The sequence below is a fragment of the Sitodiplosis mosellana genome, unplaced genomic scaffold, assembly GCF_009176505.1.
Source record: "Sitodiplosis mosellana isolate CC-2019 unplaced genomic scaffold, AAFC_SMos_1.0 Smas_scaffold_11, whole genome shotgun sequence".
In the NCBI taxonomy this organism is placed as follows: domain Eukaryota; kingdom Metazoa; phylum Arthropoda; class Insecta; order Diptera; family Cecidomyiidae; genus Sitodiplosis; species Sitodiplosis mosellana.
This window is the reverse complement of record NW_022595253.1, coordinates 3690686-3762774: the sequence shown is the minus strand read 5'-3', so window position 1 is coordinate 3762774 and position 72089 is coordinate 3690686. Positions and strand designations below refer to the sequence as shown.

Genomic DNA, 72089 nt, shown 5'->3' with positions numbered 1-72089 from the left:
CATTTCTTGCATTCCTTGATGTAACAAGTTGTTCATCTGCTGGTCTTGTTACATTCAAGTGACTGTGTATCGGTTTAATTGATACACTCCAAACGGTGGCTCATATGAATACGAATATGAGTGAAGTCCGTCACTAAGCTTAACTAACAGTCTGTATATGTCTGTGTCTATTTGGCTATGGATGATGCTTCTTGAGTTTTTGGTCAGTCCACATCAACACAGTTTTCGAGTTGAACGGTCAAAAACCGAGTGCCGTGGACGCTGTTACTTACTTGCCATATTAGTTAACTTCTCCTCGACGGTATCCTCAATATCACGTGGTAAAGAGGCAGCGGGTGATCCATATCCCGACTTACGAGAGTTACTCTGTGATTTCACAAGAGCCGAAAGAATGGATTAACAAGTTTTAAAGTTTCTGGGCCATTGCTTCAGGATGGGTTGAACGGCCACCTTTCACAACTACCAAGTAGTGGTTGAACGCACTACTAGATCGATTTACGCGTTTCTCCCATCTTCGTGCGGAGTCATTAATGTCATAAGGCTTTCATTGGCAGACGAATACATAGGATTCTCTCCACTAAGATCATTACGATCTCGTCTAAGTCGTTGACAGCAAGCTGTCCTATCTATAATACAAAACAAAAGTCTATGTCTTAGTGTCTCAAGATCGTTGTGTTAATTTAATCGTTAATTTAAAGTTGTGTCATTAATGTGTTGTTCGTCGTTGTCACGTTAAGTTAATTATCTTATGAATACGATTCCGCGAACAAATTTTGTTTATGATGATTCTGCTTGTCCAAAGATTTTATGATGAGCGAGAACATGTGTACAAATGCGCGCGCGAGTGAATTGAAAATATGTTGTTGAGCAATACTAACTACTGAAAACTAACTACAATTCAAAACTGGGGAATCAGGGAATTCAATGAACGTAAAGTTCATGATTGGAAACATACTGTCATGCAGAAGGCATTTGACAGTGACTCGTTTCGGCTTTAGAAGCCTCATCAGTAACGTTAGACGAGCATTACCGAGATTACAGCTTTCCTGAAGTATGGATTCGCTGTCCCTATCGAATGTAAATTGATTGAAGATAATTGCATGCGACTTACTTGTAGAGAAGTGATTCATTTATTGTTCCTATACGCACGGATGATCTCCTATACACAGCTGTCTATCCCACGTTGGAATCACTTTCACCTCCAGTTCAGCTTTCCAGCTTCTTCGTCTTCGTTCACACTCGCGGTAGTCGGTGGTCGGTGGTCGGTAGTCGGTAGTCGGTGGTCGGTGGTCGGTGGTCGGTGGTCGGTGGTCGGTGGTTGGTGGTCGGTGGTCGAGACTACCGGTGGTCCGGACCACCGGAGTCTTTAATTAATTATCGGTTTATCACTAGACACACGCGAAAATATTTAAACACGAATTATCACGGAGCGAAAAGAAAACACGTCTAACCCGTACGAAAAATATTCACAAATGACTGAGCACTACGAGAAACACGTCTGATCTGTTAGCCGGTCGATTTGATACTGAAGTGAAATGACAATTTGTTTCACAATTCATGTTGACAGAAGGTCACGCATGACGTTACAAAAGTCATTTGGCGTTGTAGTCGTCTATTGTGTTGTCCGCGCCATCTGTTGTTGATTTTGATTTGAATTTTTCCCGCGTTGCGGTGGTCGAGACTACCGGTGGTCGGTGGTTGGTGGTCGGTGGTCGGTAGTCGGTGGTCGGTGGTCGGTAGTCGGTGGTCGGTGGTCGGTGGTCGGTGGTCGGTAGTCGGTGGTCGGTGGTCGGTAGTCGGTGGTCGGTGGTCGGTAGTCGGTGGTCGGTGGTCGGTAATCCAGTTATAATATAAAATAGTCATGGGGCCCTGTGGTCCCCCAAGAACAACAGCGTAACATGTTTTGCGGCAGGCTGTATTTTACACATACTCACACATATGCATATGTTTTTTTTTTTCATTCGTGTAGAGAAATGTTCAATCTATACAATGAGACTTAACTCCGGTTGGTTTATACACTGTTTAGTACTTTTATTCAACTTCAAAGTTCGCTGGGGGCCCTGTTTTCAAACGATTTTTGGTGATTCTTCCACAGAAAAAAATGCATGACATTAACAGAGATCATTATTTATTTTTTTTTTATTTATTGCATTCATTAAGTATTGCATCGATATTAAATTCAATGTTATCGGTTCATTTGTATAAAAATTCATGCGAGTATAAGTTAAAGCTTACGTCATATTGCATATGTTTGAAGGGTCGTTTATTTTAAGGGTGACATCAATAAAATTAGTACTCTGATCGAACACTATATAAAAAAATATCAGATGTTGTGAAGCTCAATTTCATTATCATTCCACGGTTTTTCTGTCTCGATTATAGAGAGCATGTATGAATCAGTTCATAGAGGGTCTATATATTTCTTTTACTTCAACACGTGTTAAGTCGATTTTTGTGATAACTTCGGTACTAGTTTAAAACTGGAAATGTAAATATGTCTATGCATTTAATACGTGTTATCTCCGTATTTTGGTGCTAATGGTGGAATTTCGTGTTAAAATGGAAAAAATGACGTCAAATTGTGTTTTAACATAGATGATTGCAAATTCCAATTATATTTCATTGTTTAATAACATTGTTTACTTGTTTGAAAAGCTTTTAGCTATTTATATCTACAAAAAATTTCTTGGATATTTTGGAATTATTTTTAAAACAAGATCAAATTAAGAAATAAAATTTTGATTTTTTCCAAGCCTTATTCATTTCTATTCAAAACTTCTGGATAGTTTAAAAACTTAGATTTCTAACCTGGACAAATTTTGAACGCATTGAATGATAAATTTGTGAAAAATAAATGAAACTTCTAGCAGACTTAAAACTTAGATTTCAAACCTGAAAAATAATTCTAAGCCAAATTGAAAATTTAATTTATTTGTTCTGAAAATTGATATTGTTTTAAAAGGCTTGAAATTATTATTCAGGTTTAAAGTCTAAGTTTTAAGTCTGCTAGAAGTTTCATTTATTTTTCTCAAAATTATCATTCAATGCGTTAAAAATTTGTCCAGGTTAAAAATCTAACTTCTCAAACCTTTTGGAAGTTTTGAAGAAAATTCGGGAAATTTCGAGTTATTTTCAAGCCTAAGAAACTAATCCACGAAAAAATCTTATAAATTGGAAAAATACCAATTTTGGATCAGTATCAATAAGAATGCAGACTCCAGAGATAGAAAAATTGTTGTTTAATTTTTTTAAATTTGATGATCTTTGATACAAAAATGTCTTTGGGAAACATGTGAGTTCATATTGACTGAACAAAAAAATTGAAGTGTGAACTAAATAAAATTAATCACTGAGAATTATTATCGAAATCGCAACTAATAATATATATTGGCAACACATATAACCAGAACTGGTGATATTCCTAATACTAGTAAATAGTGGGTACAACTATAACACGAAATTATGGGATAACTCAACAGAAACTACATTAGAATATTCTTTTTCGTGATAACTTTTTTCGTACTGTGGCTAACTCCAAAGTAAGAACGTATTTACAATAGTACGAAAATCTGTGTTAGTGGCAAATCGTCATATTTGATACCAATATTGGTGGTATTTTCACGGAAATATTTACGTTTGGTGTTAAATACATCCGTTAGTACCAATTTTCGATGATAACTTACGAATAGTGGTAAATGTAGGAATAGTACTTCAGAAAAGGTTCTAGTGTTATTTTATCAATAAAATCGACTTAACACGTGTTAAAGTAAAAGAAATATTTAGACCCAGAATGTTCGATATTCTTGAATCGAGCAATAATTGAGCAAAACACATATTATCGACCTCATTTACATTAATTTAGTATTTTTGCGTCATTATTTCGATTCTTTGTGGAATATTCCCAACATGTTTTCAATGAAACTTAACAAAATGGTTATAAAAATGCACAATGATACATAACCATTGTTCTTTAAAATAGGTCAAATCGCTATAAATTGATGGTATTTCGAATGCTAACCAACATTTTCTGACAACGCAATTCGATACATTTCTGATATTCAATGCCATTCAATCAAATTCCCATCATTATTATCGCACGATGGTTTAAAATTCAAAGCGAAATCCAGTTTTTCCGTAATTGCGATTGCATTCGGGGGGGAAAATACTTGAAACAATCGTTAATGATTCTTCAATTTCCATAAAAAAAATCGATTCTTGGTTTTCAATACGCTTTCAGAACAGAACTTTCAGTTTTTTGTTATTTTTCCCTTGTCTTTTTTTTACCAAATAATGGGAAAATCAGCATCAGTTTTCGACATAATCCTTGATTGTCTAGCAATTATGAGCTCTATAAAAGGCAGAGCGAGGGTATATTTCACGCAGTTTTCATTTCAACGATGACTCTCGCGCATTTTAGACTTTGAAGAACTTTGTGTAATTCACGTTTTCCAGAGAAAAATATTTTCTGTAATAAAAAGAAAATAGAATATAAAATAAGTGAAAAAAGTTGGAGTTGAAATACGAAATTTTAATCTTTAACCTAAATCATTTAAAGTGTGTGTTTAAGTTGAAATCAATTCTGTTTTACTCACGATGCAAATTTTTACACAAATTCGAGGACATTTTGCATTCACTGGTCTAACACTATCCGAAACGGATGCGACTAAAATTCTGAATTGGCGAAACGTAGCCATTCTTTATATTCTCTTTGAGTATATGACATTGGCCATAAAATATCTATGCACTGAGGCCGAATCGCTCACCGACTATGCGGACTCATTTCAAGTCTCAGCAACAACCACGGTTAATTTTCTTATTTTCGGATTCATGATCATGCAAATTCCGGAAATGTATGAATTAATGGACACGCTCGAGCAAATGATTCAAACAAGTGAGTATGAAAGATTCGTACATTAAATATTTTTCCGAAATTCTGGACAATTTTGTCGGAAAATATATTTTCCGGAAAAACGGAGGGTACCCAAAAGGCGTTAGCCTCTTAATTAGGGTGATATTTTTTGTAGGAATCGAGAATCCTGTTTCAAAGAAAATTTACGAGGAAGTGAATGAAAAGGTCGAAAATCGAACAAAATGGATGTATTTGGCCATTGTGCAAGCTAGCATCCCAGGTCTATTATTCACAAATTTCTTTGTAAGCTTCTATAAATATTTCATATCCGATTTGGGAAACGATTCTTTTATGTTACCATTCCCAGTGTGGTGAGTTCCACAAATTAAATTAGATAGCAAATTAAATAACAAATTAAATTAGAGTAGTTTGCAAAAGAATCATTTTTCTCAATTCCCACTGCTCCGTTTTATGCACATTTATTCAAACCAGAGGACGGCATATAATACGGAAGAGTCAAAAGTGAGCATACAATACGCCACCAGTGGTGGGATTTGTCAAATGTATTATATACGATACATTGCGCCACTATCAAAGCAATTCATATAATGACATGTATTCTATTTAATACATTTATAATTGCGATTCTCACCACCAGGTACTTGGTGCATGCATCGTCACAATCGCGTACTCATCCAAGAGCCGTCCTCTGATTCAAACCCATTTTGGAAAAAAGATTGAATTATTTGGCACGTCAATTCTTTCACCAAAGGATACCATTTGATTGGGAAAATCCCATTGGGTATACAATTGCGTTCACCATCCAGTCCGGTTCACATTATTTTGTTCTTCAAGCTGTAATCGTTAATTTATGCTATTTTATGGGAGTGTGCGAATTTTTAATGGCATTCACTAGGGACATGGAAGCTGAGCTGATCGCCATTAATGAATACACTAAAGACGAAAGTAGTGAAGAGGAAATGGAAAAAAGAGTGGGCGAATTCATTCAACTGCACGGTGTCACAAAAGAGTGTGTAAATTTTTTGAAATGATGAAACCGTTACTTAGTGAGAAGAATTCTTTTCAGATCGGTTGGCAACTTTTCGGAGATTTTATCATTTGTTATCACTGCTGGTATATTGTGGGGCTTAGTGACGACATGTACATCACTGTTAATTATTCAAATCCAAATGGTAAGTATCTCATAATTATTCTAGCGATTGTTCTGTAATTATGAGTATTGGGTCTGTATCGAAAAATAATTTATATTTGCTGTATTTTTTTCATAAAATCAGTCACGCGGACATGATGGACTAGGAGGATTGCTGCGTCCGGTAACACTTGTCTTTTGGTCTTTCGCTTCAATGTTTCTGCTGTGTGAATATGGCCAAATGGTTACAACACGGTTTGAGGTTATCGACGACGTGGTTTATCAAACCGACTGGCACTCATTCCCAGAGAAAATCCAGCGCATGCTACCAACAATTATTAACAATACACAGCAGCCTGTGATTATTTCCGGATTTTGCGATGTACAATATACTCGAGAAACTTTCGATAGCGTGAGTTGAAAATTTCCAACATTTTCGTTTCGAAATTAAATTAATCAGTTTAGAAAATAAATTTCAATAAACTTCAATAAGAAAATATGTGAAAATTTGATATTTGCATCGTTTTTCAACTTTTGAATAATTCGGCAACGATTAATTTTTTCAGCTTGTCAATGGAGGGTTCAGTTATTTCATGACATTTCGACAATTGGAGCACTAAAATTACTGCTGATGACAACTACGAGTTGAAACCGAAGTTTATCGATGAATATTTTTTTAAAATCCAATCTAAAAATTTCAATATTCAATAATTGTAAGCTCAGTAAAGTTACTGGCACTAAATGTTATATATACTATCTTGCCTTGTCTATGCAAGCTTTCAAATTTTTTAATTGTAAAAAAATATCGTCGATTAACCCGAAAACTCCCACAATTATTTCATTCGTAGGTTTGACAATTCTATGCACTATGAGACGTGATCATTTTTTGGACATTTTTTTTATTTTAGCAAACTTACCAACAAAAATACGCTTCTCCACATCTCTGAACCTCAGTTTTGTTCAATTTTTGACGAGAAATCGAGTGCTAGTTCAAGTTTTCATATCTGATAAGCCGTTTTGGAAAATACCTGGCTGAAATAAAACATCTTATTACTTCTATTTTAGCCAGGTAAATTTTTCAAAATAGCTTATCAGAAAGGAAAACGGAAACTACCACTCGATTCCACGACAAAATTTGACAGTAGAAATCTATGTAAATGTGCACGCACACCAAAATTACAAGCGCTGTGTGCGCCGCACATCTACTGTGTGTGCGTTCTTAGTTACGTGCGCTCACACAGAGTGTTTTTTCCAGCTCTGGATGTAATAACTGTAAACAACTGCTATGTTGAAAATCAAACCGACGATCAGATACTGATACCTGATTCTGGTCTTATGTTCATTTTATATTATTTTCAGTCAGTTAAATAATTGTTTTTACCCTTTCAATGTAAAAATACGGAGAATTTTTTCATATTTATATAAATAAATTATCATGTTTCATTCAAGTATTATCTTTAATTTATCGCAATTGAATGATGTTGAAGAAACGCATTATGAAGAAACAATCATTCGACAAACAATTGAATCACACCTTATTGTTTTCACTAATTCAATATTTTCAATTCATTCAGGCCGCGCTAGCGTCCTATCTAAATACATCATTATAATGAATAAGTACAAACTAATACATATGCATTTCGCTATGAATGCGTTTCATGTTATGTGTTTTGATTTCATTTAATTTTGGAAATTGAAAAAAAAAATATTTCTCGACAAAATATATTTTAAAACATCATTGCAATAAAAAAAAACTTCCAAGTAAGAATGAACATATTGATATTGAGTAAGAAAATTCGGTGAAGTCGGTGAAATACTTGAATCAAACATAAACGTTTGAAAAACGTAAGACGCGCGCCAAAGCATAAGTGATGTCAAAGTGTATACAAAGAGTGAAGCAATAGTGCGTTTAATGCTATATGCTATAGTGTCTCTGTTGATGTTGATCGCTGACGTTTATAGTGGTAGAATTCATTTAAAACAAAAGAATTTGAAAAGAGTACCTTGAATGCATTTCGGTACTATCGCACCATCATCAGCATCACGACTAAACAGAAAAGTCGTCGGTTGTCACGCAAAAACATCGGTCGGTGCAGCATCATAGTAAACGAGACAGCAAATTTGACTCGATGTTCCCGTTATCCAGATTCAATGCGTTGTTGCTCCTCTGAATAAAGTAACTTTCGTATGCGTCTAATTTGCGTGCGTCGCCTATCTCTTTCACCAGCCGTAAGTTGCTTATGTCGATATTCAAATGACCGCTGTTCAATGCATGTAATGCTAAGGCAGAGCGGTAGCCCTGTTTGTTTTTTATGCACAAACAATGTTCACGGAAACGAACTGAAATGTTACGTTTCGTTTGTCCAATGTATTCACACATACAAACGGGGCACTGAATAGCATAAATGCCAGATTTATGCAAAGAATCAATTGTGTCTTTGGTTGAACCCAACAAATTCATTATTTTGGTTTGATTCGTATACACAATGGTTAAATTATATTCACGAAACTTATTTTTAATCTTGTTCATAATTTGTGGGATATATGGCAAAGCAACTCTAACTCTTTCCACTTCTGGCGTGTTTTGCGAAAACAATGTCGATAAATTAAATTTGTTTATTTTGTCTAAATGTTTTTTTATCAACACGTCGACCAAATCTCCTTTGAAGCCATTTATTTTCGCAATTTGCATGCTACAGTTTGAATCACTAGTTATTGTTCTCAAGGTGTCAGTGGGTTTGTGGTAAATGGCAATATCAATTTTATTGTCCACAGAAGTTGACAATTCCATGTCCAAAAACGATAATTTACACTTATCATTCTCCCTCTCACACGTAAATTTAATCGAATCGAATCGATTATTGAGCACGTTTAACACTGAGTCAATTTCGTCTTTCTTTATTATCGTGAAAACATCGTCTACATATCTCCACTAGATTCTGGGAAGCAAGTTTTCTTGTTTTAATTTTCGTTCGAATGCCGACATGAATAACACACTGCCACCTTTTGAGAGTTTTTCAGTCAGAAACTCAATTGACTTCGCTGAAAAAATTGAAAATGTTGTTGTGAATTGTGATGAGACTAAAATTTCATTTGATGTGTGTTCTTTATTTCCAAGTATTCCAATTGATGTTGCATTGAAGGAATTTGAAAAATATTTAGAGCAAATTGATATTCCATTCGAACAAAAATCAGTTTATTACCAAGCAGCACGTATGTGTATGGATCATAGTTATTTTCAATTTCGTGATTCGTTTTATCATGTGTCGACTGGAACTAACATGGGAAATCCGCTTAGCCCATTGATTAGTGAGTTATTCATGTCGGCATTCGAACGAAAATTAAAACAAGAAAACTTGCTTCCCAGAATCTGGTGGAGATATGTAGACGATGTTTTCGCGATAATAAAGAAAGACGAAATTGACTCAGTGTTAAACGTGCTCAATAATCGATTCGATTCGATTAAATTTACGTGTGAGAGGGAGAATGATAAGTGTAAATTATCGTTTTTGGACATGGAATTGTCAACTTCTGTGGACAATAAAATTGATATTGCCATTTACCACAAACCCACTCAACCAAAGACACAATTGATTCTTTGCATAAATCTGGCATTTATGCTATTCAGTGCCCCGTTTGTATGTGTGAATACATTGGACAAACGAAACGTAACATTTCAGTTCGTTTCCGTGAACATTGTTTGTGCATAAAAAACAAACAGGGCTACCGCTCTGCCTTAGCATTACATGCATTGAACAGCGGTCATTTGAATATCGACATAAGCAACTTACGGCTGGTGAAAGAGATAGGCGACGCGCGCAAATTAGACGCATACGAAAGTTACTTTATTCAGAGGAGCAACAACGCATTGAATCTGGATAACGGGAACATCGAGTCAAATTTGCTGTCTCGTTTACTATGATGCTGCACCGACCGATGTTTTTGCGTGACAACCGACGACTTTTCTGTTTAGTCGTGATGCTGATGATGGTGCGATAGTACCGAAATGCATTCAAGGTACTCTTTTCAAATTCTATTGTTTTAAATGAATTGAAAATATTGAATTAGTGAAAACAATAAGGTGTGATTCAATTGTTTGTTGATTTATCGGTTTTCACGTCGCTCAAGAACATATTTATTAACAATCATTCGTACGAACAAATTCAGTCGAATCTGTCGATGATGCGGCAAATATTGTATTGTATTGTATTTTATGTTTTTTTAGATGGAAAAGTTCACCATCGAACCATTTACTTGGCTTTATTGTGTTTTTTATTATCACATGTTTTATTAGCGGGTCGACCAATGAAATTAAATTATATCTTTAATTATCTAGATTATCATTAATATTTAAAAATGTAAAATTGGACCAATCACAATGTCTTTATTTGAATAGCAACTTTTCTTTATCGTAATTCGTCCAGGACATCACAGTTTCGTTAACGACTTCTTTTGCACATACTTTACTTATATTAACCAAGATTGTTTCATGGTCACTTATTTTTTTCGTTCGGCAGTGCTTCACATTTAACTCTCTCTTTTTCATTTGTTGTTACGAGATCAATTAAGGACTGTGTTTCATTTGTTATTCTTGTGTTAAAATGCACTATCATATCATGACCATGTTTGTCCAAAATTTCGTTCATTTGAATGGTTGTACTATTTTTTCGTTCATATTTATGTTGATATCACCGACAAACAGATTTAATCTGTTTAAATTTTGCGTTTTTTCCGTATATAATAGTGTAAATTCCACAAATGTCACAGTCAATTATTTCGATTGAAAAGCACCATATTATTCTCAAAATCGTTTGCAAGAATTTTTAATTCTACTGGTTTTCTTACATAAATACCTTACCTTCGCAACTATAGCACTGAAGACGATTCGGTGGGAAAATGTCTGTGTTGCATTTATTGTCTGTGCATTGGCACACCTCAAACAGTTCATTCAAGAATTAAATCCCTCGAATAATTCTCACACATGTGTGATGTTTGCACAGTTCCATTTCGTAAGCATTCGATATTTTCTCTGCTGTTACAGTGAATACACTCCTGGAATTTTTTTTCAAATTACAATTTCTACCCCCGCACTTTTTGCACTTATCATTGTTTGGATGCCTTCAATCGCTTAATTGGAATGAAATCAAATCACGATTGCAGCCTCTTCGGATTCGTCCAGTTAGTACGCTGGATAAAGTCAAAATATTAGTTATTGCTCTGAAAACAGTGCCTAAACATATATAATTGGAACTTACCGTACTCAAGTAGCAGCCAGTCATATTTGCCGTTATCAAACCAGTGCAAATTGAGTCTTTGAATTGATGTGGTAATTAATTATATCTGTTGAGAGTTATTTATCTGTGGCAAGAAAAATTTCAAACGTGATCCAAACTTATCGATTCATAGATTATTTTCCTCTTTCTGAGAGACCCAGAATCCATTCAAAGATTATACAAATAATTTGATCGAAGGTTTCAATTAACTGCCTGATTTTATAGTTGTTTTCGTTCAATATTTGTGGAATTATCATGGTGGTTATGAGCAAAGCATAACGTATTTTGATTAGTTCAATGCCAACAAAAATGACGAAACTATTTATATTTCCTATCATAAAATAAACACAATTGATTATGGTTGATCAACCATATTCCTATATCACTTCATTTTTGTGACAAATCCAATTTAACCGCTTTGCAATCTGTTGAATTTTAAAATGCCGGCGACGAAGTGATTAGAAAAATGGTGCCCATCAGAGTAAACACACACCCTCTTCTATGGTCAATGAACAGCAGCAAACAAACGAGCCGTCCAAAGTTTAAATAGACGTTGGTTGCATTGATTAATACGAAATAAAAATAGACCAATTGTATTCATAATTGCAGTGTGATAACACACGTATTTACACATTATATCGTTTATTGCTATATACCATCCATAGAATAAACGGCTGAATTCTGTAAACAGTTGTAAATGTTGAATTAAAGCCGAACGAATGACAGTAATATGTTCTTATATTTTATTTATTATTGTTCATCAGAGTGCAACACCATTTTTTATATTCATTTTGAATAAAATGCAATGACGGAAGACGATTTATGTATGCAAAAAAAAAAATGATAACGCGATAAACACAAAATATTGGCAAAGGAAAGCAAACATGGACTTTTTAATGTGTATCTTATGGGCAGGGTTGACGTGTTAATCATTGTACAGATTTTCACTGTTGTCAATAAGAATTCCAAATTGAGAACACGGATGGAACGACGACGTGTGTGACATGATGTGTGCGACGAGCAGATCATAGACTAAATAAAAAGTAGATTTTTTTTCCAGTTTTTGGAAAACAATTGAGTCAACAAATCAAAGTCCAAGAAATGGTCTCTGTTGATACTGTCCTTTCAAGTCAACCGATTTTTTTGCGAGTTAGTGTAAGAGAAGAGTCGTAATTGCTATGCAGACAAAATGAAATTGAATATATACCCGGGAATTCGCCAGTAATGTGAACAATATCCAATCTTTCAATAGAATCAAAGACAACGCTTTAGCAAAGTATATCAAAATTCGTTTATTCAATATTTTCCTTTTGTTTTCCATAAAAATTTGTTCAGACTAGTGCTAACTCGTAATCTATTACTAAACTATGTGAATTGTTTTTTATCGATTTTTTTCTCTTTAAAAATAACATTAACTACACACTTAACAAATAAAGTTTGAGTGGAAAGAGCATCTAAACTGAGTTTACTGCGAACAACATCTCAACAAGTAGGATTCTCTTTCAATTTGTAAATGAATATATGTGAAAATGTGCTAAACCAAATCATCCTCGGAACCGCTATTGTGATTGCTATTACAATTGCTGTTTGCGGCGGAATTTTGAAGAGCCAGTCGTGCCATATCGAACGATACCTGCATTGTGACACCATCATTCTTTTTGTGGCGGTAGGTTAGTGAATTGGCTCGTGGTTTGCGTCGCATCACATGCCGTTCAACCCATTTTAACCTGCAAAAAGATAAGAAGAATTGAAAATAAAACGAATTACATACGTAATCCAAACTTTTCCGCTCCGCAGCAATTTAGTTTACCTCCCGCTTAATGTTTAACCAAAATTTCAATGGATCCTTTTTTCATAGCATTTTTGACCTTAAAATATAACTATTTCGACCATTTTCCATACAAAAGTGTCATTTTCGAACAAAATTTCAAAAATTTCAAGAAATGTTGATTTCGGACCAAATTTATGGGCAAGTAGGTGTTCGGTTGTTTGAAGGCTCCCATTATTTTTGCAAAAAAAAAATCAGTTCTGACCAAAACCCTAAAAAATGGCTTTCTGTATGATTTTTCATACAAAAGTCCATTTTTCGAGGAAAATTTCAAGAAATGTCGATTTTGGACCAAATTTATGGGCAAGTAGGTGTTCGGTTGTTCACAGACTCCCATTATTTTTGCAAAAAAATGGCAGTTTGGCTTGAAACCCTGAAAAATGCTTTTTTCGGGTACTTCCCGTACAAAAGTGTCATTTTTCAAGGTTTTTCAGGTCCTCAGTCGTAGGCTTATGGTACAAAATTGGTAAATCAGAATGGGCTCAAAATCAATCCGAAGCTTTGTCTCGACATGCCAAAACTTTTGGCTTTTACAGATCTCAATTACCTTGTCATTTTTTTTGAGATATTCGGCGAACAAAAAACGCGGACGCGAACGCGGACGACGCCATACGCACATCGCTATTTTACACATTTTTCATAGTAAACAACGTATTTTTGGAGGCATATAAGTCTTGATCGATAGGATTTCATCCCATATACATTGCCTAGTGTACAGATATGTGCTTTTTGAAGTTTGACGTGACGTTATAGTGGTCCGAAAGAGGAGATATCATGAAATTTTGGCTAGTAAAACCAATAAAAAGTAAAAAGTAAGTAAAGTATATACTCACATTGTGAGTACGGAATCTGTCGATGGCAAACGATGCTCGGCTGATGTTTTCACAATATGCGATGATGTAACACGGAATGTAGCTGCCATACCTTTGAGCGCCTGCAATTGCAATCGAGAGTGTGAAAATGTGGTCAAGATGTGGGAAAAGTTATTCTATCAAAGAAATTGTAAATGGATGTGCTGAATACATACCAACATGGCATCTTCATCGGTTGCGTCGTCACCAGCGTAAATAATTTTGATACGTTCCGACCAATCGACACCGAATGCCGTTCGCAAAATGTAAATCGAAGCACGACCTTTGGTAAAATTCGAAGATTTTATTTACTTGGAACCATTTTCAATGTTGCAAATGTTTACAAAAATTCAATTCTTCTTACCTTTATTCCATTGAACCGGTGGTTTCGCTTCAATGGCACATTGCGATTCAGTGGCATTGAAACCGAATGCTTCAATGATGCTTTTAGTTTTTTCGACTAGCTCCTGTCTCAATTCGTTGGGTGTATCACGGTAATGGAAAGTCAACAATGGACCTTTATTTTCAACCCAAGCGCCATCTCTGCAAACCTACAAATGTAGAAAGAATTTTCCGGATGAGCAATTCCTTCGATTTTTTAAATCTTCATTTTGAACTTTAAAAGTTATCCATCCCACCGATTCTTGTAGCGCTTTAAGCAAATCACTGACTTTATCTTCGTACTGCATTGGCAATGGATGAACGAATTTGCTCCCGTCAGCGTGAAGAATTTCCAAACCATGATTACCAGCATATGTGATCCCTTCGATTCCAACCATTTTCTTTACATTTTCGACATTTCTGCCTGAGATTACAGCTACAAATACATCTGAGTGGTTCGACAATCGTTGGATCACATTTTTGGTTTCGTGTGGCAAAATGGCCAGATCTGGATGTGGTGCAATCGGTGCAAGAGTACCATCGTAATCAAGTAACAATGCCAACTTTTGATTGTATCCGATATAATTGAGCAAATAGTCAAAGTCATCAACCGAAACTGGTTGCATTCTTGTGACACCAACATCGTCCTCTTCGATCGAACCCATTGCTTTCAAGAATGATCGCATCCAGAAATTAACATCACACTCCATTTCACGACGCCTCAAGCGGTTCATTCGCAATGATCTCTCATCTTCTGGCATCGTCAACGCACGATGAATAACCTCAGCAGCCTCATCAATTTCATATGGATTGCAAAGCAAAGCTTCGTGCATCATCTCACCAGCACCAGCGAATGGGGAAACAATCAGAACACCCGGCGGTTGATTGATTTGACATGCAACAAATTCTTTGGCCACTAAATTCATACCATCTCGCAATGGTGTGACCAAAGCGACGTCAGCATCACGATAGTAAGCGGCAAGCTCTTGTTGTCCAACACAACCGAAAATGTAACGGATTGGCGACCAGTTGGCGGTGGTGAATCGACCATTTATTCTACCGACTAATTGATCCATTTCTTCTTTGAGCTGCTGGTATTCCGACACATCGGTACGTGATGGTACCGAAATCTGCAACAATGAAACTTGTTCACGGTGCTCTGGATGCTTCTCCAACAAAACTTCGAACGCTTTTAAGCGATTCACCAAACCTTTTGTGTAATCCAATCTAAGAAGAATGGCAATTAAGGCAAAGAAATCAATATCATTAATTGTGTTTGGTCATGAGAGTTTTGAAGTCGAGTTTAAATTTAAAAATGAATATTTTCATCGTGTTTTTGATCCTCAATTGTACTAAAAATAATAATTACTCAATCTTATATCTCACCTGTCAACGCCGAGAATGATTTTCTGTTGTGTTTTGAATATCTTCTTGGCGCCTCTGGCTAAATCGACGAAACGATCGAATGGGATTCCGATTGGAAGTGGTCGAACCCGAACTGAACGGCCATTCTGTTCAACCAAAAGATTTTTGCGATCAACACGGCATCCCAAATGCCGTTGACAGCAATCAACAAAGTTCAAGCAATAGTCGCGAATATGAAAACCGACCATATCACAGCTCAAAATGCCTTGAAGAATTTCATCGGCCCATGGGAACAAACGGAAGATGTCCCATGGTGGGAATGGAATGTGCAAGAAAAATGCCAATTGACATGGTAAATTTCTCTCTTCTGCAGCTTCGCGCACCCAATTAGCAGCCAACATCAGTTGATAATCGTGAATCCATACGATCGGAACGTTTTGACTGGCTGTGTTTCGTTTGTGACACTTTTCCAAGGCTTCGATCGTTTTCATTGCAAACAATTTGTTGACTTTGACATAGTTTCGCCAGTCATCGGCTGAGAATGCGGCACGACCTGCAATTTGAGGTTATGTTATGAATGGTCTGAATAGAGAGTATTGCACCAAAAGTCGACAGTTTGACATTTCTCACATACACACATACTGTCACAGGCTTGTGCCGATACGCAAATCTATTCCAATACGGTTCTCAAAATACAACATCCCATTCAACAGCAAAAGTACAATAGCACGTCTATTGCGTGTCATTGAAACTCAAATCATTTTTCGTGCAAACATTTTTTTTAAAATAAATAAATATTTCCTACAAATAAATTACCTGGCATTGAGTGGAAAAGTGGCCAAAAAGTACCATTACAGCATCCATTATAATATGAATCGAATTCAGTTGGATTCGCCTCAACGCAAACCACCTATCAAACATTTTCACAAAAAAGAGAAACAGAAGAAAAAAAACCGATACAATTTTTCAAGTTGCGTAAGTTTGTGTTTACAACTTATTTTGTTTTTGTCGTTCGAACTGATTTCGAAAGTAAAAATGAAAACGCGGAAAAAAGGAAAGCGAGAGCAAAAAAACACTCGCTTTTTGCGATCAAGGGGCAACGCAAAAATCTCGGTTACATGGCCAACGCAATATCAATTCATCATACATATATGTGGAAAACGAGTGACAATGCGACGTAAGATATCGATAGCCATATAGATTATGCAGTGTGGTGTGTCTGCCGCAGGTTACACAGTTCACGCGCCATTAACGTACAGCATAAAAATATTCTGGAGAGCTGGACCAAAATACTCTCGCGATACCGATTAAAGCAGCCGAATGAACGACCGCTCTCTGTTTTGCCTGGCGAAAAAAAGCGACAGTGTCTACAGTCGCATCAATTGATTAAAAAAGAATAAGCGTGCGTCTTTCACATCGCCTGCTTTTCTATTTTACATTTTGTGTAACAAACAACAACACGATGTTATTTTTTCTTCTTCTCACTCTTCAGTTCAGTGAGTTCGCCCAGATCGTGTGCGAATGTGTGTGTGCGCGGTCGCGCACTTCATCTTTGTTGGAAATGATAAGGATTTATCAATTGAATTTCAATTTTTTCATGTTTCTGAACTGTCTTGTCTGTTTTGGTCCGTTCATCTCTCGCTCATCGTGTCGCGCTGCTATTGTCGTCGCTTGTTTACGCAAGCTATCTTGCAGATGCTCATTTATTTTCTGCATACACGATTAATTCGGAATATCGAACGAAAAATAAAATTAAAAGGGACTATTGAAATCATCGATTTAAAGTTCAACAATTGCACAAACGCACACACATTCACACATGCGTTCATTATCCAAAATTGATATAGTTTCCTACACACAATTCGCATCCATCTCTGTCTGCCCATTTGGTATTCTCACACTCATTCGTTTATGCTATCGCATCGGCGTAATGATTAGACAATTTTTCGATGACAAAAGTGGCTTAGTTCACGAGCAAATAAGCGATAATTACTATACATGTAACCCAAAATGAGGGGTCAGTTTTTGTCGCCAACAAATCAAACAGAAAACAGACATGACGAGTTTGTTTGCATAATTTCAACCATTCCCAGAATCCGAGCAATGAAAAATACTGATAGAGGAAGCGAATTACAACTGTTTTTCTTCTTTCCAGCGATCATTTCACAATATCAACAAATGAAAATGCTGACTTCAAATGAACAGTTCACATGTTTTGATTACATAATTTGGTATTAAATGAAACGTAGTGAAAACTATAACGATGCGGAAAAAAAACTACTGATCACGTAAGAAAAGTGATTTAATCAGGCTGACGTGTATCATGATATTTTGGATTTTTTGTGCTCGATGTTTTCATTAAAATCCCTCATTTATTTCTTATTTCAATTGCATCAAATGGCACAGTAATTTATTATCACTAACCATTTTATTTCGATTCAACGGAGATTAGTTCAAAGATTAGACGCGACAGAAGATGAAGCAACCGATTCATTATTATTTAATCAGAACCGTTTTTTTCAGTCAATGACAGATAGCTGAGGATATATGCTGAGCATAGAAACTCAGTAAGCTGAGATTGGGACATTTTGACTTTATGACGTGTAGTCCATACAAATTTATGATGGCACGCATACAATTTCGTGCATTTCATCATGCATTTATATGGACTACACGTCATAAAGTCAAAATGTCCCATCTCAGCCTACTGAGTTTCTATGCTAAACATATATCCTCAGCTATCTGTCATTGACTGGTTTTTTTGCATAGCATCGAGAGAGAAAAAAACGAAGACATTTTTTTTACTATTTGAAGGTTATAAAATCTGCGAAGCAAGCGGTTTTCTTATGCATTAAGATAGAAAAAAATATTACCTGATCCGAACGTAAGCCAGCAGTTGGAGTTTGATCGCTTGGATCTGATTCAGGAATTTCGCCCAATGGCTCTTTGCTATGAATACCTGGCCATCCAACCCATAAACCGTTACCTTTTATTACAACTGGAGCAACAGCTGTTACCAAACCACCAGCGCTGAAACGAGCAAAACAGTAATCACATTTAGTATATAGCTTAGCGAGTATTGTTTTGTTTTGTAACTGTCTCAATTGGTGTCTGATACGGCTAGATAATGAGTGATATGATATATTTTTTTTTCAAAATTTCGGTACAAAAAACAGAAAAACAAAAACGAAACCCGTGATTTTCACACACCCGTGAACACATCATGCTTATAAAATAACCATTTAAACCATTTTGACCTTAAACTTTAAGCTATTTTTATCGAAGGAACGAAGAAGAACCCCCACTGTTTGGATAAGCCCGGCAAGAGATGAAAACTAAAGCGTGATCATTCAGTGATAAGAGATGTAAGCAATACGTAATAGCAGAAGAATTCTTTATCTACGTGTTTTTTATTGTCATAAATGCATTATGGAAATTCTTCAGATAACGACTGTACGAATCTGTTACACATTATCGCATAATACATCGATTTTGTTTCTGTCATTGTTATATTTTATTATATTTTTGAATGAGTCATATTATAATATCACATGCAGTAATATTATTAGTTGATGTGGGATGATTGGATGTACTTAAGTTTGTTTTGTTCATATTAATCGAATGTGGCGGAAAAAGAAAAATTTTCCACTGCAAATTACCTGGCACAACGTGAAAGTTCACCAGTTTTTGGATCTTTCTTCAGTACAAATGGCAAACGATTCGACACAACGATCATGCTGGCTTTTATCGTTGGCTCACTCTGAGTCACCGTAATCTGTGGTTCAACCATTTTTTCTTTCTATTTCGCTTTAATTTTGTTTTCAAATAATTTTTAGGGATATAAAATACAATTTTGTCACAATTCACTTCGTTGGAAAAATAATTTTTTTTCAAATTTTTCGTTCAATGTCGTTTTGATTTTATCCTTCTTTTTGTTTAACAAACTATTAAGGCTTGTAAATTTGTCATTGATTAAAAAGCACTTGAAAACTTTTGTCAGTTTATTTTTCTTCAGAAAATATGTTTCGATTTAGAACTTGTGCAACGAAAAATCGTTGAAGAAGTGAGACGAGTCGTCGAATTATGTGATGTTTATCGATGAAACGACATAATCAAACTGAGCGAAATGAGTGAGATGCTCGAAAGGACATTAACGATCACTGATTACTGCAGGCCGAGAATTAAACAACGACAATGGAATACATGTCACAGACACCACGATAATGTTGTCAGTGTTAATGGGTGTGAATAAATTGGCACACAAACGCGGATCTATACATTCTCTTGATCACTTTCACGGACACTCGCACAATCAATCCAGTCTCTGTGTTTGTGGACCGCACCACCAAAGTATTTCCAAATTTAATCATTAAATACAGTAGAGAGAGAGAAACAAAAAAGAAACGCGGCCGTTATCTCACTGAAATGTGCATCAACAAAATAGGCTCAAACGAACAAACTCAAAACAGTGTGCACCGAATCAGACTCACAATACCACAACTGAACGGCGTGATACAGCTTTTCATTGTGTGTCCGTTGTAAAACAAGAGTTGTTTGTTTCAGGCGCTCGTATGCCTGTTGATTTTCACTCATTTCGGCTTTTGAACTGATAAACTGATAAACCGATCGGCCAATACATAGGGAAATTGATAGCAATTGTATGGGTTGAAATCAATGTGATGAATTGTATTAGTATTTGAATATGCGGTTCATCTTTGCACACACCAAACCTTATTTTGATAGTAAGTCCAAATGTTTGGCCATTATCTGCTTTTGTTTTTGTTCAATTTAAAGCAAGTTTTGTTATTGTTCTTGTGTGCGGTTGTCATGTCGTAATCAGTGAATATTTCCCAATTGAATGACACAACCGGGTGGAATGTTCTAGGTATTGGAGTTTTTTTTTGCTGTTGCCCTTGTAACGAGAATTCCACCGAAAATTAGTCATTCATTCATTGTGTAAACAATTGCTGGAAAATTCAGACAATTTATTTTATCAACACCTTTTCGGGCTACACTTATCAATATCAAAACAATAGGTTTTGGTTTCACTGTATGGAAAACATCTACCTCACCTTTTCTCCTTGATGGCAAATGTGGAAGTGCGCATTACGCGCAACGCGTACGATGTACTTTTCCACGTTGATACAAATTTGGCGGCCGGTGATTTTGCCAGATAATGAATCACACAAAACACGAATTGGATTTGATAGCGTCTAACGCTACTCAAAGATAAAAAAAACCACGATCGTTCATAATCAAACGTGTTTGAAAAAATTCGACATAGGATTAATACAGCGACATGCATCGGCATACCGCCGTTACGCGATTCTCATATCAAACGATTTTACTAACTTAATTTGTGTTTTAATCTCGAGATATTTTTGGCCGCATGCGCTCGCCTTTTTCGTTCACTATATACCCCTCACAGCAAGAGTATACGGCGTGACTGGTTATTTTCGGAAAATTTCATTCACACGGCAGACATTCAGTCACCAGTCGTATTCTTTGGGTCGCCGCTATGAAATATCTACTTTAAAGCGACAGTCGCTTACGTTACGGAACCGAATCCTCACATTCGAGTGAACATGTGATTGATATAATTGTTTCTTTTTGTTTGGTCAGAAAAAAAACGTTGTCATTGAACATTTGTGTATCAGTTTCAGTTCATTGTATTCACTTCCGAATTGTCTGATTGCAAATCAAGATCAAAATGGATCGGCTTGAATTCGTCACTTCCTGGAACAAATGCTTTTGCACCGATCTAACGCATGATGTCACACAAATTGGTTACTTAAGCTTAAGATTCGTTTTTTTTTCTTGTCACTGTTGTTTTTTATTCAAGAATCTTATATATTTAAAACGTATTCTTTTTTCGTTTTATGGTAGGTTGAATAGAACGTAGCCTGACTTTGGGGTTATCATTGGACAGTGACTAGCCGAGAATTCATTTGATGTATTCCGTTGTGACGTCGTCATTTTTGCACTGTTACTAGTTCCTTGGTGTTCGCAGAGCAATTGATACGATTTAAAATGGAGATCATTGGCGTCTTTTTTGCTGGGATGAATGTTCGTTTTTTTTTTGAGTATTATCGCCCTGCATTATCAACCACTAAAATTTGTCAACCGACTTTGATTGGCGACGACATTAAATCGTAATGATGAATTTTCATTCAAATCGCGAAGCAAGGTATTCTCTTCGCCTTCCTTTACGTTAATTTTTTTCCCTTTAATTTCATTTTAATGAGCTGGTTAATTTGAACAAAACTTGAACTTGACATAACCGAAGTGGCATGACCTTGTGGTAGTATTGGTCGGTGCAAAAAAATCATGTTTATATTTAATGTTGACAGAAAAGCGAGTAAATACTCTAGTTCAGTCTAGTCAGCATTTAGCGTAAACAACGTGTGAACGAGATCACGTGAACAGCCACCAATGATCATCGTATTTATGAATGTACTGTACACGGACGCACGTAGTGCGCGCTCCTTTACATACATCAAACGTGTAGGAACGGAAAAATGTTGAGCAGCCTGAAATGAGCTCTTTTTTGCCCGCATCGTCATCATCATTGTCACTGTAGTCGTCGTCGTCTCCCAGTTCTCTTCGGGTTTTACGTTTCAATCAAATTATCGCATTTGAATGATGGGAAACGGTGTCGCCGATAATGAGAATGGAAAACGCGCCAATTTGATGATTTTTTCACTCTTCTTCTAGATTAAATCACGCTTGATTCAGGAGATATGACACAATTTAGAGACCAGCCGATTAAATGTCAATGTTTGTATTGCGCGGCAATTTTTCTACAGAACCCAAACAAAGGCAATCCTTTGTCTCCGTTCAAAATTGTACACAACAATTTGTTTCGTTCGTTGTTTTGCTGCAATGAATCGTAGATCGATCGAAAAAAATTGAGTTCAGCAAAACAAAACTGTGTCAATACTTTTTGAGCATCAACCGTCGTTCGATCAGAGTCTGCGTAAATCAAAGTGATTGTTCGTCTAAAAGCTTGAAATTTGGCGAAATTCGAACCAAAACAACAATTTGCTAGTCATTTTAGTTCTTTGCCATTCACTCATCAAATCATATCATTATTGTTATTTAATTCAACTCACGAAAAATTTGTAGAATTGATATTGACACATTGCTATCACAATTTCATAGTTCATTTTTTCATATATGTGTTGTGTCCTGTGTGCGTCATTCATGGCCAGCTATCGTCCGTTATTCGTTTTGTCGGCTGTTCCGTGCACGGATCACTTTTTTTCTTGTTTTCAACTGGCGACATATTTTCTTCGATTTTGCCCCGTTTTTTGCGAGACCATTCTTTTTGATAATAATTCAATAATTGGGCACAATGAATTTTTCTTGTTGCTTCACTTCTTATTTTTTGCTATGTGTATTTGTGTGGATGTGAGCAGTTTGAATCCAGTATGAAGTGGAATTGCAACGTTATTGATTTGATTTGTGATATTAAATGATTTAGAAAATTTCATGTGGATTTTTTGAAAGATGTAAAGCATTTGAGTAGCAAACCACTTTGATGTTCACAATAAAAATAGGATGAATGTTCTAGCTGAGTGGCAATCCAATATGAATTAACGGTAAGTACGCTTCCACGCAAGAGATGGCGCTGGGGAGCAACAACAGTATCGTTCTTATTAGAGCTTCATTTCGTTCCAATTCTGTAGTCAATTGAAGACGGAAAAGGAAAATAAAACTTATTTTTTGTTAATTTTTATTAAAAAAAAAAAAGGAAATCGGCTAAGAAAAGGATGTTAAAGTTGCAAAAATGAAAGAAGTGAAATGGTTTAGCGAGAGATGCTTATGAACAAGCCGATTAAAACTGAAAAATCATTCTGATTAAATGACCATATCATTTGAATTGAACGTTTAATATCATTTGCAAAAAACTGGATTTTGCCAGAAATATTGATATGAAATATCAAATGAAATTCCATTGGTAAAGCCGAATTATTTCTACCTGCAAAACCCATTAGTAGTATTTAATGAGGAGATTCTTTGTGGTTAAGTATTGGTTATGTAATGGGTTGTGTGCAAGAATCTTTCGACGTTGCTCTAAATGAATGTATGAATGAAAACGGAGAGAAAAAAACGGCAAAAACCACATCGACAACAACAAAAACACAGTACACAGGAACTAGAGTGGCATCATAACATGCATGTACTCAGAATGTAAGCCTACCAAAATTGTATTCGCTGGTGACGATGCTCATGGATATGTGCTGCTGAAATGTGTGTACACGTACAGAAAAAAAGTGGGCGGTCCTTATTTCAGTAGGCATATACAAATAACTACGTTCACAGCGACTGCTGGTTCTTTTTTTTTGCCTCAATGCAGTATTTATTTTTACTTCTGTGAGAGCATTTTTCCATCCTTTGTGAATATGTGTCGAGCCGATATTGCGTAACCATACTCTCTTCCTCTTTTCAAAAGAAAAAAAATATTGTTCAATAGATTCCGCCAAGAGACTTGGGCCATAATTGATATGCAACATTTAACATTTTCAACTTCGACTTAAGACGATGGGAAGGCTCGTTGGCTGTGAAATTTGTACACAAAGACAAATATACAGCACATTTCTCACGATTCAAAAATTCAACTTTCGCACAAAATGAGACAAACAATAGAACAACGTCATTTATTACCAGAAAAACAATAATTTGACACTGAAACCGAAATTGAACTCTTCAAATAAGACGTCTAACAGTTACACATACCTCAAATTCGATGATATTTACCAAATATTTATTTTACTGAGCATTTTATTTATAGTCTATACCAAACGCTCTCCAATGGTTGCAAAATAATATTCAGATGGAAATGTTCGATTGGTTGTCAGATTTCACATTTCTTTCTAACAATGATCCTTGCCAAAAAAAATACAAAACGAGTTTCTATTAAAGATGGAATCATTTAAATCGGGCAGGCAAACGTACAACATACGCACACGTTTAGCTCGAATAATAATCGAAGTTGTGAAAAAAGCATGCATTTCCATCCAGTTTGGGAGAGGAGTAGCTCTAAAATGTGGTTGAAACATTTGCCTCGGATCGACCGTAGTATATAAGGCGAAAATATCGTTTGATCGTGGAGGTTGTATTGATATGTGTGTTGTATGTGTTCTTTATACTAAACTTACCCACTTTTTTCGCGTTGCTGTTATTGCTGTTGCTTTCGAATTGTGTTTTTTCCTCGCTCTCTTTCTCTCTCTCCCTTGATATCTCGGTGGTGAATTTTGCTGTATTGTATTGTATAGCTCGTGTCGCTGCTGAACTTTTTTGCTGCCGAACAAATCGCACTCTTCATTTAATTTCCACTTACGTTTGTACACTTTTTTAGTTCGGTGTCGTGATATATATATATATTTTCTCTACCAAATGGTGTTTTGCTGCTTATTGTCATTGTTATTTTGCTATTGTATCAATGGAGTCGAATACACACATTTGATTTTCATATAAAGGTGAAAAACAGTGGCACAGTCGTCCTCGTCGTCGATCTGTGCTCATTTCGAATCATTTATAGTTTGTTGCCATTTTGTGCGTTTGTTGTCATTTAACATTGTGAAGAACTAGAGTAACGACTTTGTCGAAGCTTTTCAGTGCCCGGTTTTATTTTATTTTTTTGAACAATACATTTCTACCAATTAAAACTGGTCAGACAGTTGAACAATGCGCATAAAATTGTAAATGAACAATCGATGAATACCGCCGCCTTTCAACGAAAATTCACACTTTTTCTTTGAAAAAACTACTTGGAGAGGATAAAAAAAATATTTCTAGAAGAAAGAGAACTTTGTGTAAAGAATAAAGTTGTGAATTTACTTGAATTAATCACTGGATTTTATAGAAACTTTTTGATGTATAAATAAGAATAGTTGAGATGGTGATATTCTGTGATTTGTTTGTCTTCATTAAAATAGGGTGAAAACGCAGACTTTTTCTACGTAAGTGTTCACATCTTTTTTTTATTCCCTTACTTTTATGTTGATTTGATACATCAAATTGTCGCTGTTTCTTGTGTTAGTGATGTGGCATCGCGGTTTTTACGTCACAATTTGATATTTTTATTCTTCCTGTTGAACCAGTTCGGAACCAATTATTCAAACGAACGTCTTTTTGATCCAACCTTTTTAGCACTACATTAAATGTAGAGCTACTAATTTTTAATTTAACTTTTTTTTTCGTCTTAATACTTTTTGACTACTGAAACAAATTATGGTGAATTTGAATTTTATGCTCATTTTTTTTATTCAATTTAAACTAGTGGCAGTAACGATAAATGAATGCATAGTGTCATGAAACGCTTATCAAATTTTTATTATCAAATGTTTTTTAAAAATTACATTAATCTTTCGTATAGTATTTTTTTGAGTCTTGAACAGAATTAAAGTGACTTTTGATTCTATGCTGATATTGTTTATTCAATTTAAACCAGAGGCAGTATATATCTTTCAAAAAAGAAATTAAACCAAGATCTTGTAATTCATTATTGAGATAACTGAGAAAATCTTTTTTCTGTACCTACTTTGTTGCTAGGAGCATTTAACTCGAAAAAAATTCGTTTTATGCGAAGAATATGCGCTTCAACTCATAGTATGTGCCGATTTCTTCGTACTATGCGTATTATGCGTATTATGCGGTGCCTATTCGTTAGAAGTGCACACATTCGATGTCCGAATACTGCACATAGACCATTCATACTGCGAATAATTTCGCATGAGTCCTACTAAAATGTTTCCTTCTCTGATTGGTCACACGTCACAATATCGACTATTTTGAACTCAAAATTGCAACGACTTTTTTCATGTAAAAATTCAAGAAATACTTGATTGCAAGTGTTTGATTTGTACTTTTTTCTGCTCACATTTTTTGCTGATTATTTTTGTTAACTTCAATCATTTGTACATATGGATTTTTTTATTATTTATAATCCAGATGCTATTTCCAAGTATAATGAATCGTCGCACTTATTTTTTCAATGATTTTTATATCTACCAAAACTATCGGCGGTTTTAGTTCAATATTTGTATACTATAACATTTTGATTTTCGTTTTCATTCTTATTCTTTGCTATTATATTTTAATTTTGTGTTATATTTAAATTCAATTTTCATCAAATAAGAACAATCTCATTAGCAAGAGATTTGATAAATATTAAAGACAGAAATTGTTGATATCAAATATTGTTCTATTTTTAAATTATAGTTTCAAATCGGCTAATAAATGTTCAAAGTTGTGTTCATACATCGAACATTTTTTTGTAACTTCGCTAAAAATGGTTTGAGATAGGGTTGAATTTCGAAAATACAGCCTAGGGAAAGAAATAATTGTGTTGTATTTAAATTCTGGGGAATTATTAATAAAGTTCTTTCCGTCACCAATCACGAAATTGGGAAAGCGTATCTTTATTTGCCATTTCGAAGAAGCGCCACTTACGGCTGTTTCAAATCGAAATTATATTGATATATTATACTGATCAGTAATATAATCATATCGTCAAAGATCCAACAAACATTCATTTCATTCGAATCGAATAAACATCGGCAATAATAACAAAAACGTCAACAAATTTATAACTTCGAAGTGAATTCACCCTTTTGTTGAATTAAGTCAACAAGGAAATGTATAGAAAAGTTTTTTGCCTCAACGACAATTGTGATAAAAACATATTAGAAGCAATTTATATGCGAAAAAAGTATTTGTTTGACGAGTATCGAACATTTGTGAATTCTGTACCCTTGATCGAAATGATGATCATTTGAGGAATGCCACTTGTATTTATGAGCATTCCTTTAATTGCGTTTAGCATCGAGTGTGAAGTGTACAAATGTGATGGGAAACCAAAATAACAGAAATAACTCGAACCGAAGCAAATTCATGGAACTCATGCGCAGTTCAAGAAAAAATTGAAGTAGCACAAACAACTGCGAAGAAGAGAAGAAATACACGATGACCGCATTTTCGAAGTAATTAAATGAGCCCGATGGCATTTCATATCATTTTCGTTTCATATCATTTCCATATATTCAAACTAGTTGCAAGAAATTTTCAACACTGCACGCGCGATTCCATTGACAAAGTTCCGTTCCGAACAGTTCTTCCACCGAAATTAAATACACTTAATTTCTGAGTATTCATTCGGCCGGGGCCGAAACAACAAATACAAATTCGATTTCAATGAAAATTTGCTGTTGATCTATCATACGGTACTTGGAGTAGGTGTTTCATGATCAATTGTGTTTGTTTTATACTTTTTTACTTACCCTTTCATGTTACCGTCGTTGTATTTGTGTCACCATTTTTTCATCCTTTTCGGTGATGTTTACTTTCGGTAAATATGATAATACTTATGAAATGTGATGTTTTGATGCATTTCATTTACTAACACCGCTCATGAATTCCACTCAGCACAATTCTGATCGAAGCTGAAACTTGTCACCAAACTGGTCAAATATTTGTCTTGTGCTGTACAGAACGATTATAAAAAAAACGAGAGAGAAAAAACACTGAATAATTCGATCAACATTCCCAAATTCAATGGGATATGAAACAAACAGCTTCATGCATTCTTCCAGTTTCAAAGAACTTCAGAGTTTTTTTTAGTTTGTTGATGCGAATAGTTTTAGTTTTTTTCAGAGCACCAACTATTTTCACATATGCTTATTTTTTCTATTTTTACATATGTTTGTTTGGTTGGCTGCTGTGTCAGTAGCCCGTGCCAATGTAAACAATGCCACGATCGCATTGTTCAATGCTTTCTAGGCTATTCGTTTTGTATGCGTCATTTATGGCATCAATGAATTGAACTAAAGAAGAATTTTCTTCAATTTCAGACGGGAATATCTGTGAATACTCAAATGACAACGGTTTCATGGTATTGATTTCCAATTCAATGAATTTAAAATGCATTGTTATTCATGCAAAAGATAAAATTCAAAACTCAAAATCCAAAATATGCATTTCCCCGTTTCGTTCATTATATCGCGCATAATAATTACGACAATAATTACTGCAAGCAACACCATTCCTCAACCTCTACGTCCCAATATTGTTTGTGTAGTTTTGCTTTGTGAAAGCTGTGTGCAGCTGGATGTGCCATATTGTTCCCTATATTTAAGAGTAGTTGTCGTTTTTTTCTCTCGTCGGTTCCATCATGTACCGTTTGATGCAGCCATCAAAAACTGAGTAAATCTGCAAACGGTGATGCCGAAAATTTATCCGCATCGTGTATAAGCGCTAGGCCATATGCGTGTATGTTTTGTTGCGGTGTGGCTCGTAGCCATTGCAGTAATTCGCTAAATGCATTTTCATTATTGATGCCGAAAAAAGACCAAACGTTGAATGTTTTAAATAGTTTTTTCGAGTCCTTTTGTTCGTGGTTCTTTTCTCTCTCTCTTTTTCTATTTAACACCACGCTGTCGATACGAACTCAAACAGCATGTCGCATTCTTAATTTGAAAGGCGAAATATGAACAGCGAAAAAAAACATGTGAACATTGAACGCAAAAAAAAACTGTAGCCTTTTTAGAGTTCTCTCTGTATTCTGGCAGCACCATTTGACTGACTGGTACTCTAACCAAAATGGATGCAATGAACGGTAAGCGCAATTGAATGATTTTTGAGCATCGAACCCAAACCAGTTCCCATCGAGAGCCGAGAATATAGAGACACACACACGGGCGAACGGTATGCATTAAAAACGACCACCTATTTTCATGCGTATTTATTCGTCATTGTTGCGTTAAATACACACCGAGATTTCATTTTTGACGTACGTGTTTCACTTTTCAAACACGGGAAAATGTTGCATTTAAAACTCTAAACAGCAACAATGGGCCAGACACAAGAGAGAGAAAGAGGGAAAACAAACGGACAAATAGCAAATGGTCCAACCCACTGTGATTACTTTATAAATATTGGGAAGTGATCGTCGTCAACCTTCCGACGGCTGATGCTGCTTTTTTTTCCAGAGATTACTATGGGATCTTTTTATTCATATGGGATAGAAATATCGCATAAAAGTGACAGATATTTTTCACGCGTTGCGTTCAACGAAACGCATAAATACACAATAGCGATTCTGCACACACAGAGTCGCTATTTTTTCGTTATACTCTTCACACTACATTGACTTCGTTTACAAACGACGGCACAAGCGATACACACACAGACATTGTGTTGACACACGAAGAGTGTTCAAAGAAAGAAGTGAGCAAAAATGCACGCTCCGCGCAGCTCATCGTAAGTGTGGAGAGTATAACGAAAAAACAGCGACTCTGTGTGTGTAGAATCTCTATTGTGTATTTATGCGTTTCGCTGAACACAACGCGCGAAAAATATTATATATTTTTGGACTGTGAACATTGAACGCGTTGAACTTTGAACGTTGAACACAACGCGTGAAAAATATCTGTTATTTTTATGCGATATTTCTATCCCTTATGAATAAAAATATCCCATAGTAATCTCTAGTTTTTTCCTGTTTTTTGGTGAGAAATTCGGTAACGGCGTTCAAAAAGAAAGATATCAAGTTTTTGAAAAATGTGCCAGGAAAAATTAGTTGATTTGAGGACAGAAATCCTGATTTTTTAAGTTTTTTATTGGATACATTCGAAGCAATGAATTAGAAAATCGGAATAATGGCCATTTTCCGCCTAAGCCTGTCATCTAATGCGACCCCCAACCGCGAACTGTTTGTGTGTAACGGACAAAAATGACGAATTTTAAACGGGAATACAGTTTTGCAACGCACCATGTTGTGAATCAAATGAACATTCATCACTTCCGGCATAAACAGCTACTCGGCTTTTTCGCTCCAAGTTCACGAACACAAGTTTGGTGCAAAAATGAAAAATACACCTAATTTCATGCGATTCGACACTCTGGAAAGCGTTGAGTGGGTAAATGCCTTACGACTACTATCACAGCAGCTGCCTCTGTTGACATTTATTACGAGACGCATTTTTCAACTTATTGATGAACGAACTCGCATTTTTTGATGACTAGGCGCCCACAATGTGCCAAAATATTTGCCAATGGATGAAAAAGACGAAAACAATAGTTTCATCTATTGTCTCGATATCGAATACGTATTTGCGACGTATTTTCTTTTCCCGTCTCACAACCACCTCACCTCAAAAATACTGTAGATTTTTGAACGAAAATTTTTTATCAATGCATAAAATTCTATTTTCTGTTTTAAATATATCAAACATATTTTCAAAAAATGAGATATTTTTTCGGAGTCGTGCGACAGTCTCGCTTTAATCGGCTTTATTTATTTGCGCTAATGATCGCGTTTGTAACCGAAAACAAAAATTGTGGTAAAATTCTATGAGTGTGGGCTTACAGGCACAATAAAACTAAATGGACGAATAAAAGGAGGTGAACACGCGTCACCAGTTACAACATCAGAGATTTCATTGATGTCATCGCTTTTATTTAACTGGTTTCTTGTTTGCATGTTTTCTTTGCTCCTGGCGCCATCGATTGATAGCTCAAAAGTTGTGTGTTTTCTGTGAACTTTATATGTCTAAACTGTCGCACGAGAGCTCAATTGAACAAAAAAGAAGACATTATGATGAGATAAAGATGTAATCAAACGCATCCTTTTCGGATTAAAAATCTATCGGGAAGTTTTCAAAGCGAAACATAAATGAAATGACATTCGTCGAGTGAAAAATTCCCACCCAACCACTCATTCGTCGTACACGCACACCACACACATTGACAACAGAAGGATTAAAATTTTAAATACTTTATAAATCTCGTTTTATTTTGTTTACATTGCGCTTGCTTGTGTCTATTTGCGTGGTTTTTTTTTATTATGTTTATTCAATTCCTTTAAAATTCGGTTCTTCAATTCGACGCACGAAGGCTTTTGAATTGTGTTATTTGTTGCTCGTGCATGCGTGCGGAAGCCAACATTCGACTATTCTAATTAGCATTAGCATATGGAGCGTGTGCGTTCCGGATAGTTGATTGTCACACAAAATTAGCCATCGTGCTAGTTGTGTGCACTTTCATTTTTCACTTCCCATTTCCATTTTTATGAAGTGGAAAATTGAAGAAGCCAAAATTTAAAGCCGAAAAGTGCCGATTATTATGATTAATCTTTTGCTTTGACACCCTTGTTATTGAGCTAAATATGTCATTATCACTCTCGTATTCGTCTCTCTCCTTGTCGTCTTTGTCGATGATGCTCATCATTGTGTTGTTGCCGTTGTCAAAATGAAAACATGAAAATTATATAGTTGTGGTTGACAGTAAAAGCGATTTAGTTTTTGTTCACCGCCGAAATCAACCACCCTCAGCAACCACGTGCCCAATCGATCTTCTATTTAACCGGTTTGCTGTGCAGAAAGGAACATGTACACACTATGCCGTCTTTTTCTTCTTCTTCTTCTTGAACTCCTTTATCATCGTGTCGATTCGTTGAGTCAAGTTGTGACAGTCAAGATGACACTTCCACTCCGCTGTGTAAAATCATTGGGTGCGAAGGTCTTTTCGATACTCCGGTCACAGTTTGTCGATTGAATAGCTCATGAATGGCTAAGCTCCAATAAGATTTCCTTTTAAATAGCACAACGTGACTGGATCTCAATGGATAGAATGAGAAACCCATATGGAATGTTTGCGACGCAAACTTTTGCCGTTCACATTCACTTGCTGGCTGGCTCGTGCATCATCAACTTGTGCCTTCTGTGTGTTCTATTGTTTTTACTGGGTTCCGCTTGTTTAAGCAGATACTTATCACGCCTCGGTCATCTTGCAAACACAAAAAGTAGATCGTTAAAATAACAGGAAACAAACCGTTTAAACCAAAATAAGACATGCAAATGCACTCGCTCATTTGAATTGTTGTGCTGCTACTGCTTCTTCTGTTGCTGTTCCCTTCTCTGGCTATGAGCATTACATAAATATCTTGTTGGTGTCAACTTATGGCCGACTCAATCCAATTTTTTTTCTGCCCCGACGAACATTCAGCGACGAGCAAGAGATGTTGTTAAAGGAAACCAAATACAGCGTAATTTGTCGATTACTTTATTGCTAATCGGGTCGAATCGAACGCCGTTACGACACACGTCCCACTGTTGATGTAAATAAAGTTTTTTTTATTGTTATTAATGCTACCGGTTTCGTCACCCATCCCAAGCTAATCGCTTCAAGTCAATGTAGGAATCGTGTGCCTTATTAGTTATGATTGCGCGCAAGTTGACAACAAATTCACATCAAATAAACAATCCAAATGCAGAACACTTACAACGCGCGAGAGATTTAACGATATCAATTGTGTCTCGTGTGTAATCGGCCAATTTCCGTTCGATGTTACATTTTGCAAGACCCAATCATATTCTCATTTCCGGTCGTTGTGCAACGGTAAAAAATGGAGAGAGGCAGGGAGAATAACAGTCTTCATTTTATTTGTGGCCAATTGACTTATTTCGAACTATATAACGATTGTTTGTCAAGAGAATTTTTTTAACGTAAGCAGAAAAAGTGAAAAAAGATCAAATAGAAGAGAAAATAAAACAAGAGCGAGAGTTTCTTAGAGAAGCTAAGATTAAATTAAAATTTTGAACCCATTTTTTTCAGAACTGTCATTTTCTCATGTGCAAATTTTGTGTGTGCAAATAGAAACTATTTGTTGTAAACCAACACAAATTCAATGTAGCGAACGAATTCTTCTGTTAAAATCCAAAACTGGTTCAAACTCGGAACTTCAGACAAATTTCCCCGAAAAATGTGAATAACGGACGTGGGTTTTTTTCGTCGAAAACTTCAATTCGTTGCGCAGCAAGCAAATGTACAAGCAAATTAAATGTATTGTTCCATTGTTCGGTTACAATGCGAAAAGTGTGCCGACGGCCAAATTATCAACTACGTATAGCAATTCGTTTGAATGCAGAATGCACATGCACAACCCGACGCTGCCACTTAAAAAATCCTTTAGCACGGTTGCACCAGCGAAAAAACGCAAACAAAATCAACATAGAAGATTTGCGTTGCTCGAAAAACCACTTCGATCATGAACAAAAAGTCTTGCTCCTTTAATCGTCGTTTCTTCATTTCGAATGACGTAAGTGAACGAGTTCACTTCTTTTCTCTCTGTCTGTCTGTCTCACTATTTTTCTGTCTTTCTCTCTTACTCCGTTTCCATTCTCTCCTATGTACACATAATTTTTTAACATGGCAAAAACTGCAAACACAAAACGACCGAGAGGCAAAACAATGGGTAAAAATCGTGTAAACATATTTAATAAATTGAAGCAATGCGAATATGTATAATATTCGGAAATGAGCCCGATGATATTTGTTCAGCTCTTGTTAAAGAAGTAAAACACACAAAAAATTCGTCGTCGAATACTTGAGCACAGAACAATAAAGGCAAATCAAAATGTTGTCGCATGACAAGAGCATATTTCTATTCGCAAAGGGAATTAATAATTTGTGCAAGCCAGGAACGGAAATGATTGAGAGAGCGAGATAGACATACACACACACAGCGACACAAAAAATGGCCAAAGGGAATAATGAATGTTTACCATTTTCTTTCTATTTTTATCGAAATGAACATGTCTAAGTGGCTTTTGCTTTTGTAAGAAAATTGTGAAATGGTGATGCTCGTCTAGTCGACAGTTTGTACTTTAGCATGCACTTTTTCATTTTGCGTCGCATCTCATTTACCAGCCCAATCAAAGACTGTATGTGTTTTGTGTGCATTTTTTTTTTGTATAATTGCACTTTCAATTGGTTCCTCCGTCATTTCTTGTTTATTTCAATGTAACTATATAGCATTAATCAGTGGATGGAAGTGAAGTTTCGTTACTTTTATCCCGACAACTATTTTGCTCATTAGGTTTGGATTTATCCTATTTTTCCTACTTCTGCTTTTGCTTTTTCCTAAAGTATTTATTACAGCGGCTCTTTTCATTTCCATCTCAAGTGGAGCCTTGAATATTGGTTAATTTAAAATTTCTGAAAGATCGATAGAGTCTTTGATTCGAAATTTAATATTGCAAAGAACAAAGAAAAAACGCATGGAGTTATTGTCTCTTTTTCAAACCGAAATTGAAAGCGTACACACACGGTATTGCGGAATGAATGAATGAAAGAGAGAGAGGAAGAGAGAGAGAGAGAGAAGTTCGATGGAATGCAGTAGTGCATGGAAAAAAGCGGAAGCCATCCAAAGTACAAGATGCGATAAAACCGAAAGCCTACAAAATACGTACACATTTTACAACAATGGCATGGTTTCGGTCTTTGTCAAAAGTCCCAATGTAAATAATAATCATGGGCAAAAAGGTCGCATCACAATATCACATCTTCGTTGCCTCTCACGCACGACAAGATTCAAATATAAACGATGGCATTGATTTTTTCGGTGCTAGTGTTTGTTTACATTTGACGCAATTGTAACCAAATAAAGTGTGCTAACAGCGAAACCTTTTCGATTTTTTCTGAAGATTCTTGATCTGAACTTTCCCTCTCGATGGGAACCAGATATTCAACTATCAATTTGCACGTAAACAGATGATCAACATGCATTATCTTCCTGTTTTGCCTACTACACACACCACAATTCCATCCGCCCTAGCATTTTGCCATCAACTTATTCACATCCACATAATCCAGTCCCAATGGTTTTTCCTTTGCAAACTTTCCGCTTCAGTTTCGAATTGAATTCGATTATTTGCTCAGTTGATTATATTCAAATGGTGATATTTGTGTGCCACATAAATTGAACATTTCAGTACAAACCGGAGAAGAACATTTCAACAAAAGCCTATGCTTTTGGTGTTTTTTGCCATGCAAATATCAAAAAAAAATTACTGCTAAATGATTATTCTGACACCCTTCGTGGCCAACGACGATGTAATAAATGTCAGTGTATTTGGCCTCCGTACGTAATTTACGATTTACGCAAAGCGAACATTATTTGAGTGTCTGCCCGAATAGAATGTGTTCAATATTACTACGTCTTTTTTCTGTTCTATTTGGAAGCGAAGGGCGTAAAGAACATGGTAAGAGGGAAAATATTTCCACTATTTCAAGTAGGACGTCAGACAAAAAACAACGGATTGAAAAAAAAAACGTCGTGCTTACAACAGCGTATGTATGCGTTTGAATTGGGGTTGCGTACCGCTTTGAACTAGTCCGTATGGGAACATTGAGTGGTGTCGGATAATGAAGTTGTTGGTGGGTATTGAATTAATTTATTGAATGTAAACAATATTGTTATTTACCGTTCCAATGCCTCTCGTAGCCAATTACACATTTATTACTGTTCAATAAAAGCGAAATAGACACAAATAGCTATATAAATGGGCCCAATATGGGACGTATATAAACAAAGGCTTGTAAATTGCTTGAAATATAGAAAAACTTCAAAGAAATGAATCGTTTAATAACCGATTCGGTCATTCTATAAAATCCAAAACACTTTTACTTTCTACCAACAAAATTGGGCATTTCTGGTACGGAATCAAACTGGTTTCGGGCTTCAAATCAGCTGAGACGGAATTTCTTTTGAGCCGAATGCTCATAAAATTCGTGATTTACTTTGTCTATTTCCTGCTGAAATAAATGGTGTCAGTTGTTTTTTTTTATTCATTTGATTTGACGCTTGGCCACACATAAATTGCGTGCAATTGCCCATTTACGTCATATATGCAAGCGTTAAATCAACGATTATCCGACGTGCCGCCTTATCAAAATCCTGAGATCTCTGCTCATTTTTTAATCGCCAGCCAAGAAAACGTACTTCAAATACCGAAGAAAGGAAAAAAAAATAGCACCACCGCTCGCTTCGCATTGTCGCATGTTTTTTTTCTTTCCTTTTTCGAATCATGTCGTCGTCATTGTCGGTGGAACATGTTAAAAGCGCACTTAACGTGCACAATGGGCATTTTAATAGCAGCCATTTGTTTTGGTTTTTAGCATAACTGGCGATCATTCATGTTGATAACACCCTTTTGTGAGTGTATGTGTGTATGACGAAGCCGTGTTGTGTTTGATAACACATTATCATATCACATGCTGGGCCAGCCGCAGTACTGTGGCCCAGAAAACACTTACCGCAAACTTCGTGACATATCAATTTTCGTGGCGAAAAGAGGAAACAATCAACGACGATCCCTTTGCCAGCGCACCGATCAACTTAAATTTTTCAAGTAACCGCTTAATCTTGGCCATAATATGCATAAGATACTTGGGCTGAAAAGGCTCATTTAATCGCACAGATAGATATAATGGCTTCTACTGGTGAATTTTACTTCGCGAGTACTCGGTTTGTATCGATCAGGATTGTTTAACTCCTACAGAAATTTTTCTGTTTAATCAGCATAAAGCGACTTCGTTGCGTGATTTCAAGCGGATTCAGACCGTGACAAACATCGACGTACCATTTTTGATTCATTCTTCGATCGAAAGATAAGTAGTTAAATGCCAGCCCAGATAGAAATCAACTGGCAATTTTCTTTTAGTACGCAGAATAATGACTAGGTAATTGATTCAACTACAAATTTCGTGCTGAATTTTGTATTTTCAATTGTATCTTATTTGACACACATCTGGCCGGCTGTGGAGAAATGTAAATTGAGCTAGAATTTTAATAAGACCATTGTTATCCTGTTGAACAATTCAACTTGGACTGTTGTGACAAAAAAAAATTGTAATGTTTATGATGTTAATTCACGGTTACAAGAGCAAGGACATCCGCAAGCGCGCGCACACGTCTCAAGACACACAACCAAACCGTATAATCAAGAAACTTTTTCAACAATAGACGGAGAAGAAGAAAAAAACTACATCAATGATTCAGCTGGCGCTGAAGTAGCAGCCAACTACTTGTGAGCTGCTCTCCCATCTTAATGATTTCTTTGATACGGTAGGTTTTTATATCGCCAGTTGAAAGTCAGCTGTGCAAGACATTAAAGGAAGAGAAGAGTGAAGAGAGAGGAAAAAAAGAATCAAATCCAATTGAAATTGCATTAAAAGGTCGTAGCACTATCGTCGTACTCGACGTGAGCGTCATGAATTCAAAACTTATCATTAATACAAGAAGAAATAAGAAAGAATCAAGAGACATCTGACACACCCCACCGCATCAAAGGCAATGCGCAAACGGTAGCATTGATGAAAAAAAAAGAAAGAAACAGATCCGTGTTTGAATCAAAGCGAAAACTTGATATGCACACTCACAGACGTCACACCGGTTCGACGAGCGGTGATTTTTTTCGATGATAAAATAATTATAAATAACTATATGCCATGGAAAATAAGCGGAAAAGAATAGAGAGAGGAGAGAAGAGGAGTGTATTGACACGGAATGCACACACGCGCATTCAAATACGAAAATGTAAAGTTTTTTTTCTTCAAAACTATGCGTATCCATTTAACAGCCCATGTCTGAATCTAACTAAAGCACACACAGCAAACGGTTTGATGTGTCATTTACCGGGAAAATACTTTTTACCTTGACTATAGTCGCACTTTATTAAACTGCCTATTTTGGCTCCTTCTCTCTCTGCCAACGTATCCTTTTTCTATATGTGATTGTGTATTTTCATTATATTCCCAACCGGAAGCGCTGCTTTTTGTTCCAATTGCCGTGCTGTACCGATGCTGATGCATGTGCCGTGTGCACATTGATATTTATTTTATTGCACACGTTTCACAGGCAATCATTGTTATTATTATTTTGATTCGATAGCGAATGAAGAGCGAAAGAGAGGGAGAGATAGAGAATGCGATACAGGATGAAAAAGAAGCGTGCATTTAGGGTATAGTTGCTCGTCGATCGACCAATTGTTTATTTCGACACAATGAAGAATGTGCAAAGACGCGACAACGCGTGCTCCGTATCCGTATTTCATTTTTCAACATTTCAACGGTCTATTTTAAAATTTTGCATCTCTATTCAGCATTTGTGTGTCGTGTATCGATGAGAGAAATGAAATATTTGAAATTTCTTCCTTTTGTTGTGCGTGGTTGATCATTTTGTCGAACCTTCTGTGTCCTTTGGTTGACGCGAAGACGGTTTACCTTGCCGGGCCGTCAATTGCTATTTCAATTCGGTCGTCGTCTCTCTCTCTGCCTCTCACTCTTCGGCAAATCGGATCAAGTTACCAGAAATTTCAGCAATTTTATTTTTAAATCATATAGATTTCGCCATTGTCGCCGTCGTTCATTGACATGCCAGTTGGCTCGTGGCAATGTTCTTTTGATTTAACACACTACAATTATGTGGCACACACAACAATTACGCCCCAATACAACAGAATGAAAAAAAAAAACACTCGAAAAGAAATCCTAATCATGAGTTTGCTTATGATTTCGACGACGTTTAACGGCAATTTCGGCCAAACATACACACGCAATTCGATTTCCATTGCGCACATAAAAGTTGCCCTTTCTTAGGATATTTCAAACGCTGGTTCGCCTATTGATGCCAAAACACACTCATGTGCAGCCATCACCGAATGTTTCTTTGAATGCAAAAAAGGAACACAGTTTCTATTCAATTCATTTTGATCGGTTCGCGCGGCGCGAATGTCTTTGCCAGACCTCAAAATTAAATGCGAAGCCAAGAACCAAGTCGACATATCCATTCAGAATATATTTTTTTTTGTTCTATTGTCGATAAAATACGCCAAAAACCGAAATGAACATGTCAAACTGGCTGCCACATACAATGACTGCCAAACTACCATACTCGTGGTGAATGTGCGTTTCTCAAATTTAAATCAAATACAACGTTTAATTGGAAGCGCGAACGCATGAATTGAGTGCAGACGATGAGATGGAAAAATCGGATTTGGTGCAGGCACCCGAGCTGATTTCATTTCATTCTTGATAGCTTTCAATTGAGGATCATCAGATTTGTGCATGGTAATCGGTTTTTTTTTGGTAAATCGCTTTCCGGGCCTAAATGACAAAGAAACAAACGCACCAATGCACATCGTGTTTCAAATAAAACAGTAAGAAAAACTCGCATGAATAGAAGTTTACGACAAATAATTATAATTATTTTTTGGGCGGAATATTCTTTGTGTGAACATACACAGAGCGAAGAAAGATAAACTGAATGCAGTTTACGCAAAAAGAAAGAAAAAAAAATCATATGACAATTGACAAAACAAACGAAATCCGAAATTTCTAGTCTAGTTCAATGTCTCCACACATCGGCACATCGAAAAAGCCGATTTTGCTCTAAATTAACCTAAATCTCGTAAATATTTTGCACATTATCGTTCATTCACACTAATTACACTGGGCTCAACCTCCAACAATTTCAATTTCATTCTTTTCTTTTTAGTCTTCCTTTCTCTCTCTCTCTCTCTCTCTCTCTCTCTCTCTTTCTGTTCTTTTCTTTTCTTTGTGCACCGCTGCCGACGGGAACAAAAGTTGAATGAAGAGAGAAGCAGAAAGAGAGAGAGAGGAAAAGGTTGAACGGCTGCATACAACGTTTCAATATGCAATAATACTTAAAACTATTTAAACAATTGTATCAATACACTGTCTTAAACCGCATTGTCCTCGCAGGAGGTCGGTGGGTTTCATTGTCGATGTTTGGATTCTTTTCATATATCGCCGAAGCTAATGAATCTCATCTACTGTGTGCCGATGACAGCGAGATAATATAACGTAATTTTCCAATCGGCCAAATCCTTTAAGTGAACCCAACCAAAAAACAATCGTCAATTCCACGAACGAATAATGTGTGCCACAGTTTAAATAAAGTTGTGGATTACCAATTGCAATAAGCAATTGTATATTAATTGTTGGCAACATTTGTGCGACTGTTTAATAATAATATTGTTGCAAAATTCTATGTAAAAAAAGTTGTAGTGCATCTGTTTCTGTAGGCAAAACGTAGGTTCAGAGCGACTCAGAGTGGTCAAGCAGTGATTTGTAACGACAAGCAAATTTGGCTATGGCCTAGTCGACTCCCAGTCGAGTTAAAGCGGTCGGTATTGATATCTGGCATCATTCTAATCTACAATTGGAGCGATTGTTTTGCTCAAACACCCGAAACAATGGAATTTCAATTGTCATGTGAACAATGTCATACGAAGCCTTTCTGAATGAACATAGCAAATGTTCTGCGTAAGCAGATTGTGCATATTATCCTTCGGTTGTAACCGACCAGAAGAGTTATTTATCTATAATTGACCAGATTTATCTATGAGGATACACACACTACACATGGATGGAAATGTCATCTCTATCTTTCACCCATCCAAATGACATGATCTAAGAAGTGATCTCGCTCTTTGCATGCATACCAGCCATTGCATTGGTCAGTGATGTTTTCCTTTGTAAAAAGCAGAAAGAAAAAAAAAACTACTAAATAACACGATAATATACCAAACCATTCCCATGCAGTCATTCATCTATACCTCTCTCTCTCTCTTTCTCTCTCTCTCTCTCTCTCTCTCTCTCTCTCTGTCTGTGTGTGTGTGTGTGTGTGTGTGTCAATACTACGCTTGAGTTCATTCAAAGGTTTAAAAGATTACACACCGACAAACACTCTCAATCACACACGGTAGCGTAGTATACCAATCCAATGGACATATAGCTAGGAAAAAAATTGGAACAACATCGCATGCATTTCTCTCTTTTTGTTGTTGAATTACTGAATTATGTTATTTTGTTGTAAACGTCGAAAAAAATTACAAACGAAACAACAGAATGGGAAGAGAAAAAGAGAATTGAAACATCGTCTAGCATTGAGAAGAGTGCGTATGAATATGGGATTATGGATGTTTTGCAAGGATTTGGATCGAAACCTTGATGCTTTTTCTTCATCCACTTTGTTTTCGGGTTTGCTGTTTGTTGCCGTTGTGACTATAAACAAGCCGATTTGTGATATTATTGCGATTTTGCTTTTTTCCAATCATTCCGTTTGAACTAGAAAACTGAGTGCTAGAGAAAAAACAAGCAAACTAGACTCAAACACACCATCGACATTTTCACAAGAAGCCTTTGTGCAAAATCGTAGGAGAAACAGACGATTGTTTTTTCCTCGTACCTTTGCCATCCACACTTTCTTCGTTCGCATGTTTCTCACAATTTCCAAATTGCTAAATATTATAAACAGATTATCTGCCCACCGTTTTAAATGTTACATCTCTACTGATTTCAATTCGATTGTATACTTTAGTTGTCTATCAATTTCCTTTTGCCTTAACCTCTTTTCTTGTTCCTTTCTGATTCTTTGGATTGTTTTTTTTTGTTATCTTCTCGTCCAATTTTCGACAACTTTGATATGGATCTAAAACGGAAAAATTTATTGGTTTATTGGAGCGATCTTAATTTAGCTCTAATTTTGGTTTTCTAGTTGTGTGTGTGGCGATGCACTATCTCTCACTCTCTCAGTGGGAATGGATCCTTTGGGAAAAATTATGAGTAATTTTTTTGTCAAACTTATTAAACAAAGAGATCATCAAACCCAATCCAATTGAATACGGGTTTGGTCGCCGGGAAAACCGAAAGAAAATCTCGGTCTTGGAAATATTGTACAATAAGCCATTTTTCGCTGTTGTTGCTATTTTGAGCGCTGCTTGTGGTTTTTCGACGAAGCAGAAAAAAAATCCAAATTATTACTTGTAATTGGTGCAACCGAAATACTTGCACGCTACCTTTAATTGAACTATGACCACACCAAAACCAAATTCGAGGAACCCGAAAAAAACTGGTACGTGTTCAAAGAAGATGCATATATACAAAACGGTTGTTTGCTTATTTACCTTTACCTTGCGCTGCATGCTGACAGTAGGACAGATACTAATTTTCTATTCGAGCATTTTTAATGAGTTCTTCAACAATGCAGAACGGAACACAACAACAACAAAATACACCCAAATATTATTTGTACAGATAAGAGCGTAAATATTTTCACACTTTTGACTAAAATTAACAAGAAGTTCAGCCATTGTTTGCGATCATAACACGCATTACAGCATTCAACTTGGGTGTATATATAAGAGATTTGGTTTTTTTCTTCTTCCAATTCTTTGCTCGTATTCATGGATTAGATGGATTTTGTAATCGCTTACTTACATTTGCTATACAAACCAATCTTTGAATGGTGATTACGTTACGGAAGAGAGATGTACCATTGCATGAATAAAAACAAATGATGCTAGAAGGAACACCTTGTTCTCTCGTCTTGAATGATCTATAAATAATTATAAAGATGCCGAAACCAAATTGCTTTGGCCTAAATTCATGATGATTTCTTTTTTATTGGAATTCTTAGTATTCGTAATTATATAAGAGAAGAATTGTCGCAATATAAAAAATATGTGCAATATTCATGGTCCAAAAGCCAAACCAATCGAAAGTAGAGAAAAAAGCGAACAAGGCAGAAATCGATTTCGATGATGTTTGGCCAACGGTATCAATTTATAGCTCAATCGAAATGGCACATCTTGTTTTCTCTCAAACACGGTACAATGACGAGCATTTGGCAAAAGATGTGTAAACATTGAAAAAATGGCACATTTTATTTTATTTGCTTAAATTTTCTATTTTGCACCCTTGATATCATCGTCGCATCGCGCTTATAGTACGCGCTAGCAAATTGACGAACAAAAAAAGCAGCAACAACAACAACAGCAACACAGCACATATTGTAACGAATCGTCAAATCAGTCAGTTGTAGAAAGAAGAGGGCGGTAACATTTTCCGAGAGTGGTTCTCGCATTCATATTGCACATCACATTACATCGTATACATTTTTGGCACGGAACGAGCAATTTACAAACACACACACACGAACAGACACACAGCACTACTTTCGCCCTGTGTGCATGCACATTATGTACGACGATGTTTTTATGTATGTGAAAGATGGTGTATGAACAGAGCAGCGTTTCTCGGGCATAATACGCGCATCAGCTCATCATTGTAACAGTGCTGTTGATATAGAAAGAGGGAGAGAGAGAGTCGAGAAAAGAAAGAGGTAGAGACAAACACTCGAATCGACGTTTTTGTTGGCACTGCTGAGCAGCAGCAGCAGGATCGATGTGCATATATGTATGTACTTAAGTGTATAGTGTGTACTGTCGAATGTGTGCTCTCGGCTTATTGTTTGGTACGGTTCTGCAAAGTGGTCGTATATGTTTTCCTTTGCTCTATTTTTCGGTTGTTCTCGGCAATAAGAACGGGGCAAATGCTCGTACAAGTATACACAAACGAGGAGCGCAACAGCGACCAAAAACGAAAGAGAGACTAGCTGATGATATGCGCCTTTTACGGTTTTTCATTTCAATTCGGAATGTTCTTCGAGAACGAACGTTTGTGCAGAATGCTCGAATAAATATTTCGCCGTAAATTAAGTCTTCGGCAACGATAAAAAAACGAACAACGATAACAATAAGTGAAGAGTGAGCGACGAATGTGCATTCGCATTTTTAAGTGAAATAGTAATTGAAAAATAAACTTTTTAACAACAATATCTCGAGAAAAAAATCACCAAATTCTTCTTTGCTCGTTTGCGTGTTGATCATGTGTTGATTCAATTACTACTGTTTTTGTTGAGGAAATAAAAATAAAAATAAAATTCGCATTTTATTCAAAAGTTCAAGTTTCTTTGGAAAAGACATTTCTCGTGATATTTGACTCGTGCTGAATTGAGTAAGCTCACAGCTTTTTCTCCAGTGGTTGCCGCAGTGATCGATCGCAGTTTTCAACAAAACCGTGATATTTGCAGCAGTTATGGTCTATTTTGTAGGTCAATTTTCAATCGTTTTTCAATATTTATTTTGATCTTTTGTTATGAAGAGGTTTCCAGCCATTTTTTAGGTTTTATTTACAAATCAATACGAAATTTTCAATTCAATACTAAAACTTACACAAAAAATTTCCTCAATTTCCAATTCCCAATTTGATTTCTTGAGTTTTTCATCAAGAATCAAATCTTTGTGCAAGAAAACAAATATATCAACAATACCGTCGAAATGTTTACACGTTTTGATTGCGATTTAATGAAATGTGTAATCCCCACGCGAGCATTCGTGAACAACTATTTGGCTTCAATTATTCCAGTTTACCAGCTCGTTAGGCGCAGCCAATCTGTTTCAATCCACCGCAATAAAACTCCCCATTTCACCATTTTTCTCGACATATTTTACACAAATCCTTGAGGGAGTTTGAGTAATGTTTGTGTGTGAACGCGTTGAAAATAATATTTATATCAAAGAGAATCACACATACAAAAAAGCTACGATGCGTAAACAAAGGATCCACAACAAACAAAACCAAAAAAAGAGTTTGAAGATTTTAATTTATTGGGGTGTAAAATGGAAAGAAAAATTAACAAGCGGAACAAATGTTGATATCGCTAAAGTATGACTATCAGCTAGAGTTAAAATAGAAACAATAGAGACCGATTGCACAAAAGGGAAAAAGGGGATCTTTTTCCTACATTGAAAATGATTTGGTTTGAATTTAAAAAAAAATGGTTTCGCGGTTTTCTTCTCTTTTTGTTGTAATTTCAAATGCAAAATTGTTTGCATGTAAGATCATTGTTTTGATATCAGTTTGATATTTGGGGTATGATTGTATGTGAAAGTATTTTGAGGTAATTTCAACAATGAACACAGGAGAAAAAAGTCTCACTTTGTGTGTTTTTTTGTCATTATGCGAAATGAGCTCACTGTTTGAATGAAAAAAAAAACAACAACAACGAGTGACAGAATTGATGCGAACAACTTCTAAATCCTTCGATTCCTTCTCTTTTTCTCTCGGTGTGTATTTTTGAATAGAAAAAAAATTGTTTGTTTTGATTTATATACGGAACTTATGTCAATTCACATAAATTTGCATACGCCTTATGGTGCGCCACACTCTGTCCCATTTAAATCACAACAAATTAATAACACTTCGATGAATTCCAATAGAAAACGTTGCATACATAAATAGAACGGCACAATTCTTTCAATTAAATTCAATTTTGTAATAATTATTTCTGTATCCAGCGGTGCTAGTTTGCGCTTAATCCTTTTATTAAGAATTTTGAATACGATTTTTCGCTGTCATTTGTCAGAATATTGACTTTTGTATTTTTTTGTTCAATTTCAGATCTCTTCTGGTATGCAACCACGTAGCCCATCAGGCGTTCCATTGACGTCAAAAAGTCCAATTATGGAAACAGCAGCAAATAGCACACAATCAATAACTGCATCGCCCTTATCATCGCCACCAATCATGACAATTTCACCGTCAAACACATCGGCACAACAGCCGCAACAGCAACGAAATTCGTTGCCGTTGAAATTTTCGATAGCAAAAATTATGGAACCCGATTCAAAGCGATCATCATCGAGCCCAGTATCAAGTGCGACCGGTAATAATGCAATTGCCGACGATGAATCCAGCTCGGCATCAGATGTCGAAGTTATTTCGATGTCATCGTCAACCACATATGATTCAGCGTTTAAGAAATATATCCCAAAATCGGCAGCATCTTCGATTCCATCGATCGCTGGTGGCATTCAAGATAGAGTACAACATTTTGTGAGCAGCAGACATCAGGAATTAATTAATCAATATCCATTGCTTTATTATCCGGGTCAATTAATGTGTGCTGCCGCACAATATGCTGCTCTAACACAGCATACAAACGCTCTACTCGGCGCCAATGCCACACAAGCCCCATTCGATTTGAGATCATTGAGCACATCGATCACACATTTCCAGTCACAATCGATGCGACAATCAATTCTAAATGAAAAACTCTCACCATCACCCATTTCACCAACATCATCCGGCAATTTACCAACGTTACGCAACATTTCACCACCAAAAAATCATTCACCCTCTTCAACGGGAAGCGCCAGTGTCAACTCGAACGCAGCAAATCAAAAACAAAAAACATTCGCCTGTCCCGAATGCGGCAAAGTTTTCAACGCACACTACAATCTTACGCGTCATATGCCAGTTCACACCGGCGCTCGACCATTCATCTGCAAAATATGCGGCAAAGGCTTCCGGCAAGCATCAACACTCTGTCGTCATAAGTAAGTTTGAGTTTTTTTTTTGCTTTCTTAACATGATCAAAATATACAAATTTGAAAAATGCCAAAACCCAAAGATTTACCAACTTTTCGAATTAAAACCATTAAAAGTTTATTTAATTTTCTTTCCTTTTTCCGTTTCATCAGGATTATCCACACTTCCGACAAGCCACACAAGTGTCAAACTTGCGGAAAAGCATTCAATCGTTCATCAACTCTCAACACACATATTCGAATTCACAACGGATATAAGCCGTACAAGTGTGAATACTGTGGTAAAGGTAAGAGTAAGAGTCGATTTCTATCTCTTTTTTCAAAAATAAAAAAGTTCAAAACATTATATTGTTCTTTTTCTTGTTGTTGTTCGAAAAATCGCAATCACACTCAATTTATTCAATTTTTTCCCTTATTTTTCCGTTTTCCATTTCAGGTTTCCATCAAAAGGGCAACTACAAGAATCACAAGCTGACGCACAGCGGTGAAAAGGCTTACAAATGTTCGATCTGCAACAAGGCTTTCCATCAAATCTACAATTTAACTTTCCACATGCACACGCACAACGAAAAGAAGCCATACACGTGTACCGTTTGCTTCAAGGGATTCTGTCGTAATTTCGACTTGAAAAAGCACATTCGGAAAATCCACACCGAAACTGGTTCACGGAGTCGTTTGTTTGCTGGCCACTTGGGACAGCATGGCCTTCGTCAGCGTGTGACACGGTCGGCAACATCGAATGCACCGAGTGCTGTTGACAGCCAACCACAATCGATTTGGCAAGCAACAACCGTTTCGAATTTGATTGGATCGTCATCCATGATGCGCGGCCAAATACCATCGTCACCAAATGATGGCACTCGATCGCCTGGCGCCGAATATCAAATCCCATCATTCATTCTACCCGGTCAGATCAATAGCAATGCACACGAAAAACTCGATTCAAATGCTCCATTCATCGCCAAAGTGTTTTGACATCGATACTATTCGAATCAGAGCGCAAAGTACATGTCGATTAATTGAATTTTTGAACGGTGATGGAAACAGAAAATTTGATTTGAACGTAGATTATTTAAGCATTTATATACACATTTAAAGAATGATTTTCTCCTTGATTTGGAACCGAAGAAAACGACGATTTTCCAGTGCAATAACAGAAAATAAAAATGATTGATTTATATACTTTTGTCGATCGTATGATTGATAACGACAGATATGGAATTTTACTTTGGATTTAAGTTCATAAAGGCTTGCTTTCATTTTTATCATATATATATATATATATATATATATATATATTTAAAAGAAGAATTTCGATTTTAAGCTAGTTTCAAGTAATGCATTCCCATAGATTTTTTGCTTGACCATTTTTTTCCTTTGCGCAATATCACTTTCTCACCTCTCCTGTAGATAACTCCAGAATTTTAAGAGAGAAATACAAATGAAAAAACAAAGTGAATTGATCCAAATCTAGTGAAATTTTTCGTTTTTTTTTCGAACGAATCTTACAGACTTAGGATTCTTAGGGTTTAAGTGATAAAAATGCAAAATTCTTATCGATAAATGAATTGTATGTAGAGTTTCTCATAGTCAGTCGTGAGCCACAAATTCCATTGTATTAACAGTAAAAATATATATATTAATTTAAATCAAAGACACACAACAAAACGCATGTACAATTGATTTTACCAGAAATATACAAACCTATTGAAATCCAATTTGGAATCTGTTCTCTGCGCTTGCCTTGTTTCAGTTGGTGTTCAATTTTACCGAATTTGAATGGGTAAGATCGGCTTCCAGTGAACTTATGATTTTCGAATATTCTCTAAACTCTTGCAATTATTTACATCATTCGGTTAATAAAGCAATCTGAATGAACTGGTGGTGATGGCATGAAGGCTTCGTATGAGGGTTTTGAAACTAAAGTTCTGTTTTAAAATATGCTGTTATTGTAGTATGCTTGAGTGTGAAAACAAAAGCCAAAACATTAACACCATGGTCCATGGACCGAGGCGTGTGTATTGATTTATTTGAATGGTGTACTCGAAACGGCATGCACTGAAAAGAGATAGAGAAAGCCAGAGGTTTAATTCAATGCATCGCACAGGCGTCGTTCTGATTGAATGGTTGAATCAATTGAGTGAATGGCCCTTCAAGCACGCACAAACTTAGCCAACAATTGAATTCAACATACGTAAAGCCATGCTGTGGTACAATTAACGGAGGAAATTTCATAAATTCCATTTTAATCATGTTGCTTCAAATCGGTACAACATAAGTTGTTGTGTTACGTTCCGTCGAACCAATTTGGTCAATTTGGATGTTTTCATCGGTTTGCGTTTTCGCCAAAAAGGCGTTCAACTACGATTTATGTGGGGTTGTCTTGACGAACACAGCAACATAAATTGGTGCAATCGATGCAACGCAGAAATGAGCACCGAGGCCTGTTTCTAGTTTCAAAACTCTATCAGTTACGAGCTATTTTTGTTTGTTCTGCTATTTCCTTTCAACCAACACACACAAACACACAGTGAATCGGTTAACAACCGGAAATTCAACGCTGAAAAGTTCATGAAACTCACCCAAGTAAAAGCTTCTTTTGTTTGCCAACTGCAAACAACGATGTAAAAAGCACGAAATGGCACGGAAAATAAAAGTGCACAATCAGGGATTTGGTGCAAAAGTAATTAAAATAAACATCACGCGAATGCCTTCGTACATAAATTATCAAATCCGATGCCGAGAGAGAGAGAGAGAGAGAGAGAGAGAGAGAGAGAGTTGAAAAGTGAAAAGCCGTGCAATTAATACAACGTTTAACGTACTGCATACGTGCAGCTTAAGTTGCTGGTTGCATTCAACTGAAAACGACATCAAGTGAGCGGACGCGCGTGTTCAAAAAATGCGGCGGCTGCGAGTGGTGAAGGCGGTAATAAACATGTCATCAGATAAAGTATCCACAACAAAACACAAAAGCCGGTTATGTTTCCCACCATGTGCGCCTGATAAAAGACCATAAATATTAAAAAGTGCTGAAAATACCGCGGGGGTATCATTACACTAACAACAACATCATTTGCAAAATGAAATTCGTCCAAAATCTGCTGACATGGAGTGAACGCGCTCACTTTACAAACGCACTTGTTCCATAAATATATTGCCGGAATAACAAAAGACAGCCAATCACATCTCTAAACCAACTTATTGAATCATCGAATATTTCGAGCAACTTTTTTCAATCTTGTGTGGCTTGAGTTGAATATAATCAGATTTACGGCGACACTAGCAGCTTCTCTGCACACACATCGTAGAAGAGAGTACAAAAATCATAGCATTTTGGCAAATGCATCGAGTAACCATTGCGAAACATCAATACGTTTTGGCTAACGCGTAGTACCGGCCCACAGAGAAGCTGTTAGCGTCGCCGTGAAGTTGATTATATTCTAGTAGATTTCTGTTTGAACGCAAGCGTTTTCTTAGTATGGTCCGCAAAATTAAAAAAAAAAACAATTCTGCCACGAACCAGTTTATATTCTGAATCTAACATTTTGTGTTTTTTTTTAATTATGTAAACTCCAATATATCATATAAAACCGTAATTTTCTCTCATACATCTCGATTGAAAATGAAAGAAAAACAATTTTTTTTAAATACGGGTTTAACCTACCGAAAGAAATCAATTTTTTTGTCTTGTGTGCCAGCAGCATATTGGCACAATTCTATTTGGCAGAATCGAAACATTTTTATTTATTTAAAATTCAAATAATAATTGAACCATTGCGACATACAAATTCCCTCAGAATATTTTAGTTTTAAAGTGTAACATGAACTTTTTTTTCATGTGGAGTTGTTGTTGTAAACTCTATATAAAAAAAATTTCATGTTGCACTTTGAAACTAAAATATTCTGAGGGAATTTGTTTGGGAACGGTTCAATTATTATTTCACCACACATCACAATGACGAATATGTTTGACACTGCATTGAATACACCCATCAATGTAGTTCCCGTCAAAATGTGTGGCGGTGTTTGTTTTGAAGTTTAATGATCAAGACTATCGCGGTGGAAAATACACTCACCGCCAAACGAAACGCGCATATATTTTCGTCATTCCACCTTAAAATGGTACGTGAATTTCCCTGAAGTGTTTTTGCATCATAAATACAAATCCAGACCATTGAGCAATGTTGATGCATTTTTCCAATTCCTCTTTTTATTCGAAACAGCGCTGTCTGTATAATTTTCAGTCAGTCCCAGTGGTTCTCGCACTTTTTTTCTGTCTTTCTTATTCATTCACCCTCGCCACTCTCAAACGAGTGCTAAAAAGCATATATGCAAATTCATCGAGACAGAGAGAGAGAGAGAGCCCGGCTGTAAGAGCCAATGAATCAAAAAATGTGGAGAATGCATGCAAATCGCATGCACTACACTCAAATAAGCAATTAATATGTGCAAACAAATTAGTATGCATGCAAATGGTTATCATAATTTATCGTTCCTGTATGTACTTCGATTCGGTCACGCATGCCTTTTTGTTACGTGTGTATGTGTGTGAGAGAGAGTGAAAAGCAGCCAGTTTGTTGATATTTTTGCTATTCATTGCCTTTTTCTTGTACAATATATGTGCAAGTAAACGGATGGTAAGCGGTTATCGTGAAGGATTTCCACTCCTTTGATATGGGCTTTTTTACACGTACACACCGATTTATGATAAAAGTGCATATCCTGTGAAAAGACGCGCTATGCACTTGACAGCAGTTTAATTTTACAATTGCGCAAAATTTTTGCATTATTTTTCTCTAGATAGAACTAGAGGAGGTCGTACAATTTCATATGCATGCAGAAAACTGAAGATGTACTTGCCGCTTGAGTGTATGCCATTGCCAATAAATATATCGTCTTTTTTACGATTTGTAATTTATATTCACTCTGGCAATTTAATCGATGTGCTTAGAAAATGGTTTCACATTCAGAAAGAAAAACTGGTTCAGAAAGGAGGAAATGTTGAGGAATTTTATTATTAGGATTTTTGTGAACTTTGAACTTTTTCATTTCTTGCGACGTTGAGTCACTTCATGAATGAAAGTATTTACGTCTCTTTCGCGATTCAAATGAAATTCATTCGGCAGATGTATTGTATTTTTTCTTGAAAAAAACGGATAAATCTTCTGCTTTGCCGACGAAAAAAAATGGAGAATGTGTTGACGAAAGAAATGATATGGCCTTCTCCTTATATCACATCTACTCTCTCCACTCGCAGAAATTGAAATAAATCGAGCCAAATGCAATGAAATCGCGCTAATATTCGTATGAAGAATGAAAATGGCGTTCAATACGTTTCCATAATGCCTATAATCCTAATAATTCCAATGGAATTCATTCATTGATTTGAAACTCTTCATTTGTCTGCCATCTGCATGCAGAGCGCGGAAAATTCATTGTACGACGGTGATCATTCGGGCCGCGATGTGTCTAAAAAAGCATGTTCAATTGCCACGATGAACGATTCAATTTTCACATTTCTGTCAATGGCATGAGAGCAATTGTGTATTGCGCGATTTGAATTTGCAATGGTTGAGAATTCGCGTATGCAATGAAATTAGATTAGTGTGAAAAATACAGTTTTTAATGCACACGATTTGCGATGCTATTGAATAATTTTATCGTGAATTGTTGCTGCAAAAATGAAAAATCATGCATTTAGAAAATCGACTGACATTTTCGAAAACTATCGATGACAACGCTTGTTGGAAGTGTTTAGTCATCGCTAGCGAATGTTCAAATTTGGAAAAACAATTGAAAATGATATTTATGCCGTTAGTTCTCATGGGATCGGGGAAAATTCAGCATGCCGTCGTGGTGGCTGTGCCTAAGTACTTGATTTGCTAAGTAATCAATGAAACCTGTCATTAAAAATTCATTCGACAAATGTAGACAACAACCCATGGCGCGTTCAAATATGTTTGCTCAACGGACTGCGCGAAATACAGTGCTAATTTTAATAATGCCAAAGAGTTTATGATGTTGATGATGATGTTAACAATGAAATTTCCATATGCTTTTCTTCCACCGCTGCTGCTGCTGTGACGGTCGTTGCAACCAGGCGTTGAATGTTTCATCGAAAATTTTGCCATCGACTGTTGTGATGCGACTGTTTATGTTGTGTGTTTATTCGATTATTTTACGTTATAATTCCGGAAAGTGCGATTCTACAGTTCTCCTCCTCATTAAACTTAGAATGTTTTTTCAGTGAACGCCCGATTGAAAATCACGGGGTTGTGTTTTGCGAGACAAAAGTGATCATCATACCATTATGTAATGCAGATTGACGGCTTAATTTGTTTATATGCAAACCACCGAAGAGTTCACATGTCGTGATAGCACCATTCGCTGCTTGCAGCGAACACAAAAATTCTCGCACCCCATTGTCGTCGCATCGACTACACGAAGCAGTCGACGAGTTTTTTTTTTCAACGGTTGTTGTTCATTGTGAACACTCTCAACGCGCCTCTCGTCGCGCTCTATTTTCCGTATGTGCGTGTGTGAAGTTTTGTTGTGATGTGTGCTGTATGCTCAGTTTCTTTATTGTTGTTGTTATCGTTTTTTGCCTCACATCATTCTCTCGTTTCTGCTATTGTCCAAAATAAATCAGGCGAAAGTCTATTTGTGCATTTATTATTTGTAATATGCATTGGTTTATGATTTTTTTTATTTTTGTTTTCGGTTTTTGTTTGATTTATACGAATCTTCTTTGATTTGTATATTCCCTTTTCATTGTTTGCGGTTGGGTGTCTTTTGCATCGGCTGCAATTCGTTCACATCAACTCGGTACTGTGTAACTGGCGAGACAACGAGCCATAACATCAAGAGAGAGAACACGTTTTCTTTGATTCCATGTCAGATTTAGAGTTAAGTATGTAGCTGCCGACCATTTGATCATATTGTTTGCTTAGCTGATGGTTCGTTCTTTTCTTGGCCCGAGAGAGAGAGAGAGAGAAAATCTGTCAGCTGAACACGGTGATGCAACGCGCGATATGCGGTTTTCGATTGGCATTGATCATCAAACCTATCTAGTATTCAATCATTAATACATTTGAACACAATATTTATATTCTGATTCCATTCGATTGAAGAGAATATTTCGATGTAGTATCAAAATCGATGCTTTCAATTTTTATCGACAAATCACTCTTACAACTATAAATAGTCGCTTTGATGCCGCCCGATAGATTTTTATCAATTCAAAGTATATTTGTTCTAATTCAATCCTTTATTCACAATTTCATGATTATTTATTCAGAGAAAAAAGAAATCAAGATTTAATATCATAAATTGAATGATCGTTCCACACGAAAATAAAGCCGGCTCTGAAACGAGAAAAAATATCTATGCAAATATTGAAACAGTAAACAAAACAAATATGAAATGTTGATTATTAATGTCAACTTCTCGAAAAATGAATGGAAAAAACACAATTTTGGTTTCAAAAACTTGTCAAAGAATCATCAAATAAAAGGAAAATCAAATAAAAAAATAATTCGATTCGGAGCGAAAACTTAATGTTTCTATGGCTGATGAATGCGTGCTGCTCGAACCTGTTGGCATATTCCTTTCTTTTTTGCATTACCATTTTCTAAAACATTTGTATAAATGCTGTAGCACTTGTCGATCGTTCCCTCTCCCGTACGCTGTTACGCAGCATAAAAAGCGATTTTCTTTGTCATTGTCGTTGCTGTCAACGAAGAGTGTCCTCGACAAATGGGATAAGTTTTTTTTTTCTTTTCCACTGATAAAAAAACACACACACACATCAAGCATTTGAAAAATATTTATTCATAACGCAGTGAGAGAAATTATAATAATAAATTTATTTATTTGATGTGGATTCATTCAACGGAGCCCATGCGTGGACTATTGATTCGAAATAATGATAATTCGCGTGGATTCTTGTTAATAATGTTATGGTTCGTTAGTTCTTTTTTCCCATTCACTGTTGAACTTGTTTTCAAACGGTAAGAAGCATGTGTTACACCGGATAGAAGATGAACCTGACACAAAAACATCTAGCTGAATAGGAGAGAGGAACAGAAAAAAACTAACTAAAGAACGCAATTTTGCTTGCCAACCCTAAAATGGAGCGCACGATTCACTCGACACACAGCTGAATTTGAATAAAACACTTGGCGCATCCTCGTGTGCGTTTTGATTGTTTTTAATTTGTCATATTGAGCCGAAGTGGTGCTTGAGCTCGTACAATGGGCATAGATCAAACATCACACAGATTTTTTTCCCTTAATTTTTAAATCTTGCTTTGATGTTTTTTTTTTTCAATGAAAATAAATGTGGCCGCTACCTGCGTATGTTTGCAAAGTCAACTTTTTAATGTAAACGCATGTAAAAAGAAATTAAATTATTCGCCAACATTTTCACTTGGATCATATTACATTTTAATTATGAAAATTCTGCAGGTTCAATATTTAACATGATTATGATGACTTTTCATTCCGAATTTTTATGCAAAAAGTAAAAGTATCCGTCAGAAAATATTCATTTCCGAAAAAAAATATGTTTTATCAAATTTAGAATGTTACCGAATTTGTTACGCAAACTTCAGCACCACTTATGGTAGAAGCGATATGCTTGAGCGTTCGAAGTATTGCATAATCAAAAGCGGCTCGTGCTGCATGCTTAGGCTTTTTCTGAATTCAAATTGAAATGCTGTTGACATCAAAAGTAAATGTAAATTTCAAGCGTTCATTTGATTTTTTCTCTCTCTCGATATGATCATTGACAATGACAGCACAAAGAGAGAGAGAGAGAGAGAGAGAGAAAACGGTCGTTATTACACTTTAGCTCACACAGAGAATACAAAGTCAATACTCATCGCATCGCAACATACGGACAAGTGATTAACAATGGAGAAAAACCGACCCTTAGCGTCTTCAATTGCATCGAGATTCGTTCATTTTGCGCACTGCAAAATGCTTGAAATGCGTAAACAGCAACCGGCAACAAATGTAGTCTCTCTGTCATCTCTCGATTTGATTAAATTAATGAATACTTCACGCAACAATGACAACAAACAGACAAATAATATTTTGTTTTCCATTTCAAAGCGAAGCGTTTGTGAGGTGCTTAAGGAAATTGAATTTGCAACATGATAAGCGGGTCCGAGGTGAGAGACAGAAAGTAGAGATAGATGTGCAGACGATGAATCTGCTTGAATGCTGAACTTGAAAACAGATCAAAAAGACCACAGAGCGCTAAAGTGCAGTTGAACGCATTGAGACATCAATCATCAATACAAATATTTACACTACGCGTCGAATTGCTTTGGCTGTAACATCGAATGATTTGAGCAGCAATTTCTGCACTCACGACACTTCAAAAAATCGTACGGCTACGAGCATTCTGTCCAAACGACCGTGTGCGACAAGCTTCTTCATATTTGCCATCAAATACGCGACACAATAAGTAATAATCACCAAACAATAGACAGTTATGTGAACTTTAACACCTGAAAATTGCCATCGATTTCAGTCATGTGTATATAATAAGGATCGCATTAGCAGCTTTGTTGCATTGAATTAAGTGCGTGTATTGTGTACGGTCCGTACGTATACGACAGAGAGTGTCGTCGATGTCGTCGTCGTTGTGTCATCGCTTTATGATTCAATAATTTTCATTCAGAAATATTCTTTGGCCGAACAATGCTCAGATTTACCGACAGCTTCTTTGTCATCGTACTCTTGGTCTATCAGCAGTGTATGTATGAGCGTGTGTGTCTCTAGGCAACATCATTTTAATCAATAGCACACAAAACAACATTCACCTTATTTTTACACTATCGTCAAATGGTGTGACCAGATCACCATTCACCACACCGTTTCTATCCTTCTCTCACTCTACCTCTCAACACATTCCACGGCGACATCATCCATTTTCTCATTTTCAATGTCAATTGCTGATGATGTACATATTTCAGTTAATCACACCGTAATAAGGAGTATGCGTTCACGCCTCTCTATTCAAACACAAAACCCAATTTGCACAGTTCACACCTGAGAACAATGGGGCCATTTCGACTGACGACAGCTTGCGACAATAATTACGTGTATCGTCGATAGATACAGATCTATTTAAACGATGACGCACAAAAGACGGTGGTGATGTAAAAGAGGATATCCTAGCAACTAGAATTGAGCTCATATTTGAATAGAATTTTGGTATTTTTTAAAGAGCGCGGCGAAGTTTATCATTTACATTGGAAGTTATCAGCATTTTTTGGGGAATGTTTACCTCATTAATATAAATGAATGAGTTTTTGAACGGGAAAATTTGAATTTGATATTAGGCAAATGTTTTTGGTATTTCAGAAGATGTTTCAAATCGCAATCACCCTTTATGGTGGTGGTTAGGTAAATTTTCATTACATCAACATTTTGACGTACTCGAAATCAACCAAAATCATTGATATTTTCCAGCTTGTGATCCTCTACATCTTGTAAATGATCTATTAGATCGTAAATTTCGATTGATTGTTGCTAACGAGCTTACCGGGCAATTTTATTACTTGGTTGGTAATTTCCAAATACGAACATTCGGTTGTAATATTCGTAAATCAGAATAAGTTTTCATATTTTCGTTAATTTGACCCGGTTGAATGAGTTTTGCGGATAAAATTTCCAGTGATTCATTATTTGAGGTTTGATGCATCGCGAAAATGTTCAAATTAAATAACCAGTGATTTTCTCTCCCTCCAATGAAAATACTTGAAAAATCACGAATGGCAAAGCCGAGCTCGCCGAATTGCTTTACAGCTCACTTCACTAATCCGCTACAAATTTCGTCCGACTCGTTCCGAAATACAACATGATTGCATTTTGCGAGTGTATTTGTCGATGCCCAACCACCACATCATCATAGATTCGACATGAGCGCAATTCAATTTCACTAAAACGAATCATAAACAAATGCGAAAAAAGTGGAAAAGTGAACACTTCAATGCCCATTTCAACGAAAATGATTTTTGTAATTTTACAGACGAAAAATAAAATGATATTTTCATTTATTGTAGCGCGGGTAGCCAGCTACGTAATTGAGATTCACGGAGTTACACACTTACCTTTGGCGTGGATGTGAAATGATAAAATGTTTGATGAGAGGAAAGACCAACAGCATGTTTGAAATACATATAGAAAGTATCGCAAGAAGCGCACCAAAAGTGCCCTTCCTGAGAAGAGGAAAAAAATCGGGTACAGTCATTGTGTTCCAAGTGCTTCTTTCTTTCATATCACAAAAACTATTTTTTTTCTCTACCGAGTCGAATGAAAAGAATCATTCGGTTAAATGTTGAGATTGACTGTAATTAGTTTTGTTGTTGAAAAAAAGCCTTGTGAACCAAATGTCCATCAAATGAAATCCGAAAAAAGGAAAACTATAATTTTACACTTGAAATTTTCCAGCTACAGCATTTCGTTGCACTAATTCGAATCGAATGAACACAATAATTTGACGGAAATCGTCATTATTATCCTCCAGTGCTTCAAAGACAAATCAATGACTACTTCATAGCAAAAATGTGAAGTGTTTTCATACAAAATGTCAATAGACAGATTTGGATCTATGATAAGGCCAAGTATTTTTTCGAGAAAGCAATTGAATCGACGATGGAACTGTGGATTTACACGATAGCTCAAAAAAGTGAACTCTTTTCATTTGAAGAAGCGGTAACGGCAAAAGAAGCTAAACGAAAAAATAAACATATTAAACAATTTTATGGGTTACCCTTTGGAAATCGCCATCGCTGCTGATTGTCAGACGTATGCAAATAGTTGAAACCAACCAGCTTTTTATCAGCAGCAATAAAATTTTCATTTCCGCTGTGTTTGTCGCTCCCATTTTGATATATTTTTGCTTTCAAAAACGACACGCGCTCATTTTATTTGCAGTAATTTCCTGTAATGCGTGATATCCGCGCCGTAAAAAATATAGTCAATATTCAACCAGCGTTCAAGTGTTCACCTTTTTCCTTTAACAAAACACACCATTCTAACCATTCCGCTGAGTTGCACTGAAGCCAAGCAAATAAAGTAAAAGACCTATTGCAAAATTGCGTGCTTGGAGTGTATTAAATGAAGAACGCTTAATATGACATAAAATCATTGGCAAATTGTTACCGCTGTTGTCTTGTTCATTTCCAACAGAGTCAACGTCATTTTATCGGATAGCCTCGATTTTTCTTCGCTTGCCAACCTCACATTCATTTTCTACTCTTTTTAATCCTTTTTCTTTCGAATAATGTGGTTTTTCGAAATGTGAAACAGTTGAACTTGCTTTCTTATATCTACTTCGTTGATCTTTTTTCACCTCGTGTTTTTAACACTACATCGAATTTAACTTACTTACACCGACATCGACAACTTCTCAAAAATCAATTGCTCATCTGTGTCACTGAGCATAAAAATGGGAATACAGATCTGTTATATCAAGAACCGAACATGAAAAATTATTTCGTAAAAACGCAACATGAATCTCCAGTCGACATGATTGTAACATGAGGGGTTTAGAGCGAAAATGTTATACAGAAATTCTAATATAGTATTTTGTGTGCAAAATCCATTATCCATTGGTGTTATCGGTACATCGAAATCACTTTGATAAATGAATGAATGAAATTAAACTGAAAAATGCAACATGAACAGAGCATTCGAAAAAATATAACAAAGAAGTAGTATGCGAAAGAATGTAACATGGAAAAGTAGATCCTCAAAAACGCAACATGAATTTGCGCGTCATAAGAATACTGTGGCAACCGCAGCTCATGTTACATTCATGTCGACTGGAGATTCATGTGTGCGGTTCATTCTAATTCTGCGTAGCAAACGATTCTCTATGTGCAGTTGTGTGCTCAAGTATGCAGCCATATTTTGTGTGTTACAGATCTGTATTCCCATTTTTTTGCTCAGCGACACATCTATTTAAAACTCTAATTTGAAATTCTTGCAATGCACAAATGACCAAGCTTAACATCTGAAAATAATTAAGCTTGGTTCCATGAAAATTCACTGGATTCGATATATTTTCATCTTCTTTTCACCTTTTCAAAGTGCGCATTACACTGTAAGAGACGGTAAATTCCATCACAGTCGACTTTATAAATACATTTCTCGTTCCGTTCCGTTACGTTGGTATTGTTATTAATAAATTCAACGCCAGAAGCTGTTATTTGCTCATTGATTGCTTGCAATTTTTTTCGGCTCAAATTTGTCCTTGGCAATAATAAGTTATCGAAATGAAAAGAAAAATCCATATAAATAAAAGGCATTAAATGAAATCATAATAAAAATTGCTCTCTGTAAAATTGGGGTAACGCACAAAGGAATAATGTTTTATTATTATTTATTGATGGTTTGATGAACGAAGGGCACTTTGGCTTAATTCGACCGTAAAATGATCACATCTTGATGACAACAACTAGACGAGAACATCCGGTTTTGTGTATCGTCAAAATGCATTGAGGTTTTGCAACACGACATGAAATCTCATCAAAAATGCCCATTAAACGGAAATATTCTGGTCATTTTTGGTTTGTACAAAGATTTTGATTTGAAAGGGCGAAGATTTGGCATCTGCAAGATGATATTTCGAGAATTCTATATAGTTGTATGTGACCAGTTTGGAAATTGGTAAGTAAAAATAAATGTATAATTTTCTAATATGTAACCAATGGGACCGTGCTCCTTGAATGTCAGTGTTTTTCTATTAAAAACAATACCAATGTAAATTCGTATCGCCTTCTTACAGCGGTTCTCGTTTTGACATTTAAACAACGTGGAATACTGAAATTTTGACAGCTCGCGATATTTGATTGACTGCTATGAAAAAACCGCTGTTATGTGTCGCTAGTAGCGACTCGCTACATTCAAGGCATCAACGATGCTCAAAACTCACGCATATAGCCAATGTCAGCGTATGACCTTTCGTCTAAAACTTTACGAATAAAGCATTAGAATAAAGCGTGGCGCCACTATCTTTCCCAAATATATCATTGAAGTCAATGGAATGCATAAGAGTTCAAAAGCACGGCAAAAGATGGCAGCTCTATGAAAACCATACGCAACCTACTTCTCAAATGAGTCTAGATTGTTTATCACTTTCTTGAGGACTATCGTCAAAGTGACAAAAGAATTACCGAAAAAATCGATTCAAATATTCCATAGCAGTCGTTCAGAGAAAATAATTCGCGAACAGTATAGTGCGCTCTCTATTTTCCCAGCCCAAGGCTGCTTAGATGATCATCGTGTAAAATGGCATAAATATGCATTTTTCACCATGACATTTTCGCATGAAGCGAAAATGTTTGTCTGGCTGCATGTCATGCAATATTCATATCAGTTTTGCTCATTCATTTCATTTGTCATGAAAATTGAGCAGACATCTATCTACACTTCGTGCCACCCGAAACCATTTCACAGGTTGGTTTTTCTGTCTTTCTCTGCATTGTGTTAGCTATGTACGGGTCGCATTTGTGAGTTCGTCTCCAATTCTGTCCATATAAATAACTAAAGCGAGGGATGGAAATAGAAAAAAAAACATCAACGAAATGACATGAAAAGTGAAAACGGTAGCACGAGAAGCAGAAGACGAAGCAGAAAAAAAACAAACTGCGCAAACAACCTTATCGACGTTGGCAAACACTCGGCGAAAAAGACAGTGATACTGTTGTATTATTTATTTGGGTGAAACATAACGGCAGAGTCGTTTCGGGCTGTTTCACTCGTTGGTTGGTTCCAGCGGGGGAAAAACTGCAAGTAAGAGAATGCTGCGTTTTCAAATGGGAAAATGAGCGGATATTTTATAACCGAGAGACTGAGAGAGAGAGTGAGAGCGCACGGGTGAGAACACATGAAAAATAATGGGAAACGCCTACAGCGCAAATTTTCATTGGACAACCAATTTTTCGGGGTCGAGTGTTTTGGCACTTGATTGGATTTTTCCGCACTCACAAACACTCAACTCATGAAAATAAATGCGTATGCTTTCTTCCCGATTAAAAGTTGCGTGCGTGTATTTTCTCGCTTTCTTCCTCTCTCTCTCTCTCTCACACACACACACACACACACACACACACAAACACACACTCGCAGCGAGTGTCTCCGATTTTTGCCAGCTCGTTTTCATAGCTTTGCATATTTCGAGCCTTTTTCACACAACAACAACAAATGCGATAAGCCAGTGTGCACAATTTGCGTCTCTTTGATAAATGATAAATACATATTTGCTGAATGTTTGTTTGCGAAATATTAATATATGTGTATCATTCGTTTGGACTGACTCGGAAAAACACATATATACACATCGATTCGCGTGCTACTTCTCCTGATCCAGCAAAATAATTTGTCGTGAATTTCACATTCGACATTTTGTTTGTATTCAAATGGAAATTTTACTACTGCTGTTGATGTTGTTGAAGCTTCATTTGTAAAATTCAACTTTTTTTGCACCAATCAACAACGACCCGAATCCATTACGATTATTGCAAACATTAAAATACAACTCCATTAGCAAGCGAATGTTGCATACAGAGAGAGAGAAAGAGAAAGAGCAAAATAAACTACAGTTTCGAAAACCGAAATGACTTTTGGTATCAATCTGCTGCTTTTTTGTTTTCATTTGCTCGTTTCCATTTCGAAATTGTTTTTTTTTATTATTGGAATGATATGAGATTTTTTTTGTATAGATTCCCAAGTGGGTTAATAGTTGGAATGTATGGAAAACGAGCATTTCAACAAAATTGTCATTCATTTATTTTTTTTTAAATTTTTATTCAGATCAATATTTGGTTTTGTTAACATTGGTTTAATAAAAATTCCAATGAAAAAATCCGTTCAAAAAATTCTCCCTTTGAAAAAAAGAAAAAAAAAAATTGTTGAGCCAAAAAGTTGCGATTCACACATTTATTAGGATTAACTTATATTTCATAATACAGTTGAAAAATAAGAGAATCTTCCGTTTGGCAAAGGATTTATTTTATTTCAAGCATATGTTTTGGCATTCGGATTAACCTGATTTGTTTCGCTAGCATTGAAAAAGGAAAAAAAAAATGTTCGTAATGTGTTGTGCAATTGTTGTTAGCAGCAAAAATGAGTAAGGCAAGGCTAAGTAGCTGGCAGCAATAAATCTGCAGAGAATTTATTGTGTGTGCTTGGTGTGGAAGAGCGCAACATGTTTCGCCGTTGCATGCAATTGTGCAGAACAAGTTGTGTACATTCGAAAGTCTATTGTTGTACAGAAAATATTAAACGATTAAGGAAAATCGAACAAAAATCCGACAATGAACGTGCTGTTTCGAACACTCAAGACTGCAATTTTATCGATAGAGTAAGTAATAAACAATAATTCGAAAATGTTGCCAGCGAGTAGTTAATTTTTTGTTCCGTCTTTTTTTGTCTTTTGATTCAATGGGATTTTTTTTTCGAAGCTTATAAAGCAACAATATCTTTATCTGTGCAGCAGACTGTGAGTAATGAATAGCCATCGTCGAAGAATACTAGTCGCAACTAGTTCATTGTAAAATCAACAACAGTAAACACTTTTTTTTTCTACACAATTTCGTAGTTTGGATTTGCTGGTTTTACTCAAATATTTGCGCTCGAAATTGAGCTGAACTGAGCAGATGCGACGAATGGAAATTGATTCGTGTGTACTGTATGTTGGTTGTATTTTGCAACGATTAATTGTTTATTCGCCCCATTTCGATTCGTGCTCATTAAAATTAATAAGGTGTTGCTCGATCACGAACGAGCATTTAATTCATAATGAGCTTATGTTTCCCATTGATAATTCATATTTATTTCTGAGGGATAATTTCAATGTTTTTCCAAACGAAATTTGTATTACGATGATGAGAGGGCGTACGATGCTGATGTGCCATATAAATAGTTGACACGTTTAATCGTTTTCGCCACAAATACACACAAAATTGAATGTGCAAACATCGAAGAAGGCACTCTGAAAAATATGAAGTGTTTATGACAGTCATACACAAAGCTAATTGAAATCGCATATTTCTGTGTGGGGTCGAGATGTGATCAAAATGTGATATTTCAAAACGCATGTCACACGGAACGACACACTGACAATGGCAAAACGAATACAATTCCATTTTGTCAGAAGTGACACACAGGCGGTTTACATTGAATGTACGGCAGATATTTTCAAATGATTTGCGTGTTAGATATATACTTGGCATTATCCTTTTGTGATGAAGCAAAAATAACCTTTGATTTCTGCGCATGAAAATGGACGTCCAATACCAAAAATGGCATAAACTAAATTATCAGATGCTGCTAACAAACTTATCGCATTCACTCGTTTACTACATTGAAATGTTCCAAAAAAAGAATTTGATGTCAGATAAGGAGGCAAACAAAGAAGAAACTGGCATACACTTGTGCATCTGTCTTCATTACAATACGATGATGAGATAACAAATCACGCCAAAAAGAGACATTGCCATTGGGATATTTGACGACTAGCCTCGATCCAAACAGAAATACTTCGCTCGCAATGAGCAAATGAAACCAAATTCAAACAGTAAATGAATGAATGAAAAACCTCAAGCATTCACACACACACACACACACACACTCAAGAAACAGAGTCCATTCAAAGAGCAAATGCAACGAAAAAGTTGTACGTAGGTCTTCTGGCTCTGCTTTGGTCAAATGTTGTTTTTAATTTAAAAACCGGGCTCCAAATGACAAGAATAATTAAGTGAATCAAAATGGCTGAGAGAGAAGAGTATATGCGGAAAATGGTGTAAATTAGGTCGTTGTAACCAATCGTCGAGTACATACAAAATTCAATCAAATTCAATCGAGTAAATGGCTTTTGAGAGTACATATTTTTCAACATGTAATCTTTATCAACACACCATCATCACCACCACCACAGCCATGTCAAAAGACTGCTTTCGACACAAACAGACACAAAACTGCAGATGAGATTGTATAAAATCAATTGAATGGGATGCGAACAATTCAAAGAGAAAACATTTCATTAATTTGAATGAGCCGCTCGAAGTCTCTCTCTCTCTCTCTCTCTCTCTCTTTCTTTCTCTCTCTCTCTCTGGCAGAGGTGTTGGTGTGACGATAACAAAGCATTATATTGGAGTAGTTGGATGTGAGGAATTTGGAGTAGATTTCATTATTCAAGATGATTTCAGCAAACTTATTGATTAGTTACGGTGTGTTTGAAGGTGTGAACAGTTGCTCATACGAGCCGTTCAACGTTTTTGCTTCCAAAAATACACCGCAAACAATGTGTGTGAGAGAGCTTGCGTGTGTGTATCTGTGATATCCACTTGAAGGTGAATCACTTGATTTCAACAACTGCGTCACTATCAACAACGTATGTTATTCAAATTTGCGATTGCCATATTTGCAAAACGACCCATCTTCCAACCTCCCCCGGAAAGGGTTTCAACTGTTGACTTTGAATGTATCTTTGAATTTTGAATAATAATGGAAAATTCACTAACGATGAACGGACCGATTTAAGGATTGAACCGTTCATTATAACCATTCGCAGGGAAAACATGTGTTCAAAATAAAGTTTTACGTTACGAAAATGCTACAATGATTCTTCTTTTCGCTTCGATGTTCCGAAAAATCATAATCACCTGCGGTGTGGTTCTCTCCTTTTTTCTCCTCCTCTGGATTGCATATTCCATGGTTGGAACGAGCACCGAATCAAAATCCGAGCATCGACATAATAGTGAGTGGCATGTGAAGGAAACATTTTCAGTTTGGGGATTCGTTTAAACACTCGACAAATATTTGCTCAATATAATTGATCTGGTGTGCGATGTGCTTGTGGGTTTCATCAGAGCCGCTTTTCTCCGTTCTCGCTCTCCCTTTCTACCTCACCACTCTCACTCTGATTTAAAATGTTCAAGACAAACAAATCGTTTAGTACGTCGCTTATTGTCATCGATTCATTGCCGTGATTGCTAACATAGATTGTTACATGGGAGCCGAGTCTCGATTGCAATTGAAATCGGTTGCATTGTGTCAAACATTCCAAGTAAATAGAAAAAAAATAAATTTTTTCGCCACATTTCTTTTGGGAATTGTAATGCAAACACACCACATTCCACTCGATGTATTTTGATGACAACAGACAGCTCACTGCCATACAAGAATGCCCGAAAAAAAATCGAATCGTACAAAAGTGGAACGGCGTTTGTTTTTAGTGACAAAACTCATTATATTCATTACGGTGGTTGCACTCTTTTCTCTCCCTCTCTCTCTTTATGCAACAAACGGCATACCTTTTTGTTACGACCAATTGCAAAGTTTTGTCTTTTATCGCAATCATTTCAATACCAACGGCAAACAATCTCTTCCGCAACTTTCCAACTAAACTAACAAATTAGATCCGAAAATAAAACATTGCCGTCTTTTTTTCTCTATTCAATCTACTCCACACATTATGTGGTAATTGTGTGTCTGTGTGTATGCACGTTTGAGTGCATTTAATCGCCGTTAGTCAAATGTCGGAGAGCACGACACAGAGAGCAGCCAAGGAACAGTCAAGGACCAGGTTAGCTTTTTATTGCACGATATGAACGTGATCACATTGTTTCTCGCTCGTAAATGTGTGTGTGTGTGCTCATTTTCTACTTGTGCTACGTTTGCTACTTCTTTTCTCTTTTGTCAGCGTCGCATTGTTTGTCGAGATTACAAATAAAAATTGATATCCGGCTTTGTTCGCTTCCTATTACATTTCCTTTCATTTGCGAATACGATATCCACATGACACATTGTACTCAACTCGGTGTGTTTATACTCACTCTTTGTTTGTCTATGAAGATGCGCACTTTTCCTCTTGGATCTCTTCTTTAAGTTGACACAATTTTCTAATAACATGCATGTCAATTGTCAAACCAACTACTTATTATACAATACACAGACTGCCATGTGATTTGGTCGTTTTTGTCACTGATGGACATAAAGAACCATCACAAATATTGACACACAGCTCATTCGCAATTCAGAGCGATTTCAAAAAAAAAAAAACATTTGAAAAATTTTCAATTGTTCGGCGCTGATTCAAAACCAAAATCCAATATTGGGAAAACATTGACCGGAGACTTTGAGTTATTGACAAAAAAAATTATTGTTATACAAAAAAAAATCCTACATTTTCCATATGCCGGTTAGGCATAATGTGCGACCACCGGAGTGTTGCTTCCGTACTAGTTTCGATTAAAACGTTCCTTCCACTGTCGCGCGACACACAAGGATGCTGTTTACAAATGAATGCTGTCTCTTTTTCGAGTACGAGACGTGGACCAAACGTCGCCTCACACAACATAAATCAAATTGCAAGTGCACATCTGGAAGCTCAGTTGTGATTGAATAGAATCAACACGTCATTTTTAAAATACCATTTTTATTTGATTAAATTTAAACAATTAAATTTCCTATATGCAATTCATTATTATATTTAGCCCTTGCATGTGATCACCGAAAAAAATTATTTGCTATCGATTCGAACACTATTAGTTATAACTAATAATACTGATAATTATCAGTGATATTTTAGTAGCATCACAAAAAGATGTTTCTTTTACATTTTCGTTTTCGTTTTCTGAACTTTTCATTTGATTGCCATTTTAACATTCTTCTCGTTTCGTGCCAATGAGTCACGCCATTTTTTGAGCAGTTTTCGCAGCCGATTCGATAGGTATTTGTTGGTGGTTTTGCGACGCAAACGACGAATATAAGTTACCAAACGCGTCGTAGCCAGTTGTGATACCGGGATGTCGATCTTTTCGAATGTATCGATTGTATTCAAAACTGTTGCCATATCAGTCACCTGATAAAAAAACACACGAAATTGGTTTTAGTCAAGCATTGACGTAATCAGAAAAGAAAAATTTTTGATGTTCATCAACGATGCTTTCTGATGTTTATGTTTGATAGAAAGGGAAAAACAATATGTAAACGGCAATGTTTGGACAAACAATTTTTTTTTTTGTCATTTGTTTACCTTGTAATTTTTGTCGAACGATTTCAGCAAGCGATGCAATAGCTCTGGAACACTTGTTGTTTCGAAAAATCGATCGTCATCCATGATAACAGCTTCAAACACCGAACTGGACACGACACGACGTGACTTAGGCTGCTTCATTGGAGCATTCCGTAGAATGTCACGCCATTGGTGAAGCACAATTTCCAAGCGATATTTTAGATATTGATTCGTTGTTTCGACATACAAATCTTTCATGTATTCACAAATTTTCGTCGATTCCAATTCTTCCTTTGTCAGTTGAATTTGTTCGAATACCGACATTGTTTGCATTGCCATATCCATGTCAGCAATCTAAAATCCAAAAGAATATATATATGAAAAATTAAAAAATATCTCCAACAAATTTGCAAATGATATGCAAATATTTTCTTTACATCCAAAACGTCATCCAACGAATGCAACAATTGTTCGTATAATTTTGTGATCCAATTTGCCATACTGAAGCCTTTGAATAATAAACAATTTGAAAAATTTAATCGAACGAAAAAAGACTATTGTTTCAATATCAAAAAAACGAAGAAATTGATTTCCGATCGGGTGCAAGCGCTTCACACGAATAACCTCAAACAATTGTCATTGTTGCAACTCATTTAGCCGGTGTTGAGCGATTGTGTGTCGAAAATTAGTTCATTATAGGATTATAATACATGTATTGTTTACAAATGGATGCTGTCTCTTTTTTGCTAACTGTTTATTTTTCGAGTGCGAGACGTGGACCAAACGTCGCCTCATAAAACATAAACCAAATTGCAAGTGCACATCTGGAAGCTCAGCTGTGATTGAATAAAATTAATGCGTCATTTTTAGAATGCCATTTTTATTGGATGAAATTTAAACAAAAGAAAATTGCATAAAAATGGATATTAAGCCAATATGATTCATAGTTGTTTGTTTGCTTGCAAAATATTTCAAACATATTATTACATGTTATCACAAATGGGTGCGTTTACATCATCTAAAAACCTGTCAACGTTCTCACATCGTGTTGGCGTTTGACACTCTCATGACAGTAGAAATGTCAAAACAAAATTCACTGTAGTGGAAAAGAAGAAAAATTTGCTCGCAATTCCATCTGCATTGTTGTGAGCTGTGGCAATTTTTATTGCTGCAAAATGTCGAAGTTACCGCAATATCTTGGTTTGGATAAACTCGCCAAAGCCTGGGAGATTATTAGTTTCAATGGTGGTCTTCGAAATAGTTTTTTCAAGTTGTATAGGTAAGCTTTGGCCATACAATGAAGCATCCTTCGGGTGATGTGTTGTGATTATGTAATATTTCTCGGTAAATCGTCAATAAACTACAAAAATCGAATTGTTTTCTATTTCCAGGTTTGACGACTTGAAAATTGGTAAACTTGTCGGCACCGATAAATACGGTAATAAATACTATGAAAACAATTACTATTTCTATGGTCGCAATCGTTGGGTGGAATATGCACCACACATCCATATGAACTACGATGGTTCCCAAATTCCAGCTGAATGGTTCGGTTGGATGCACTACAAAGTAAGTTTATCTGTATCAGCACATCGCAGTTGTAATGAACATTTTGACTAATTTGTTTCGACAAATAATTCGACTAATATTATTGCATTTTGATAGACTGACCGAATTCCAACTGAAGACCCACATCGGCCACAGTACAAATGGATGTCGGATCACTCTGAAAATCTATCTGGCACACCAGGTTTTTAATTTAAACTTTGAATCAATCATAATTTCAAATTTGATTCATGTTTGTAACTCATTTCATTTTCATTACTTTCAGACCAATATGCGGCATACTCAACGGTCAAACCGAAAATCGAAGCATGGCAACCACCAAAAAAATGAATTTCAAAAAATGAAGCCAACTGTAGTTTTTTTCTGTCAAAAGCTATTATGTATTTAAATTTAATAACAATAAATGAGGCGTAAATGAGTCGAACGGTTTTTTCTATTTAAAAAAAATGATCGAAATCAATGTGTATCGACACAAATGGGAGAATCTACGAAAAGGAAATTGCTTATAATCAATGCATCATAAGCTTATGGTGCTGGTGGCGCAGTTGTTGGTTGCGGGGCTGATGGAGTCAGATGTTGACCGGGTGCACGGCGAGGTGGTAGCATTCCCAAGCGAGCCGTCGGAAGAATGGTGCCAGGAGCAATTTTCTTAAACTCCAGTATCGAACCAAACAGCACGTGTTGAATCATAGGGAATTTGGCGAGCAACTGCAATGGGCAAAAGAGTTGTTTAAGATCAAAAAATACAACAATTCAATTCAATTGAGTCAATATGACAACAACAACAATCTCATAGTCAATACAAATTAGATGGAAGTTGTACAATCCCCAGAAAAATGTTCCACAACGGAAAAAATTGGAAAGTTTCCATGTAAAACCTCTTTTTTACCTCTTTTGAAGATTTACCTCTTTTTGATACTTTTTAACCAAACCGGAATTAATTTTAACCCACGAATCAACGCTGCTGATGCTCCACAGTTGATTGGAGTGTTCGGCAAAGCTGCCCGTCTTCACCTATTCAAGAAATCAAAAAATATCCATAATCGAAATCAATGCAACTCGTGGTCCATCACAAACCTGTAGAATGTAATCGATACACCCGATGAAGTAGTATTCATTTTTGTACCGATCGATGACATCAGGCTCAAGGAAGTGATGTGGTTCGAATGGTGCGTTCACAGCTAATTGAGCGCTGCCCCAAATGAATGGCACGTATTGATAGTCATCCAGGCTCCAAACACCATGACTACCGGCCGGTTCCATGCGATAACAAATTTGCAAACGACGCACAAACACCAAATATGCGTTGAATATTTTCAATCCAGTGTATAAATTGTCGCTTTCACTCAACGCATGAATTTTATACAGTGCACACAAAAACATGATGAAGGCCAATTCATGGCCGGTTCCATAGTCGATTCGCGTGGCATTGCCAAATGACTCAACAAAGTATGCACTGACTTCAATGAGCGCTGGATGGAATTCGGCTGGCAATGCTTTCTTCAGCAATTTCGGCGATTCAGTTTTCATCTTTTCGAACCAATCACGGTACGCTCTATTGCCAAATCGCTGTGGCTGTTCCAGCGGCGGTGTTTCGTCCACCATTTTATTCAATTCATCAAAGATCTGCAACAGATTATCAGTAATTGGCGATGGGTCCACTTTTATGGTGAGTTTCTTTCCTTGTATTGCTTGACTGATTGCATTTATGAAGCCAATGATATCATAATATGCGGTCGACTTCTCCCAAAGTGCCATATCATTTACACTTTTGACGGATCGCACCGGTACGACGTATTTACGCTCTATTCGATAACAAAAAGAACAACAAAGAAACTACTCAGTCTTCTCTATTTTTTTCTCACAACAAATATCAATGTTTACCATTCGATGTTGACGCTTCAGTTTCAGTCCCCGGATCAGTCATTTTTCCTGTATTTTTATTACTTGAAAGAAAGAAAGCCTTTTTTTATGTGAAGAGACAACAAATTTGCGTTTATTTTGAACGAAAAATTTCCACAATATAAAAATGATGCATACACAAAACGTCACTGTCAACGTCAAAACTTGTCAACAGTTCGTTTGGTTAAACTGACGATTTATTTAAATGCTTAATGAATCGGCTGATTTTGAATGAAAAAATATGGTTTTTATGAGTATAACTTTATATTTTGATTTCTGTGTTTAGATTAGAGAAAAAAAAATTAGCAGACGTTCTCTGGATCTTCATCATTATCGGCGGGCTCTTCTTTGGGCTCAACTTTTATGAATGGTCGGTGTCTTTCTTCTTTGATAAACACTTTTGGCGATGGTTCGCCTTCCTCACGTTGTCCGTTGTGTACTTCGTAAGCACGTTTCATGCGTCCTTTATTGAAATCTTGCACCATTTCGTGAACGACAATGCGATTCGGATAGTCTTTTCCGATTTCACATTTGTAGCGACGTTGTTCACCCGCTGATGCTTTCCACGGCTCATAAATCAAATGACTCGGATAATCTTTCAATTCTGGACAATACTTTCGAATGTAGTTACCATACGGATCGGTTTTCTTTCCGAATGCAACTGGCGAATAAACACGGAAATACTGATAGAAGAATGCTGAAGCTGACAGCCACATCCAGTTGCCGGCGTTCAATGCCCAATCGGCATCCAGTAACAGCTCTTCAAATACGTGTTGTCCATGCTCCCATGACACATATAAATCACCTCTGAAATTTGAAACGAATTGAAAAATGTTGAATAAAAAAAT

General features: G+C 36.2%; 6 protein-coding genes across 7 annotated transcripts in view; 2 read left to right on the top strand and 4 right to left on the bottom strand.

Annotated features, from left to right (window-relative positions):
* Positions 1-12539: 12539 nt before the first annotated feature.
* LOC129567521 (uncharacterized) lies at positions 12540-20253 on the bottom strand. Its single transcript, XM_055444493.1, has 9 exons — positions 19357-20253; positions 18571-18727; positions 16514-16607; positions 15719-16250; positions 14590-15559; positions 14316-14502; positions 14128-14234; positions 13934-14034; positions 12540-12999 (listed from the first exon to the last, which is right to left on the bottom strand). Exons 1-9 carry the CDS (start codon positions 19485-19487, stop codon positions 12807-12809), a joined length of 2472 nt encoding a protein of 823 aa, XP_055300468.1. The 5' UTR covers positions 19488-20253; the 3' UTR covers positions 12540-12806.
* Positions 20254-43941: 23688 nt separating this feature from the next.
* Positions 43942-48019, top strand: LOC129567522 (fez family zinc finger protein erm-like). 2 transcript variants are annotated; one of them, XM_055444495.1, is made up of 4 exons: positions 43942-44455; positions 45809-46746; positions 46891-47024; positions 47174-48019. In XM_055444495.1, the coding sequence occupies exons 1-4, from the start codon at positions 44444-44446 to the stop codon at positions 47710-47712; spliced, it is 1623 nt and encodes a 540-aa protein (XP_055300470.1). In that variant the 5' UTR covers positions 43942-44443; the 3' UTR covers positions 47713-48019. The 2 variants fall into 2 exon arrangements, with proteins under 2 accessions (XP_055300470.1, XP_055300469.1); XM_055444494.1 differs by having other exon boundaries at positions 46891-47030.
* A 19158-nt stretch (positions 48020-67177) lies between these two features.
* Positions 67178-68468, bottom strand: LOC129567520 (uncharacterized). The gene is made up of 3 exons (XM_055444492.1): positions 68211-68468; positions 67795-68127; positions 67178-67620 (listed from the first exon to the last, which is right to left on the bottom strand). The coding sequence occupies exons 1-3, from the start codon at positions 68271-68273 to the stop codon at positions 67402-67404; spliced, it is 615 nt and encodes a 204-aa protein (XP_055300467.1). The 5' UTR covers positions 68274-68468; the 3' UTR covers positions 67178-67401.
* Positions 68469-68858: 390 nt separating this feature from the next.
* On the top strand, positions 68859-69757 carry LOC129567519 (probable NADH dehydrogenase [ubiquinone] 1 alpha subcomplex subunit 12). Its single transcript, XM_055444491.1, has 4 exons — positions 68859-69052; positions 69165-69342; positions 69439-69523; positions 69605-69757. Exons 1-4 carry the CDS (start codon positions 68949-68951, stop codon positions 69667-69669), a joined length of 432 nt encoding a protein of 143 aa, XP_055300466.1. The 5' UTR covers positions 68859-68948; the 3' UTR covers positions 69670-69757.
* On the bottom strand, positions 69695-71396 carry LOC129567517 (serine/threonine-protein phosphatase 2A activator). The gene is made up of 4 exons (XM_055444489.1): positions 71224-71396; positions 70417-71144; positions 70246-70353; positions 69695-70047 (listed from the first exon to the last, which is right to left on the bottom strand). Exons 1-4 carry the CDS (start codon positions 71264-71266, stop codon positions 69865-69867), a joined length of 1062 nt encoding a protein of 353 aa, XP_055300464.1. The 5' UTR covers positions 71267-71396; the 3' UTR covers positions 69695-69864.
* Positions 71397-71486: 90 nt separating this feature from the next.
* The window catches only part of LOC129567515 (cryptochrome-2), a 2105-nt gene continuing 1502 nt past the window's right edge, over positions 71487-72089 (bottom strand). Inside the window, exon 3 of the mRNA XM_055444487.1 lies at positions 71487-72048. Within this exon, the coding sequence (XP_055300462.1) occupies positions 71544-72048 (505 nt within the window). The 3' untranslated portion in view covers positions 71487-71543. The remainder of the gene's footprint in view (positions 72049-72089) is intronic.

Excerpts from the sequence above, each read along its gene's own strand:
- LOC129567521 (XM_055444493.1), bottom strand. The coding sequence starts at position 19,487 with ATGGTTGAACCACAGATTACGGTGACTCAGAGTGAGCCAACGATAAAA. Across the intron at positions 18,728-19,356 it reads GAACTTTCACGTTGTGCCAG|CGCTGGTGGTTTGGTAACAG; the intron begins GTAATTTGCAGT and ends TGCTCGTTTCAG. Across the intron at positions 14,035-14,127 it reads CCGATGAAGATGCCATGTTG|GCGCTCAAAGGTATGGCAGC; the intron begins GTATGTATTCAG and ends TTGCAATTGCAG.
- LOC129567520 (XM_055444492.1), bottom strand. The coding sequence starts at position 68,273 with ATGGCAAATTGGATCACAAAATTATACGAACAATTGTTGCATTCGTTG. Across the intron at positions 68,128-68,210 it reads CGTTGGATGACGTTTTGGAT|ATTGCTGACATGGATATGGC; the intron begins GTAAAGAAAATA and ends TTTGGATTTTAG. Across the intron at positions 67,621-67,794 it reads CGTTCGACAAAAATTACAAG|GTGACTGATATGGCAACAGT; the intron begins GTAAACAAATGA and ends TTTTTTTATCAG.
- LOC129567517 (XM_055444489.1), bottom strand. The coding sequence starts at position 71,266 with ATGACTGATCCGGGGACTGAAACTGAAGCGTCAACATCGAATG. Across the intron at positions 70,354-70,416 it reads GTATCGATTACATTCTACAG|GTGAAGACGGGCAGCTTTGC; the intron begins GTTTGTGATGGA and ends TTTCTTGAATAG. Across the intron at positions 70,048-70,245 it reads TTAAAAAGTATCAAAAAGAG|TTGCTCGCCAAATTCCCTAT; the intron begins GTAAATCTTCAA and ends TGCCCATTGCAG.
- LOC129567522 (XM_055444494.1), top strand. Across the intron at positions 46,747-46,890 it reads TCAACACTCTGTCGTCATAA|GATTATCCACACTTCCGACA; the intron begins GTAAGTTTGAGT and ends CCGTTTCATCAG. Across the intron at positions 47,031-47,173 it reads ATACTGTGGTAAAGGTAAGA|GTTTCCATCAAAAGGGCAAC; the intron begins GTAAGAGTCGAT and ends TTTCCATTTCAG.
- LOC129567519 (XM_055444491.1), top strand. The coding sequence starts at position 68,949 with ATGTCGAAGTTACCGCAATATCTTGGTTTGGATAAACTCGCCAAAGCC. Across the intron at positions 69,053-69,164 it reads AGTTTTTTCAAGTTGTATAG|GTTTGACGACTTGAAAATTG; the intron begins GTAAGCTTTGGC and ends TTCTATTTCCAG. Across the intron at positions 69,343-69,438 it reads TCGGTTGGATGCACTACAAA|ACTGACCGAATTCCAACTGA; the intron begins GTAAGTTTATCT and ends GCATTTTGATAG.